General features: G+C 38.9%; 2 protein-coding genes across 3 annotated transcripts; both read left to right on the forward strand.

Annotated features, from left to right (window-relative positions):
- The first annotated feature begins 15,246 nt into the window (after nt 1–15,246).
- Nucleotides 15,247–21,113, forward strand: LYZ (lysozyme). The gene is made up of 4 exons (XM_002823504.5): nt 15,247–15,413; nt 16,993–17,157; nt 19,091–19,169; nt 20,019–21,113. Exons 1-4 carry the CDS (start codon nt 15,278–15,280, stop codon nt 20,083–20,085), a joined length of 447 nt encoding a protein of 148 aa, XP_002823550.1. The 5' UTR covers nt 15,247–15,277; the 3' UTR covers nt 20,086–21,113.
- Nucleotides 21,114–26,179: 5,066 nt separating this feature from the next.
- YEATS4 (YEATS domain containing 4) lies at nt 26,180–56,446 on the forward strand. 2 transcript variants are annotated; one of them, XM_002823505.6, is made up of 7 exons: nt 26,180–26,900; nt 29,816–29,935; nt 32,661–32,727; nt 32,817–32,911; nt 37,722–37,814; nt 37,904–37,991; nt 55,793–56,446. In XM_002823505.6, exons 1-7 carry the CDS (start codon nt 26,850–26,852, stop codon nt 55,960–55,962), a joined length of 684 nt encoding a protein of 227 aa, XP_002823551.1. In that variant the 5' UTR covers nt 26,180–26,849; the 3' UTR covers nt 55,963–56,446. The 2 variants fall into 2 exon arrangements, with proteins under 2 accessions (XP_002823551.1, XP_024112215.1); XM_024256447.3 differs by lacking the exons at nt 32,661–32,727; nt 32,817–32,911 and having other exon boundaries at nt 26,605–26,900.
- The last annotated feature ends 11,662 nt before the right edge of the window (nt 56,447–68,108 follow it).

Below are 68,108 nucleotides of genomic sequence, written 5' to 3' on the forward strand. Positions count from 1 at the left end.
TTCTCCAAACACGCACACACCCCCACACACACCAAATCACTTTAGTCTGTCTTACCAAAAAGTGATCTATGGTCCTTTTCAGCACACAAAAAAATACAATTGTGTCATTTCTTTTACTCAGAAGACTTCAGTTTTTACATTGCCTTCAGCAACGATTATTAACATATTTTAGGTACTTACACTTTTAAGAATAAACAATAAAGCTTTTTACTTTCTTCTGAGAAAAATATGCAATATAATTTTATATAATTTTGGAGGTTTAGCAACACCTCTGAAGCCTATCCATAGATCTAGGGATCCTTCACCTAACTTATACAATAAAAAAGGAATCTCCTGTTAATAGCATAAAAGATTCTTCATTTACCTAGCCAAGCTCTTCACTTCCACTTCCTACTTTGAAAGGAACTTCCACAGCATACCATGTTCTTTCTTATACCTTTTTTCCTTTCTTTTCTTTTCTTTTTTTTTTTTTTTTTTTTGAGTCAGAGATTCCTTCTGCAAGCCAGGCTGGAGTGAGTGCAGTGGCACAATGACGGCTCTACCTCCTGAGCTCAGGTGATCCTCCTACCTCAGCTTCCAGAGTAGCTAGGACTACAGGCATGTAACATCATGCCTGGCCAATTTTTTTTTTAAGAGACAGAGTCTCACTATGTTGCCCAGGCAGTGTCTATTTTTAAATAAACTTTTAATTTCAGCATAGTTTGAGATTTACAAAAAAATCCTGAAGATAAGACAGTTCATTTCTGTATTCCCCACACCCACTTTCCCTTATTACTAACATCTTACATCAATAAGGTACCTTTGTTACAACTAATGAACCAATATTGATATGTTATTATTAGCTAAAGTTCATACTCTATTCAGATTTTTTAGTTTTTACCTAATGCCCCTTTTCTGTTACAGGATCCTATCCAGGGTGGCATATAACATTTTGTTGTTGTATCTCTTCTGGCTTCTCTTGGCTGTAACAGTTTCTCAGACTTTCCTTGTTTTGATGAGCTTGGCAGTTTTGAGTACTCATCAGGTATTTTGTAGAATAATCTTCAGTTGAGGTTTGTCTGATGTTTTTCTTATGGTGAGACTGGGGTTATATGTTTTGGAGAGAAAGACCACAGAGGCAAATACCATTTTCATCACATTATATCAAGGATGCATACTTATCAATGCGGCTTATCACTGTTGATGTTAACATTGATCTACTGACTGAAGTAGAATTTGTCAGGTTTCTCTTCAGTGAAATTATTCTTTTCCCTCGTTTCCATACTGTATTCTTTGGAAGGAAGTCACTATGCACAGCCTCAATACTTCCTTGAGGGCACAGTATCTACATAAAGTACTTGAAATTCTCCTGCATGGAAGATTTGTCTATTCTTCCTTTCTTTTATTTTTAAATATGTTTATCTCTACCTGGAATGCTGAAATAACACAATTTCAAAATTTCAGTAGCTTAACGTGCATTTTATTCCTTATTCATTCCAAAATGCCTATCACAGTTTAGCAAGTGGCTCTGCTCCACATAGTCACTCAGACACTTAGGCTGCCGGAGGTTCCACCATCAGGTAGCTACATTTTCTGAAACACACAACTTCATCAGTTGCCAAGGAAAAGTAAGAGCACTGGAGTGTTTTGCACCAGCAATTAAATGTTTCTGCTTAGAAATGACATTTCTACCCATAGCTCATTGCCTAGATTTAGCTACATCACTCTGCCTAACTCTACAAGGGGACAGGGAAGTATAATCCTCCCCTGTGCCTGGAAGGAGAGGGAACTAGATATGGGTGAGTATTGGAAGTTTCTACCACAAGTCTTCTAGCCCACTTGTCCACTAAACAAAATTCTATTCTTCCCCCAATTCTCATTCAGCTGAAATTCTATGAAGCATTCACCATCTCTTCCAGACAGACTTCAGGTTCCCTCCATGCTCCATCATCACTTTGTAGCTATCACCATTAAAACTATTACATTGGATTATAATTGTTGGTTTGCATGTTCTGTAGAAGAAAACAACCATGTTTTTTCACCTTGGTATCCTCAGCATCAATACAGTGCCTCTTACATAGAAAAATATTCAGTCAGTTTTTATTATTGGCTGGGTGCAGTGGCTCACACCTGTAATCCCAGCACTTTGGGACGCTGAGATGGGAGGATTGCTTGAGCCCAGGAGTTTGAGACCAGTCTGGGCAACGTAGTGAGACCCTATCTCTACAAAAAATGAGAAATCAGCTGGGTGTGCTGGTGGTGCACCTGTAGTCCCAGCTACTCAGGAGGTTGAGGCAGGAGGATCCCTTGAGCCCAGGAGGTTGAGGCTGCAGTGAACTATGATCATGCCACTGTACTTCAGTCTGGGCAATAAAGCAAGACCCTGTCTCAATTAAAAAAAAACTTTTATTATATTGAATTAATGAATAGATAAATTCTTAAACTTTGTAACCAAATGTTATATAGGACCTTATTCTATAATAAAATTATAGTGTTCTTAGCAATGAAAGTGGAATTTTTTTGTCCATATTAACTTTTTTTTTTTTTTTTTTTTGAGACAGGGTCTCACTGTGTCACCCTGGCTGGAGTGCAGTGGTACAATCTCAGCTCATTGCAACCTCTGTTCCTCCTGGGCTCAAGCAATCCTCTTGCCTCAGCCTCCCGAGTAGCTGGGACTAAGGCGCATGCCACCACACCCAGCTAATTATTTGTATTTTTTGTAGAGATGGGGTTTTGCCATGTTGCTCAGGCTGGTCTCGAACTCCTGGGCTTACATGATTTGCCCACCTCTGCCTCCCAAAGAGCTGGGATTACAGGTGTGAGCCATGGCACCCAATCCCTTATTAACTTTAAATGAAGTATTGAATCATACCTTCAACTAGTTTCTACCTAGATTGGTATGAGAAATCCTGTGCCTCAAACATATGGTCTTATTTCTAATGTATTCCAGAGGATTAAGTTAACTGTATTTTTAAAAATTATTCTCTCGGCCAGGCACAGTGGCTCACATGGTGGATCATACCTATAATCCCAGCACTTTGAGAGGCTGAGGTGGGCGGATCACTTGAGGTCAGGAGTTTGAGACCATCCTGGCCTGGTGAAACCCTGTCCCTACTAAAAATACAAAAATTAGCTGGGCATGGTGGTGGGCGCCTGTAATCCCAGCTACTCAGGGAGGTTGAGGCAGGAGAATTGCTTGAATCCAGGAGGCGGAAGTTGCAGTGAGCTGAGATTGTGCCACTGTATTCCAGCCTGGGTGACAGAGCAAGACTCCATCTCAAAAAAAAAAAAAAAAAAAAAAAAAAATTTAATTAAATAAATAAATAAAAACTATTCTCTCTCTCTTTTTTTTTTAACTCTAAGCTATATTTTGTAATTATTTTCTAATAATAAAAAAAAATTCCTCTGTAGTTTGTGGTTGGCTTTTATTTAGAACTTTGTGTTACTTCATTGCATCATGTGTAATGTCAGAATCCTGTTTTAAAACACATGTTCAGAAGAGAAGAGCAACAATTTAATTGTAGGTGGGATGTATTTTTTATACAGTGACTTTACCAAATTTGTTGAGTGTCTACATTGTACAAGTGAAGGCTTCTTACTGGGAAGGCAGAAGCAAAGGTTTAAAGGAGCACAAGCCCTCGAAAAGCTCGTGATAGCAGTTATAAAGACAATACAACAGCAAACAACAATAATAGAAAATGAAGTCATAGATGATATGTGATGACATATGTGTGTTTTTAACATTAAGTCCTCTGAGTTCAAGAATGGCACGTTCTGGGTGTGGAGTGGGTCAGAAGAGAGAAAACCTGGATTTAAGGGGATTAGTAAGAAAGCCATGTACTAACATGAAGTTATCATGAAGTCCATACATGAAATTCAGGTCCCAAATAGATTCTACACTCCACAGAGGAGATTTAACTTGCAGTGTGATTGAATTCCTTACATAGATATGATAATTCTAAGTGTAGTTTTTATGTGTTTAGGTTTATTTTACTACCTTTTTTTTCCCACAAAAATTAGTAGTCAAGTGTGTGTATGTGTGTGTATAAACTTTTCTGTTTTAGAAGATAGCACATTTACCATGGAAACTTAAATATCTTTACTTCCTTAAATGTTAAAAAAATCCTTTTTTTTTTTTTTTAGCAGATTAGGGTTTAGCATCCTATTTTTAAAATAACATTTCTAATTTACTGTTAGTTTTCAATTACATGTCAGTTTGAAACAGCAGTCAAGGAAATCATTTTCTAAAATAAATGTGTGATCTCAACACAGTGTTTCTGGAACTAAAAAAACCCACACAAAATAGATGTGTGAGACACTGATACCAGCCCTCAGCCTCTTTGGGTCAGGCTGACTTGATTGCAAGGCCTGGGTGTAAATGGCACTACATTTGTGAGTTCAGTTTCTACTTGACTGAGGTGGAAATAGAGTATTTCCATGCTGGCAACCAGCTACCTCACAGAGGTATTGTGTACTGGAGTTGGAAATAGAGTATTTCCATGCTGGCAAACAGCCACCTCACAGAGGTATTGTGTGCTAGAGTTGGGGGAGTGAGGGAGGAAAGAATAAGATAGTGTAGCTGCACCCAAAACAACTTAGAGTGATGCCAAAAAGGAGACCAGCATCATCTTCAAGTAAATGTGTGTATACAAATCATCGATAATAGGAAGTTAAGCATTTTAACTTATTTGCTTTCTAAGGGTTGCAGTAAAATGTTTGTCAAGAGGGAGTAAAATGCAACCCACATATATGACCCCATTATCCTATTTACAACAATTTCCTCCCTCTTTCATCAACACTTTGTGATGTTACCAGAGCTCATTTACAGGTTGAAATCACTAGTTCAGTGAGAGGGAATTTAATAAATATACAATTAGATAGGCACAAATGAAAAGATTATACAGAACCTAGCTTACAAAAACAAAATGGTAAAAATAAAAACAAAATTTTAAAAATACAAAATGAAAAGATTATACACAACTTATATCCAAAGATCTTATTTAATACAGAAATGAAATCAGAATGCCCTTCTAGAAAGAGGAAGTTAAAATGGGAACACTTCTGTTTCTTTGCAAACAAGACTGCATTTCATCACATCTGAAAAATCAGTTGATGATTTCATTATAATTTCTCAATGTTGAATGCCCAGTTATTGTGTAAATTAAGGAAAGATCTTTGTAACTTGACCAAAGTGGGAAGAAAAGTGTTTGTTTATAATGGGAAAGGGGGAAGTGAGATCCAGCCAAAGTTCTAATTACTTTGGCCTTGGAAGCTTAAAGATAATGGAAATAATAGAGCATTGAGAAAGAAATCAAAAGCCCTTCAGAATTATTTTATCAGTTGTTCAACACTGACAGCCTCTAAGCATTCAATGGCATTGCCTGCTGTTAGACCAACCTCTTAGAGAAAACTCACACCTTTAAAATAAATATATAAACCAGGTGTGGTGGTGTCTGGCCTACAGCCCCAACTGCTCTGGAGGCTGAGGTGAAAGGATCACTTGAGCCCAGGAGTTCAAGGCTGTAGTGTACTATACCCATGCCTGTGAATAACCACTGCACTCCAGCCTGGGCCACATAGCAAGACCCATCTACAAAATATAACAAAATAAAATAAAATTAAAAAGAATATAATGGGTTGACACAACTATATCAGGAACTGAAATCAATGTTATAGCTTGTCAAAGTGTGAGAATTGGGTCTTAACAGAATTTATTCCTTTTTCACTTCAATTTTTACAAGGTAGTATGGTAGACTGAAAAAAGGATGTAACTGAACCTGAATCCAAATCCCTGCTCTCACATTTATTAGCTATATTTCTTTACTTATTTGTAAAATTGAAATAATACTTATAAAATCCCTGTAAGAATTATAGGTAATGTTTATTAATGGACTAGCACTTTGTAAGTATGTGATAAACAAAAGCTAGTATTGTTCCTTTCCCTTTTTTCTTAATCTCCAAACAGTCTGAGTAATCACCAGTTTAGGAGGCTGACTATTCAACCTCCTAAATATCTCTTGAGCTCTCTCAGTTCTCTCCATAGGCAATCATCACCTGCCATCTGGATTATTTGTCAGTTCTCTAGCAATTCTCTCTGAAGTCAATATAGAGTGATTTCTTTAAAAATTTTGAGGCTGTTACTCTCCACTTTAATACTCATGAATAGTTTCTCATTGTCTTTGGGATTAAATCCTAAATCCCACTGTCTTTGGGATTAAGTGCCTAGATGTGGCCCTGCCCCTGCCACCCTGACCTCAATCTCATTTCTCTTTGCCACTTTATCCAGTGGCAAATGTCTTTCACCAGACATTCTAGCACTTACAGACTTAAAGTCCAAATGTCTTTTTATTTTATTTTACTTTATTTTATTTTATTTTTGAGATGGAGTCTCGCTCTGTGGCCCAGGCTGGAGTGCAGTGGTGTGATCTCTGCTCACTGCAAGGTCCGCCTCCCGGGTTCACGCCATTCTCCTGCCTCAGCCTCCCAAGTAGCTGGGACTACAGGTGCCCGCCACCATGCCTGGCTAATTTTTTGTATTTTTTAGTAAAGACAGAGTTTCATCGTATTAGCCAGGATGGTCTCCATCTCCTGACCTCATGATCTGCCCGCCTCGGCCTCCCAGAGTGCTGGGATTACAGGCGTGAGCCACCACACCCAGCCAAGTCTAAATGTCTTTACCAGACATTCTAGCACTTCTTTCAGGGTCTTCATCAACCTGTTCTTGCCTCTTGCTTCTTGCCTCTGGGTTTTAGAACATGCTGTTTCAGCCCCACTCTCTCTCCACAATTTCCCTACCTTTCTCATTTGGCTAACTACAACTCATCATTCAGGTCTCAATTAGAACCTCCTAGACAGGTTTATCACTTTTGTTAATTTCTTCTATAAATACATTGCTTCTATTCTGAAGTACTCACCACACTTAAAATTGTTTTCAATCAGCATGACTTACTATTCTATAAACTCTATTAGGGCAAGGATGTTACCTGCCTAGTTCCTACCAGAACCTGAGTTCCTTGCACGGTGCTGCCTAGCAGATAGTAGCTGCTAGATAAACACTGTCAAACAAATTATTTCCCAATAAGTGCATGAGAGTATGGCACACGGCAAAGGCAACAACTGTAAGAAGCATATTAAAAGCAATTTAAGAGCATAAAAGCCAGGATGCCTTTACAAAAGTGTTTTTGAACTTTAAACATAACTCTGAAAGAGCCTTAACTCTAAATATCCCTTTAACAGAAATGTTGTTACTTTTTAAAAACTATTTTCAGTGATTCTTTCAGATATGGCCTACTCTCTTTGCTCTCTGCCTTTGCTTATATGACTTTCTCTATTTAGAACACTGCCCACCTAACCTCAATTCCTCCAGTCCCCTGGCTGGCTTGTACTTCTTGAAGACTTTGCAGAATTAAGAGGCTTTCCATAGGCAGAGTAGGTGGGGAAGGGCATAGGAGATTGAAGAAATAGCAAGAGAGAAGGCAAAGAACACAGTAAATGCACAGCAAATACCAGAAATGGTGAATTCTCCTCTGTGGGTGGAGGTAAAATGCATGGCAGAGCCTAGCAATACCCTTACTAGGCTAGTGCTACTTATTAGGCCAAGTGATCAAGTGACAGATTTTAAATACAGTAACATGTGGCTTTTGCTAGAGACTATTGTAGCACAGTATTGGCAATATAGTAGAAATAATTCCCTATTACCCAGTCCTCGGATATATGGTGAATAGTATTATTTCCTTTCAGAATTAACCAGTTATCTGACCCAAAATGCAGCAGCAGCAAGACCATAGCATAAATCAAAGTTCGATGATTTCTGGAGTTTGGATGGTGTCAGAAAACCTGGGAAGGAAATTATCTAGCTTGTTTGATCTATTTTGCAATGAGCAGGACCTCAAATTACAGGGATATTGAGTGCTAAAAGAACAGATTGCACGCCAGTCACAACGGGAAGAAAGAAGACAAAAAAGAACACGCTGTGATCACTAATCCTTGGGAAAAAACACACTAATCTGAATTAGCCAAGCCTAAATTAGTTACCATTTCCTAGCAACCCATGTGCTTCAGGAGCCAACGAAATGCCACCTTTGGATTGGGGTCAAGCCCTACTCCTCCTCCTCATAGGGACTGCTCCTACAGGAAGCCATTCTGACCCGTGGCCAGGCTCCTGGACTTGCAGGGGGCAGCTGGTAGGGGTGCTCGTCCTGTTTCACGAGACTGGTACACAGCAGCTCCACTAGTTGAGAGAGTAATTACTTCACTTTAACCTTTCAGCATCTAGTTTCCCCCAGAGAGTCAGAAGGTATTGCTCCCTACACCCCAACTCTCTCACTCCCTGCATATTCAGCTAGCAGCCATGCTGCCACAACAGAAATGAGACTAAGTCCTCTGCACCCCTAAGCCAAATCCCACAGGGCAGCCTCAGCTGAGTCATGAGTGAAATGCTGCTGTCCTAACCACAGTATCCCAATGTCCTCAATAACTTGGAGGAAGCAGCACTGCTTCACTACTAAGTGGTTATTTGCACACCCTGACAAAAGCCATGCCAATGCTTCTCTCCATTAATACAATTTAGATTTACCTGCATCAGTGACATTCTGAAGTCATTTTTCTCAGATACTGACACAGGTAATATTTTAATTACTGAATACTAATAGCAAAAACAAGATTGCAGCAACAAAAAATATATAGTAGTGACATAAATTATAGTGAAACAAGATTATAAAGACAAGAGAGGTCTGTCTCACTAGTGTGAGCTATTGAAAATCCAAACACTGGCCGGGCATAGTGGTTCACACCTACAAGCTCAGCACTTTGGGAGGCCAAGGTGGGAAGCTCACTTGAGCCCAGGAGTTCGAGACCAGCCTGAGCAACAAAGTGAGACCCTGTCTATACAAAAATTAAAATAATTAGCCAGGTGTGTGGTACGTGCCTGTAGTCTCAGCTACTCCGGAGGCTGAGGCAGGAGGGTGGCTTGAGCCCAGGAGTTCACGGATGTAGTGAGTTATGTTGTGCCACTGCACTCCAGCCTGGGTGACAGAGTGAGAATCTGTCTCTAAAAAAAAAGAAAAAAAGAAAGAAAAAAAAAACGACCTAGGGTTACCTCTGGAGCTAACGGTGACCTAAATCATGACACCAACGAGCTAGTTTCAGGAAAATAGTTTAATCCCTAGAGCCCCCAGGAATCATCTCATTTTCTGCTTTCCAATCACATTCTAATCAGAGCAAGCAAGTCTATATCAAATAGTGTGGTTAGTATAGATCTGATATACCATAAATGGACGTAAGAAACATCACTTTGCTTTCTTCCCAAATCTAACAAAATATGTCTCTAAGCACCTCTTCCCCCGTGTGGTGAGGCAATGTTAGTTTTTGTTAAACTTTTCAAGCTGATCTCCTGTCCAGGAGTTTCCAGGAGTCTCAAAAAACTATGAAGTTCAGAAAACCTGGGGAAGACCTTAGAGCTTCAGCCTGTCGTGGTCATGCCTGAGCTATTCAGACAGTGGTTATTGCCCAAGCTGACGTGGTCATTCAAAGGCGGGAGGCTCCTTTTCCAAGCTTTGTTGATGCCCAAGGCAGGGCAATTTGTGTTCAATTTCTCCAGCAACTACATGCCATCCAAGAGACCTCTTGCCATTGCCCTGGACCCCATGTGGGAGTGAGATGCAGAGTGCTACCAGTCTTGGAATCTGCTACCACTATCACCCTAGATATGAGCAAATTTGCCTCGTTAATACCCAGTGGCCTCAGAAAGTCCCTCCCCAGCCTATCCTCTCTCAGTGGAATTTGTTTCCCAAACAACAGCCTTGATAGGAGGTAGCATTCTGGAAGCACGGCAACTTGTGTTTCTTCCAGGAAACATAAATGCTATTCTTGCAAGAGTTTTAAATCTTTTTTTTTTTAAACGATGTAATAAAAGTGACCCTACCAAAAGAACACTGTACTGAGATATTCTTTCTAGTTACTTTTTACATGGCTTATATGTTATCTGAATGCTGCTCATGAAGCTCTGTGAAAATATTTCACTTATTACCATTGAAATTTAAGAGAACACAGATCAGGGTACAGATGAGCTGCAGAAGAAAGATGATTATAAAGGAACATGACTGCCTCAACAAATATGACAGAGTTCATATATGCAGATGAATGAGGAAGCCTTCAAAATAATCACCCTTACTTTAGTAATTCCACTATCGATTAAAATATTTTTGGAACTTCTCTCTTAGAGTTCCGGAACTTCAAGGCCTAAAACACACTCTTCTCTTTCTCCCTCCCTTTCTTTCTCTTATTTTCTCTTATCTCCCTGAGATATTCGTTATAGCTTATGTCTTATTTTGTTTTGCCTCTGTTTCCTTTGAGTTCTTCTTCTTGAAATGTTTCTTTTGATATTAATGTCACTCTGTCTTTCACAATAGTGTCTTTCATCAAGTATCCTCCACTGATTGTGTAAGAGTAACACAAAGCACCAAGGAGCTGAGCAGAAAATCTGTAAGCCAGCGTACGTCTCACCACAGGCAATTGATCAAGACTGGCCATTTCACTGTGGGCCCCAAATATTAATATCTATAGGTCTTTTCTCCTGGTTCAGACATTTACTCCAGAGAGGATCCTATTGGCTCCTGCCTGGGAGGTGGTTTTGGCAGCCAGACATTAAGGAGCTCAGTTCAGGCAGGTTGAGAGCTGGGTGACTGGCTTACTGCTCAGAATGCAGATTTGTATTTAATGCCCCTATTTTCATTATGGCATTATCCCCTGTCTTTAGTCATGCCTTGAGTCCTAAGTCCAGAGTCTCTGGTTCATCCTCTCCAAAGAGTGATCTTCTCATCCTTCTTCTAGGGTTGGGAAAAGACACCAACCTGGTTTCCTGGTCTGGGGGAGAAAATCTGGGGCTTAACTGTTCCGTATGCAGATTTCCAACCTGTCTTCCTGTTTATAGCACTGCCGTGCAGTCCTGCCTTCAGAATTACTGAGTTTTTTTCCAGGATCTAGGGCACAAACTAGTTTGCTTTGTATTGATTTCCCTTTTTCCAGGCACTCAGGTGTCAGCTTTCTCCATTATCCTAAGTTAATTACTACTCAACCGCTCTGTATTATAGACTTTTATTGACATTTCTCATCTATTATCATCTCTTCTGCCTTTCCTTTGCCCTTATTGGTTTATACCTTTTCAAACTCCTTTTGTTGATACTTTAATGGAATTTGGAAAGTGAACGGAGAGAAACCTGTGTGCCCAACCCACCACTTTCAACAGAAGGCCTAGTGGCTTATGCTTGTAATCCCAGCACTTTGGGAGGCCAAGACAGGAGGATTGCTTGAGCCCAGGAATTCAAGACCAGCCTTGGCAACATAGCGAGACTCTGTCTCTACAAAAAATGAAAAATTAGCTGTGTGTGGTGGTACATGCCTGTAGGTGGGAGGATCACCTGAGCCTGAGAAATCAAAGCTGAAAAAACAGATTGCACTGCTTCACTCCAGTCCGGGCAACAGAGTGAGACCCTGTGATATAGTTTGGTTATTTGTGCCCATCCAAATCTCCTGTTGAATTATAATCCCCAGTGTTGGAGGTGGGGCCTGGTGGGAGGTGTTTGGGTCATGGGCGCAGATCCATCGTGGCTTGGTGCTATCCTGGTGATAATGAGTGAGTTCTCACGAGATCTCGTTGTTGTAAAGTGTGGCACCCCCCCAACCCCTGGCAACTCTCTTGCTCCTGCTCCACCACGTGAAATACCTGTTCCTCCTTCACCTTCCTCCATAATTGTAAGCTCCCTGAGGCCTCTCCAGAAGCAGATGCTGATGCCATGCTTCCTGAACAGCCTGCAGAACCATGAGCCAATTAAATCTCTTTTCTTATAAATTTTCCAGTGTCAGGTATTTCTTTATAGCAACACAAGAATGGCCTAACAGAGCTGCGTGCAGTGGCTCCTGCTTGTAATCCAAGCATTTTGGGAGGCTGAGGCAGGAGGATTGCTTAAGTCCAAGAGTTCAAGACCAGCCTGGGCAACACAGCAAGACTGTGTTTCTACTAAAAATTTAAAAAGTTGGCCAGGTGTGGTGGCACACACCTGTGGTCCCAGCTACTCGCCTGTGGTCCCAGCTACTTGGAAGGCTGAGGCAGGAGGATTGCTTGAGCCCAGGAGTTCATGCTGCAGTGAGCCAAGATTGTGCCCCTGCACTGTAGCCTGGGCAACAGAGAAAGACCCTGTCTCCAAAAAAACAAAACAAAACAAAACTGACCTAACACCCTATCTAAAAACAAAACAAAACAGAGGGCTATAGCACATTCTTTAGAATATCTTAAATTATGGCAAATCTTCATCTTTTCAGGATGGTTTTAGTTTTGGGGAATAGTCAAAAGTGTGAGAAACCCTTGGTCAAATTCCCTTTCCTAGGCCTGAAGCCCCCAACACTCACCATAAATAATTATTTTTCTCTATCTTGAGAAACAAATAAGTTGAGTAAATCATGACTATTGCCCATTGTAATACAACAAAGTAATCTAGGGTCTGTAAGCAACTTTCCTAAAAAGATAAAATGCATACATTGCATCAAAAAGAACACGCAGTACATACAAAATTTCTGAGGAAGAAAAATTATCTCTGCCCTCAAATCATGCTTACTTGTTATTTTATTTTTAAATAGATTGCTCATTAAACCTACCTCAAATGGAATGACAGGATTATAAATGGATGTTATAACTGTCCTTAACTTCTTCCCCAGGGGAGATAATTAAGGGGATCAAAAACACTTCTTCCCTTTGCAGTAGTCACATGATAACATGCTATCACTTTGGTTCAGGTTGGCAAGCAAATATTTGCTTGCTCCACTTCCAAGAAAGTATAAAGTCATAACTATTTAAACATTTGAAAACAAAAATTAATCTTATCAGCATAAGGCTGAAACCAGCATATGTAATAACTGGCTGTTCTTTAGTATTGAGTTGGGAATGGCATAAAGGGGACCAAAGACTAACTCTTTTTTTTCTTCTTTCTTTTTTTTTTTTTTATTTTTGAGACACAGTCTCACTCTAGTTGCCCAGGCTGGAGTGCAGTGGCACGATCTCAGCTAACTGCAGCCTCAACCTCCTGGATTCAAGTGATCCTCTGACCCTCAACCTCCCGAGTAGCTGGGACTACAAGCACATTTTTTTTTTTTTATTTTTATTTTTAGTAAAGGTAGGGTTTTGCCATGTTGCCCAGGCTGGTCTCCAACTCCTGGTCTCAAGCAATCCTCCTGCCTCAGCCTCCCATAGTGCTGGAAATACAGGCATGAGCCACTGCGCCCAGCCAACACTAACTCTTTTAATTGGTTTCTGTCTCTTTGGGTCCTGAAAATCTGTCTCACTATGTTTTATTATTATTATTATTATTATTATTATTTGAGACAGAGTCTCACTCTCTTGCCCAGGCTGGAGTGCAATGGCACAATCTCGGCTCACCGCAACCTCTGTCTCCTGGGTTCAAGCGATTCTCCTGCCTCAGCGTCCCAGGTAGCTGGGATTATAGGCACCCACCACCATGCCCAACTAATTTTTCTATTTTTAGTAGAGACGGGGTTTCACCATGCTGGCCAGGCTGGTCTCAAACTCCTGACCTCAGGTGATCCGCCCGCCTCGGCCTTTCAAAGTGCTGGGATTACAGGCATGAGCCACTGCAGCCGGCCATTTTTTTTTCTTTCTTTCTTTTTTTTTTTTTTTTTGAGACAGAGTCTCACTCTGTTGCCCAGGCTGGAGTGCAGTGGCGTGATCTCAGCTCACCACAACCTCCACCTCCCAGGTTCAAGTAATTCTCCTGCCTCAGCCTCCCAAGTAGCTGGAATTATAGGAGCACCACCACCCCCAGCTAATTTTGTATTTTTAGTAGAGATGGAGTTTCACCACGTTGGCCAGGCTGGTCTTGAACGCCTGACCTCAGGTGATCCACCCGCCTCAGCCTCCCAAAGTGCTGGGATTACAGGCATGAGCCACCGCACCTGGCCCTATTTATTATTGAAGAATCAAAATTAGGCCTAGCCTGAAAAATGAGATTTTTCTTGATTTTTGAACAGGGTCCTTGAACTGTCATTTAAAACCAAATCTGGTAATCTTTAGAGGCCATTGATGAAAAATAAGGGTAACTACAAAGTGATGGCACTTTGTGTGGCTCAGAATCTGTCCTCATAGGCAGATACAGAGGTGCAGTTCTTTTTGAGTTCTGGTAGCATTGTTTTAAAAGCTGTGCACAGCCTCCTGAGATTGCTATTTTCAAAGGTAGCATTTAGTTGGATATATGTTTGGGTAGGTTTTATTTTAAAAATGCTGTTGCTTTCTAATGACCCCTTGTGTTCTAATATGGAAATGGGAGGCAAAGTGTTGTGAAAAGTAGTTGGTAAAGTAGGCCAGATGTGGTGGCTCACACCTGTAATCCCAGCACTTTGGGAGGCCAAGGCGGGCGGATCACGAGGTCAAGAGATCCAGACCATCCTGGCCAACATGGTGAAACCCTGTCTCTACTAAAAATACAAAAATTAGCTGGGCATGGTGGCACGTGCCTGTAGTCCCAGCTACCTGGGAGGCTGAGGCAGGAGAATTGCTTGAACCCGGGAGGCAGAGGTTGCAATGAGCTGGGATTGCACCACTGCACTCCAGCCTGGCGACAGAGTAAGATTTTATCTCAAAAAAAAAAAAAAAAAAAAAGGTAGTTGGTAAAGTTGTTCCCATGAACCTTATTTATAATAGTAAAACACTGATTTATAATAATAAAAAATTTGCAATAGTAACGAAAGAGTCTAGAGTAAGAAACTAGCTGAGCAACGTGGTGTCACACTATACACCCATTAAGACAACAGGCACATGTGTCATGTCCATTTTGTGGAAAAGATATGTAAAATAATTTTAAGTAAAAAAGAAATATAAAAAAGTGAATGCATACAAAACAATTTCACAAAATTGAATGTTACTCAAAAATCACAGCTCATTTTAAGCTGTACAAAATAGTCATTTTTTCTTTATAATTGCTCAAATTCATAATCAAACAGAAGAAAGTTCCTGTCTTGGAAACAGTGCTACGCCCCAATTCTTCCAGAGCCAGTACTTTAAACAATTCCATTTCATTATTTTCCTGTAGACTAATTCTTAGGAAATCAATGTATCTCTCTTCAAGCATTAAAAAATCTCTTTAGAGTCAGTAGATCAATAGACAGTTTCTGTTTTCCACACAGCTGAAAGGGTGGAGCCCCCAAACCACAAGGGGAAGAAGGAAGTTAAAAGATGTTAAATACTGGGGCCAGCTCACCCTGGTCAGCCTAGCACTCTGACCTAGCAGTCAACATGAAGGCTCTCATTATTCTGGGGCTTGTCCTCCTTTCTGTTACAGTCCAGAGCAAGGTCTTTGAAAGGTGTGAGTTGGCCAGAACTCTGAAAAGATTGGGAATGGATGGCTACAGGGGAATCAGCCTAGCAAACTGTAAGTCTACTCTCCATACTTCCAGAGAATTAGCTACATATGGAACAGACACTAGGAGAGAAGGAAGAAGAAGAAGGGGCTTTGAGTGAATAGATGTTTTATTTCTTTGTGGGTTTGTATACTTACAATGGCTAAAAACATCAGTTTGGTTCTTTATAACCAGAGATACCTGATAAAGGAATAAGGGCATGGCAGGGGAAAATTCCATTCTAAGTAAAACAGGACCTGTTGTACTGTTCTAGTGCTAGGAAGTTTGCTGGGTGCCTGAGATTAAATGGCACATGTAAGCTGACTGAAAGATATATTTGAGGACCTGACAGAGCTCTCTCAAGTCCTTGGTATGTAACTCCAGTTATTTCCCATTTCGAACTTGGGCTCTGAGAGCCTAGAGTGATGCAGTATTTTTCTTGTCTTCAAGTCCCCTGCCGTGACGTGGGATTTTTTTTTTTTTTTTTTTTTTTTTTTAAGACAGTCTCACTCTGTGGCCCAGGCTGGAGTGCAGTGGCATGATCTCAGCTCACTGCAACCTCTGCCTTCTGGGCTCAAGTGATTCTCGTGCTTCAGCCTTCTGAGTAGCTGTGACTACAGGTGTGTACCACAGCACCCAGCTAATTTTTTGTATTTTCAGTAGAGATGGGGTTTCACCATGTTGGCCAGGCTGGTCTTGAACTCCTCGCCTCAAATGATCCGCCCACCTCAGCCTCCCAAAGTGGTAGGAATACAGGTGTGAACCACTGCACCCAGCCAACGTGGGATTTTTAACAGTGACGTTTTTAAAGAATATATTGAATTCCCTACACAAGGGCAGTAGGAACCTAGTTACCTTCAGTCACTCTTTGTTTAGGATCCCAGAAACTCAGCATGAAATGTTTTATTATTTTTATCTACTCTACTTGATTAACTATCTTTCATTTTCTCCCACACAATTCAAGATGTGCCATGAGGAAAAGTTATTTTACAGTTTAGTACATAGTTGTCAATGTAATAATCTCTGTAGTTTTCAGATTTAATTCAGACATTTCCCCTCAATAGCTATTTTTGAATGAATGAATGAAGGGATGAAATCACAGAATAGTCTTGTTTTCAAGATTCTAACTTGATATCCAAATTCACCTTTAGATTTTATAAGAAAATTTCTCTCTGCCAGAAAATCCTTATGATTTTCTGATTAAAAAAAGCGTTTTTCCATCAGCCTATGTATCTGCTATGAATTTACAAAATCTACTCAACAGCTCTGTTGATTATTCTGTTCTTGGCTGAATGTTGCCTGAGGGATGGGAGCACGGGAAGGGTAAAAGCAATGGAAGAAACATGTATTTTAATATTTTTAAAAGTATGTTATATTGTTCATTAGTGTTACAATGATTGCATTACAAATGTAATGCAATGATTTGCATTACAAAAGGATTCTCTTACAAGTCCCTTATCTTAACACTAATGTGCTAAGATATTTTATAAGTAAATCTTTATACTTATAAAACAAATCAGTAAAATAGAAGTAGCTAAGTAGAACTGATTTTGCTATAGAGTATAAGTCACTTAGTGTTGCTGTTTATTACTAAAAATAAGTTCTTTTCAGGGATGTGTTTGGCCAAATGGGAGAGTGGTTATAACACACGAGCTACAAACTACAATCCTGGAGACAGAAGCACTGATTATGGGATATTTCAGATCAATAGCCGCTACTGGTGTAATGATGGCAAAACCCCAGGAGCAGTTAATGCCTGTCATTTATCCTGCAGTGGTAAGACAAGCTAATATTTGACCAATCTGGTTATACTTACAAGAATTGAGATTCAATACAAATGAAAAAGCCTTGAAAGGTTCATGAGGGACCTAGAAAAACTACATCTCAACTTTCAGAAAGTCATTATTATTTTCCTCATAATTCCCTGAGTAAGAAATTAAAGAAGTGGTATCATAAAAGGTTGATGTTTTTTAATATACAGAAGTTTCTGGAATGACCTATTAATTTACTGTCAATGGCCTTACTGATGCTTTGTCCAGAACAATGCCATTGCTCCTGCTTACTTTGGGGAGGTTTAGGGATACTTTAGTTGTATTGTCCTTTTTCAATTGTTTTACTTTTTTTTTATGAAATGTTCTAAATGTATAGAAAATTAGAGACATTAGTATAATAAACAACCATATGCCCATTACGCACTTTAAAAATTGTTAACATTTTGCCATAGTTTCTTCTTCTATGTCTTTTTTTTTTTTTTTTTTTTTTGCTGAGAGTTTTTTGTTTTGTTTTGTTTTGTTTTGTTTTGAGACGGTCTCACTATCCCCCAGGCTGTAGTGCAGTGGCACCATCACAGCTCACTGCAGCCTCAAGTGATCATCCCACGACAGCCTCCCAAGTAGCTGGGACTACCGGTGTGCACCACCATGCCTGGCTCATTTTTGAAATTTTTAGTACAGGCAAATTCTGTGTTGCCCAGGCTGGTCTTGAACTCCTGAGCTCAAGCAATCTTCCCACCTCAGCCTCCTTAAGTGCTGGAATTCAGGCGTGAGCCACTGTACCTGGCTACTGCTGAGAGACTTTTAAGTGAATTAGGAACATGATGATATTCCATTTCTAAATTCTTTAGTTTACATCTTCAAAAAATACAGTTCCTGTAGAATTATTATTGTAAATAACAAATTAACTTAAGGATTTATTTATTTGGGGTGAAACAAATATTTTATTGAACTCATAAAAATAGAAATACCATGTGGAATCTTCAGTGTCAAAAATATTGCAGAAATCTTGCAAAGTTGATATTATTAAATTGTTAAATATTAAAATTCCCAATAGAGAACATTAATCTTATTTTTAAAATCCAGTTAATTAAAAAATTTATATTATATAATAATCTTTGGTCATTAAATAAAAATTAGAAAATACAAATAAGAAAAATAACACCCATAATCTTACTACCCAGAGGTTTATAACCATGGGTAAATTCTGGTATATATTCTTCCAGAATGTATATCAATCATGTGTATGAATGTTAAATCATATCATACACATATATACTCACATACAAACATGTAAATAATGTGGGCTTTTGCAAAAATTAAATTCTATTATACACACTGCTTTACAATTTGCTTCTTATCACACAAAATTATTTGCATGTCAGCAAATACAAATCGGTTTTTAATGATCTTTTGCTCCATTTTCCAGATGAGAAAAAAATACAAATCTGTATCATCATTTTAAAAGAATGACTAGAATTTTAATATATGAATATTCTATAATTTACTGATCCAACTGTTACTATTGAGCACTTAGGTTGTTTCCATTTTTCCCTCATAAATTGCTATGAATAGCTTTGTGTATACATCTTTGGGTGCATTTCTTATTTCTTTTGGATAAATTTTTAATAATAGAACTGCTGAGTAAAATATCACTAGGTGTTTTTTTACAGTGTCTAGTACAAAGAAGACCTTTAATCATTTCATTAATACTTCCAGCGCTTCCAATGACTTTGGTAAATGAAGAAAAAAATGCTTCATTTCATGCTGAATGGGAGAGAATGAAGACAGTTTTCCCCAACAATCACACATATATGGACTCATAGAAAATAATATCTTAGCATTCTTTCCACAGCCTAACAGAAAAAAGCTGGCTAAACCTAAATTTAAAATAAAATATCTATTCAAGTTTTTATTCCTTACCACCTGTCTTTCAGCTTTGCTGCAAGATAACATCGCTGATGCTGTAGCTTGTGCAAAGAGGGTTGTCCGTGATCCACAAGGCATTAGAGCATGGTATGTTTTAAGTGTTAAAAGGGAAAACTATTTTACTCTACTGTTGATACATACAACGAGAACAGACTTTTAAAGACCAAAGTATGCTAATGACACCTAAAAATTGCAGCTTTTGGCTTATGCTAAATGATGTATTACCTACATCCTTGAAGAAACAATCTACTTTAACTGATCCAGAATCTTACTCTTTTACTCCTCAATTTATTTTAGGGGATTTCTAGAGTTTTAAGATGCTTCACACTCTATCAGTTCCTTGTCATATTTTGAAATTCCTTTTAGAATAAGTAAATGTGGGCCGGGCACGGTGGCACACGCCTGTAATCCCAGCACTCTGGGAGACTGAGGCAGATGGATCACCTGAGGTCAGGAGTTCGAGACCAGCCTGCCTAGCATGGCAAAACCCCATCTCTACTAAAAATACAAAAAATTAGCTGGGTGTGGTGGCAGGTGCCTGTAATCCCAGCTCGGGAGGCTGAGGCAGGAGACTTGCTTGAACCCGGGAGGTGGAGGTTGCAGAGGACTGCACCACTGCACTTCAGCCTGGGCAACAGAGTGAGACTCTGTCTCAGATAAATAAATAAATAAATAATGTGGAATTCACTTTGCAGTTGCTGCTGTACAACGCACATTACTCAATCTTTATGTTCAGCATTCTATGTTCTACTGAGAAATTCGGGTAGGAGTGAAGTATTTTGTATACATATCTTCATTTAATAAATAGCAATAGCTGGGTCTATCTTACTATTTTATCTATTGATAAAATATTGTTTCCCCAAGGAGTGTGAAGTATGTATATTACAATGAAGATATGTTTTAACCTTTCACCATTTGCTTCATCTTTTTCTACAGGGTGGCATGGAGAAATCGTTGTCAAAACAGAGATGTCCGTCAGTATGTTCAAGGTTGTGGAGTATAACTCCAGAATTTTCCTTCTTCAGCTCATTTTGTCTCTTTCTCACATTAAGGGAGTAGTAATTAAGTGAAAGGTCACACTACCATTATTTCCCCTTCAAACAAATAATATTTTTACAGAAGCAGGAGCAAAATATGGCCTTTCTTCTAAGAGACATAATGTTCACTAATGTGGTTATTTTATATTAAGCCTACAACATTTTTCAGTTTGCAAATAGAACTAATACTGGTGAAAATTTATCTAAAACCTTGGTTATCAAATACATCTCCAGTACATTCAGTTCTTTTTTTTTTTTTTTTTTTTGAGACGGAGTCTCGCTCTGTCGCCCAGGCTGGAGTGCAATGGCGCAATCTTGGCTCACTGCAATCTCCACCTCCCAGGTTCATGCCATTCTCCTGCCTCAGCCTCCCGAGTAGTTGGGATTACGGGCGCCCGCCACCACGCCCGGCTAATTTTTTGTACTTTTAGTAGAGATGGGGTTTCACCGTGTTAGCCAGGATGGTCTCGATCTCCTGACCTTGTGATCCACCCACCTCGGCCTCCCAAAGTGCTGGGATTACAGGCGTGAGCCACCGCACCTGGCCACATTCAGTTCTTATCAAAGAAATAACCCAGACTTAATCTTGAATGATACGATTATGCCCAATATTAAGTAAAAAATATAAGAAAAGGTTATCTTAAATTGATCTTAGGCAAAATACCAGCTGATGAAGGCATCTGATGCCTTCATCTGTTCAGTCATCTCCAAAAACAGTAAAAATAACCACTTTTTGTTGGGCAATATGAAATTTTTAAAGGAGTAGAATACCAAATGATAGAAACAGACTGCCTGAGTTGAGAATTTTGATTTCTTAAAGTGTGTTTCTTTCTAAATTGCTGTTCCTTAATTTGATTAATTTAATTCATGTATTATGATTGAATCTGAGGCAGATGAGCTTATAAGTATTGAAATAATTACTAATTAATCACAAATGTGAAGTTATGCATGATGTAAAAAATACAAACATTCTAATTAAAGACTTTGCAACACATACCTTGTCTGTTTTTATTTAGACTCCTATAGTGTCTCTGAAGAAAAGAATACAGATATTTGAAAAAATATGATTTGGTGCTCTTAATATCTCTTATATCCTCACTTACCTCACTTAAATAGTCAGATATTGCTGGAGAAAAATCCACAAGCATGCTGACAGGTCTCACTTTAAATTCATAACCATAAATCTCAAATGAGCCCTCAAGTCTGCCTGACCATTTTAGTTACTTCTCTACAATCCTTCCATTTTTATGTCCCTAGTCTCCAAAATGACTGTTACTATTTTACTTTTCCTCTTCTCTCTTCAAAGCCTCAAGACACACATTCAGCCTCCTCCTCTGCCCCCTTATCCTCCACCCTCCTCTGCTCTCAGCAGATAACCTGGCCTCATATTACACTTATAAAACAAAAGCAACTTCATAGCAAGCTTTCCCCTCCACATCCCAAAGCAGCAGTCATACCTTCCCATAGGCCCATCCTTCCTTCCTTCCCTCCTATTATCAGGATGAAGAGCCTCTGCTCCTGCCAACAGCACTGACTCCACATGCAGTTTCCCTCCCATCCCTCTCACTACTCCAAGTTAGGCTGTTTCCTGCATCCCTAGTTTGTCCCTTTTAGCTGGATCACCTCCATCATTCTACAGTCTGCCCTAGTAACCTTCCATCTTACAACAAATACTCCACTGACCCTACATAATCCTCCAACTGCAACTCCATTCTCTGCTCCCTTTACAGCAAGACTTCTGGGGAAGGATGTCTGTACTTACCAATTCCATGACCTCACCTCCCATTGTCTTTTCAACCCTCTCTAATCCGGCTTCCATCCTCACCCAGCTGAAACTGCTCCTCCAGGATTTCTCCCATGACTCTTCAGTGCTAATTCCAGTGATCATCTTGTTCATCTCAGCAGCATTTGACAAAGTGAACCGCTTCATACTTTTAGCAGTTTTTTAATCCCTTGGCTTTTCCTTATTTACATCCTACCTCACTGACTGTTCTTTCTCAGTCCTTCTTGCTCACTCTTTCTCTGCTATTTAATTTCTAAATGTGAGAGTGCCTCAGGGCTCAAGTCTATAATAATTTTATATACTACATATTTTACTTATTTGTCTCTTCTCACCAAAATATAACTTCCAAAATGACAGAGGTTTTTCCATTTTTTAAAAAAACATTGAAATAATCTCAATCTTTCAAAAAATGTAAAAGTACTGTACAAAGATCTTTTATTTTTCGGAACTGTTTTGAGAGTAAATAGCCAACATGATACCCAATGGCCCTGATTATATCAGTGTGTAATTCCTATAATGACATTTTTCTACATAAAACCTCAAAACAATTATCCAAATTAGGAAATTAACACTGATACACTACTACCACCTAGTCATCAGATTCCACTCAATTTCATCGATTGTCCCAATAAGACCTTCATAACAAAAGCATCTAATTCAGAATCATGTTGTATTTGGTTGTCATGTTTTTTAAGTCTCTTTGAATCTGGATTATTTCCTCAGTTGTTTCTTTCTGGACTTTTATGACCTTGCCACTTTTGAAGACCACAGACTGGTTATGTTATAGAATGTTCCGAAGGTTTTTCTGGTGTTCTCTCGATTCCATTAAGTTATGCATCTTTGGTAGGAATAACACAGAAGTGATGTTCTCACTGCATCCTTTGAGGTGGCATTCAGTTTTTGCAGTTTTGATTTGCCCCATTATTGATGATGTTCACTTGATCACTTGATTAAGGTGAGGCCTGCAAGCCATCTTCACTGTAAAGTATTTGGGGAGGAGGTGCCTTGAGACTACTGCTCATCAAATTTTCAGTTTGTTTGTTTATTTATTTAGAGGCAGGATTTCACTCTGTCGCCTAGGCTGGAGTGCAGTGGCACGATCTCGGCTCACTGCAACCTCTGCCTCCCAGGCTCAAGCAATCCTCCCGCCTCAGCCTCCTGAGTAGCTGGGACTACTGGCACGCGTCACCATGCCTGGCTAATTTTTGTATTTTTAGTAGAGATGGGGTTTTGCCATGTTGCCCAGGCTTGTCTGGAACTCCTGAGCTCAAGCAATCTGCCTGCCTTGGCCTCCCAAGTGCTGGATTACAGGTGTGAACCACCGTGCCTGGTCATGCATTTATTTATTATATCAGTATGGACCCATGGCTTCTATTTTATTCAAATCATAAGGAGTTATAGTCCATTACTATTATTTATTTTGATGTTCACACTGTCCTCGATTTGGCCAGTGAGCCCCTGCAAGTTGTCTTCTGTGCCATTTCGACATATTTCCATCATTCTTCAAGCACTTTCTTGTTTTCTGGCACAAGATATTCTAAGGCTCACCTTGTTCCTTCCTTGCTTCCAAAAATGGAATAGGCATTTCTCCAAGGAGCCCTGATTCCTCAAAGTGCATAATAGTATTAAAAAACAGGATCTGGGCACTAGGGTATCCCTGTTCCCAGGCCCTATCAGTGAACAGAGCTGGAAGATATATGTATTTACACTATATTTATCTCTATATCTATCTATTTATATTGAAAATCATGAATCCACACCAGTATTTCCAATTCTAATCTCACACCACAGGATTCACTCTAGTTTTCTTCTTTCGCATGTTTTAACTCTCTTCTCTGAGAGTAAGAAACTTAGCATCCATTATACTCATTATCCTTAAAATGTATCCTTAGTACATTTACATATTTGATGGGTTTGCCTGTATGTAACCAATTCCTGAACTCTGCCCAACATTGAGTGCTCTCCACTCAGGCTCTGACATCCCTCAGTGGGTTGCTTCCTTCCCCAACACCTGGACACCCTCCTTACCATGATACATCTCTGATTTTATAATATGCTGAACCACCGTCCTGATAGGAAGAATAGAAATTTTTCACTCATTCCACTTCTGTATTCTAAACACCTAGAAGAGTGACTAGAACATGGTACATGCTCAATCAATATCAGTTGATCGAATAAATCTCTCGCTAATTATTTAGTATGTTCCCTCCAAGATGAACATTCTAAGCTTTTTGTTTTTGAGACGGAGTCTCGCTCTGTCACCCAGGCTGGAGTGCAGTGGCGCGATCTCGGCTCACTGCAACGTCCGCCTCCCGGGTTCAAGCGATTCTCCTGCCTCAGCCTCCCGAGTAGTTGGGACTACAGGCACGCGCCACCACGCCTGGCTCATTTTTGTATTTTTAGTAGAGAGGGGGTTTCACCATGTCAGGAGGTCGATCTCCTGACCTCGTGATCCGCCCGCCTCGGCCTCCCAAAGTGCTGGGATTACAGGCGTGAGCCACCGCGCCCAGCCTTTTTTTTTTTTTTTTTTTAATTAACTCTTCAAGGCCACATGATTCCAGTACAACAGCTTGCGGGGTTCCAAGCCATGTCTTGGCTATGTAAATGCAGCACATAGACTAGCCATGGGAGGGCAGCAGAGGGCCACTACATAGGTGCAACCTTAGGCTTCAAATTCTTGGACCATTCTGATGTGATTAAACTAAAAAAAAATGAGTTTATGCATATCGAGATACCCTGAGGTGTACTAAGGATGAGTCAAGGTAGGGGAGAGAGAGTTGAAGAGTGACAGCTGAGAAACAGAGATAGGACATGTCCAAGAAGTGCCAGGATAACCCAACAACACAGGCTGATTGAGGAAACTGCCAGAGATTAGACAAAGTAGACTGAAGAGAGAAAGCAATGTTTGTTGGAGATTTTGTTTTAGTTTTTGATAAATATTTCTTAGTCATACCAATTGTTTTAAATATAATTACGCCCCCAAACCAAATTTCTACTCTTATTCTGGCAACAGAATAAAAATCAATATCAACGTTTGATCATTTTCAAAGAAACTCGGTTCCTATCTTGGTTGAAATGCAGTGACATCCATATGGCAATTGAGCTCTTCATGTGGCACTAATATAACTAAGCCCTGAGCACATCCCTTGCACTTCTATTTAGTGAAGTCTTTTAAAAAATATTTTCTTAAGAGTTGTTAAATGGAATTACTAAAAATTACAATCAGCAGTATTTTCTACTCTTTTAGCTTATTTTTTTAAAATATTTACCTCCATGCTTTTCAATATTGCACTTACATTGCTTCTTCTTGATTTTTCCATTTTAAGATACTGACTTCCTACTATGGAAGTTAAAGATTAAGCTCTATTTCCTCCTCCTCCATCCCCATCAAGCATAGTACCCTTCTCCAAAGCCCATCCTTCCAAATATAATTCTTTTTTTGAGGGGGAGGGGGGGTCAATACTCAGTTTTTTTTGTTGTTGTTTGTTTGTTTGTTTTTGAGACGGAGTCTCACTCTGTCACCCAGGCTGGAGTGCAGTGGTGCGATCTCGGCTCACTGCAAGCTCCGCCTCCCGGGTTCACGCCATTCTCCTGCCTCAGCTTCCCAAGTAGCTGGGACTACAGGCGCCCGCCACCACGCCCGGCTAATTTTTTTGTGTTTTTAGTAGAGACGGGGTTTCACCGTGTTAGCCAGGATGGTCTCGATCTCCTGACCTCGTGATCCGCCCACCTCGGCCTCGCAAAGTGCTGGCATTACAGGTGTGAGCCACCGCGCCCGGCCAATACTCAGTATTTATGTAACCATAAATACAATTACTTTCCTTTCTTGCACAAGATTTTGCTTTCCCTAGAATTAATAGCTGCATAATTCTTACAGCCGCTTAGTTTTCTGTGTACCTGTCATGAGTTAAACTCCAAACTCTTGGTCAAATCTCCTCTTGAGGATTCAACGCCAGCTGGAATTTTGTCAATTCCATCCTTTTGAAGCAGTGTCTCCCAAAGATTTCTGACCGAATCTAATCTGGATGCATTGCCGTCTATGCCCGTACACAGCTATTGTTCCCGGAGCTCTTTCAGTATCATCTTGGGATCTTACTATTTTCTGTGTTTGTTATTTATTGTATTTCCTGTATTTCATAATTTCCTCCTTGGATTATTCCCTCATTTTGGTGGATCAGATCTACAGGATCTTCCTGGAGGTACTGAGAAAAGTAAGATAGGTACTATTTTTTGTGTGTAGTGATTTAGCACGTCTGAAACTATTCACACACTAGATTGGTAGTTGGATGAGTATTGAAGACTAAATCGGAAGTAATTTTCCCTCAGAGTTTTGAAGACAGTACCGTATGGTTTCCTAGATTCTAACTGAGCAATCTGAAGCCACTCTGATTCTACAGTCTGTATAACCTGGAAGGGTGTGGGATCTCTTTTTCCTCGATGTTCAGAAAATTCACAATGATATGCCTTGACGTGGATGCTTTAATATTTGTGTTGGGTGCTTAGTAGGATCTTTCAGTGTGGAAACTCATCTCCTTAACATCTGGACAACTTTCTGAAGTCATTTATTGATTATTTCCTTCCCTTCATTTTTTTTTTTTTTGTTTGGAACTCCTGGACTGGTCCTGTGATGTGACTGCGGCCGCCAGGCGCGTGCGCAGTGTACACTGCGTGCGCATACGCTAGCCCGTTGCGCCTGCGCCTGGTGCCGCCGTCGCCCCTCCTTCCGCGGCGCTCTCCACCTGCGCGGGCCTGAATGGCCTTCAGGAGCGCAGTCGGCCTGAGGAGTTGACGGTTACTCAGCGCCGCGAGCCCTAGTAACTCGCCCTCCCTCGGCCAGAAACCCTCCGCCTGGGCCCGCGCGAGAGGAGCGCGGCCTCTGAGGGGAGCGGCGACCCCGCCAGCCCCGGTCTCTTTCCCTGGCGGCGGCGGCTTCTTCCGTGGGACAATATGTTCAAGAGAATGGCCGAATTTGGGCCTGACTCCGGCGGGAGAGTAAAGGTCAGTGCCCGGACCGCCCCTCTTCCGGGGTGGCTCTCCCGCCCCGGCTCCTCCCTGCGCGGCGCGGGGAGGGCCCACTGGGTTTCCTTTCGCGCCTTCTCTCCTCGGGTTTGAACCGTGGTTTCAGGGCGGAGAGCGAGTCAGAGCCAATGAGCGAAAAACCGGCGTTCATTGGGCCCCAACTTCCTCGCGTCACTGCCAACTCCCATCCCCGTCAAAAAACAAACAGATCAATGGTGGCTTGGGGAAACCCGGACGTGGCTGCCAGGGAAACGGGCGACTCCGAGGGCTGGGAAAGCTCAGCTTGGTGTACATTCGCTGCCAATCTAGGTTATTGGTGAAGCGGTGACGCCACCCTCCTGGTGTGAAGATAACAATAACTGTAGCAAACAGTTGCTGAGCGCTTACCCGCAGTATTTCCAAGTGCGGTAACTGAGGCACCGAGGCATACGAAAGCTAAGAAAATTTGCCGGAGTTCATGGTGTTCACAAAGCCGCAAAGCAAGAGCATAACACTGTGCCTGGCACATGGGGAACATTCAGTAAATGTCAACTTCTTTTGTTTTTGATGAAATTACCATAGAGCCCAGCGTAATGTTTGACATTGTGATATTTATTTCCCTCACACATCCCCTGGCACGTTAATTTTTTTTTTTTTTTTTTTTTTTTGTGACGAAGTGTCTCTCTTGTTGCCCAGGCTGGAGCGCAATGGCACGATCTCGGCTCACTGCAACCTCCGCCTCTTGGGTTCAAGCGATTCTCCTGCCTCAGCCCCTCTAGTAGCTGGGATTACAGGTGCCCGCCACCGCGCCCGGCTAATTTTTGTATATTTAGTAGAGACGGGGTTTCACCATGTTGACCAGCCTGGTCTTGAACTTCTGACCTCAGGTGATCCACCTTCCTCGGCCTTCCAAAGTGCTGGGATTACAGGCGTGAGCCACCTTGCCCGGCCTTGCACGTTAATTTTTAAGGCAGGACCCACTGGCTCCTGATAACTATTTGTACCCCTTCTGATTTTTATTTATAAAGGAAAGGAAATTTTTCTTTAAAAAGAATCAACCACGGCTGGGCGCGGTGGCTCACGCCTGTAATCCCAGCACTTTAGGAGGCCGAGATGGGTGGATCACCTGAGGTCAGGAGTTTGAGACCAGCCTGGTCAAGATGGGTGAAACCCCGTCTGTACTAAAGATACAAAAATTAGCCGGGTGTAGTGGTGGGCGCCTGTAATCCCAGCTACTCGGGAGGCTGAGGCAGGAGAGTCGCTTGAACCTGCGAGGCAGAAGTTGAAGTGAGCTGAGATCGCGCCACTGCACTCTAGCCTGGGCGACAGAGCAAGACCCTGTTTCTTTAAAAAAAATAATAATAATTAGTAGATTTTAAAAATACTTATCTGTGTGTGTGGGTTTTTTTTGTTTTTGTTTTTGTTTTTGTTTGTTTTGAGACGGAGTTTTGCTCTTGTTGCCCAGGCTGGAGTGCAATAGCGCAATCTCGGCTCACCGCAACCTCCACCTCCTGGATTCAAGCGGTTCTCCTGCCTCAGCCTCCCGAATAGCTGGAATTACAGGCATGCGCCACCATGCCCGGCTAATTTTGTATTTTTAGTAGAGACGGGGGCTTCTCCGTGTTGGTCAGGCTGGTCTCGAACTCCCGACCTCAGGTGATCTGCCCGCCTCGGCCTCCCAAAGTGCTGGGATTACAGGCGTGAGCCACCGTGCCTGGCCGCTTTTCTTCATTTTTATTGTTGTTGGTTACATTCGCTCAGCACTTTTCACATGTGGTAAATCGTGCTCATTGTTCTTCAGATACATTTCTGTAACTGAGCCATTGGTTTCAGATTCATGTGCAACATTCAATATTTTCACTTCAATTGAAATTTTTTATCTTTCCAACATAATCTGTCAATACTCACTGCCTTTGCACTCATCAGATATAAGAAATATGTATGTTAAACTAAGGACAAATGTAGCAAACATGTCATCAGCCGCTATTTACCAAGCTTCAGTCATCCAAGTGACACTTGGCCATTTTTGCCATGTCTGAATTCAACTGTAATATTTATTGTAACATTTACATTTAAATCAATTTATTTTTTAAAAGCCTCTTTCTAAGCATTAACGTTTTTTAAATTGTAGGGTGTTTGTTTTTTTGTTATTTTTTTCCTTGGAGACAGAGTCTTGCTCTGTTGCCCAGGCTGGAGTGCAATGGTATGATCTCGGCTCACTGCAACCTCTGCCTCCTAGGTTCGAGCAATTCTCCTGCTTCAGCCTTCCAAGTAGCTGAGATTACAGATGCACACCACCAAGCCCAGCTAATTTTTGTATTTTTAGTAGAGACGGGGTTTCACCATCTTGGCCAGGCTGGTCTTGAACCTCTGACCTCAGGTGATCCACCTGCCTTGGTGAAATTGTAGGTTTTAATTTCTAGTTACAGTTATTACTATTTTTTAATACTGATTAAACACGTAAGTAAAAAAGTGAAAAATGTTTGACCTTTATTCTACCTCTCACAAATTACTCTTAATATTTATACTATACTTTGGGAAACACTGCCACAGGCTAGGTGATAAGGACATTACCACAGGTGATGCCAGTCACAATTGGCAATTTTTATTTCAATGCCTAGCTTTCAGGTGTTTAAGTAAAGGCCTTTTGCATTTCTTTTAACAACACTAAAAGCGCCTTACATGGTAATTTAAATAAAAGCATTTTCAAAGAGGGAACATTGTAATTATTCTGGTGTTTTTTGTGTTAATATGAAATGAGGATGTGTCTGAAATTGATTTGAGAGAAATCCGTAATATAAGCAAACTATAGATTGTTAGACTGCCATTCTTTAAAACAAGTTTTCAGAGCTCTTATTCTGCATATTTAGCTAATGGTACAATATTCATTTATTTTAAAATTATTTTTCTTTTAGGGTGTTACTATCGTTAAACCAATAGTTTACGGTAATGTTGCTCGGTATTTTGGAAAGAAAAGAGAAGAAGATGGGCACACTCATCAGTGGACAGTATATGTAAAACCATATAGAAATGAGGTAGGCACTCGTTTTTTCTGTAACTGTTTTGCTTAAAGTTGTCTGTAATTTGTTTTGCTTAAAGACAACCTGTAATTTTTTTTTTTTTTTTTTTTGAGACGGAGTCTTGCTCTGTCGCCCAGTCTGGAGTGCAGTGGCGCTATCTCGGCTCACTGCAAGCTCCGCCTCCCGGGTTCACGCCATTCTCCTGCCTCAGCCTCTCGAGTAGCTGGGACTACAGGCGCCCGCCACCACGCTCGGCTAATTTTTTGTATTTTTTGGTAGAGACGGGGTTTCACCGTGTTAGCCAGGATGGTCTCAATCTCCTGACCTCGTGATCTGCCCGCCTCGGCCTCCCAAAGTGCTGGGATTACAGGTGTGAGCCACCGCGCCCGGCCAACAACCTGTAATTTTTTATAGTAACTTTCTGATTATAAAATTGGTCCATTGTAGGAATGTTGTCAAAAAATGTTTGAAAAAATAGAGAACTGTCATCTTCATATGATACTAAAAATCAATTTTCCAAAAATGTTTCCTAATTAAAATTAAGATAACAAGAACTATTTATGCTATAAATACAGTACATTTTCCTAACATCATATCTAAGTTAGTGTAGTATTTAATCAGGAGTTTCAGGAATAAGCAGCTAATTCTTAAAGTAATAATGTGGTAATAAGAATGTGAAAGACAGCTCTGCCGTGTCATCTGATTGCTAGTAATTTTGTTTCACTGCTGAATCTTCAATGCCTGGAACATAGCCAGTACGTAGTAGGTATTTAACAGATATTTATTGAGTGAGTAAATTATTCCTCTATTTAAAACCCTTCAGAGTCTACCCAAAAACTTGCATGTGAATATTGATACCAGTGTTATTCATAATAGCCAAAAAGTGGAAACAATTCATTTGTCTATCAACTGATGAATGGATAAATAAAATGTGGTATAGCCATACAATTGAATATTATCAAGCAATAAAAAGTAAAGTACTGATAAAGTAAAGATGCTACTACATGGATGAAACTTGAAAGCATTGTGCTAAGTAAAAGAAGCCAAATATTAAAAAGGCCACATATTATATGCTTTTATTTATATGAAATGTCCAGAAGGGGCAAATCCATAGACAAAGAAAATAGATAAGTGGTTGCTAGTGGGTGGGGGAGAAAGGGTATTGAGGTAAGTGCTAACGGATATGGCTTTCTTTTGTGTGATAAAAATGTTCTAAAATTGTAGTGATTCTTATGAGACTCTGTAAATATAACTAAAAACCATTGGCTAGGCAAAATGGCTCATTCCTGTAATCTCAGCACTTTGGGAGGCCCAAGCGGGAGGATTGCTTGAGCCCAGGAGTTTGAGACCAGACTGGCAACATAGTAAGACTCCATCTCTACAGAAAAAAAAAGGTATCATTATAGTAAGATTCCAGTTTATTTTGTAAATAATAAAGTTAGATATGAATGTAGATATAAGTAATTTAAAAATTCCTAAAAGTAAATTAAAAAGTTAATAAATGTTACTATTGAATGTGACTTATTGCTTTGCGTTTTTTTATTCTTCTATAATGAATTATATATTTTAAAAGCCACCTTTGCCAACAGAAGCCCTTTTATTTGCCATAACTAATGAATATGCTTCTGTACTTTTAAAATAAAGTTAAGAAAATGAGGAGTTTTTCTACTCAACAGTCTTAGATTGCTTTAAATTAGTTGTCCTTAGCTTTATGTAATATAATTTTTTGTTTGTTTGAGATGGAGTTTCTCTCTTATTGCCCAGGCTGGAATGCAATGGTGCGATCTCAGCTTACTGCAACCTCCGCCGCCTGGGTTTAAGCGATTCTCCTGCCTCAGCCTCCTGAGTAGCTGGGATTACAGGCTCCCACCACCATGCTTGGCTAATTTTTTGTATTTTTAGTAGAGATGGAGTTTCACCATGTTGGCCAGGCTGGTCTCGAACTCCTGACCCAGGTGATCCACCTGCCTTGGCCTCCCAAAGTGCTGGGATTACAGGCGTGAGCCACCGTGCCTGGCATATGTGATATAATTTTGTTCTTTGAAATTGACTATAGATTTGCCTTATATTTCTGTAACAGTACCAGATATGTACTGTTGTTTTAATGGAAAAAAATCAAAATTGATTTAGAATATTATCTATAGGGGTGTATTAAAACAAGATTTGCCAAAAAAAAAGTGAATTTGGGATGTATATTTCTATATATTACAAATCATAAAAGAATTCAACACAGGCTTCCTTTGTTTTTGTTTTTGTTTTTTAAAAAAAGCAAAATAGGCCAGGTGTGGTGGCTCACGCCTGTAATTCCAGCACACTGGTAGGCCGAGGCAGGTGGATCACCTGAGGTCAAGAGTTCGAGACCAGCCTGGCCAACATGGTGAAACCCCCATCTCTACTAAAAATACAAAAAATTAGCCAGGCATGGTGGCAGCCGCCTGTAATCCCAGCTACTTAGGAGGCTGAGGCAGGAGAATTGCTTGAACCTGGGTCAGGGAAGTTGCAGTGAGCCAAGATCATGCCACTGCACTCCAGCCTGGGCAACAAAGCGAGACTCCATCTCAGGAAAAAAAAAAAAAAGCAAAATAACTTCCCAGGTATAATTCATGTTTTTTAGAAAATTAGATTCCATAAAATTTGAAGGGAAGTATGTTTTTTATAAAATTAAGTATATATGCTCAGTGTATTTTTTTCCTAGTTTTCATTTGTAGATCATGAAACTAATTAATTCCTTATATTTTAGGATATGTCAGCATATGTGAAGAAAATCCAGTTTAAATTACATGAAAGCTATGGCAATCCTTTAAGAGGTACAATATAGTCTTTTGAGTCACAATATCCAAAGTTAAAAATGGCTAGGAAACTAAACCGATAATTTACTTTTTTTTTCTGTCTTTAGTTGTTACTAAACCTCCATATGAAATTACTGAAACAGGATGGGGTGAATTCGAAATAATCATCAAAATATTTTTCATTGACCCTAATGAAAGACCTGTGAGTAGCATTAATCTTTGTAAATATAAAATAGATTTCTTAGTAAATGTGAACATGTAATAATACTTAATGAATAGTGTTCATTCAGATGTGTTTTATGTAAATTTATGGCACAATGTATCTTGCCATGAGTTAAGTTTTTCATTTTTAAATGTAGCGCCTTTCAAAATCCTTTTTTTTTCAAGTATGGAAAAAAAACATATAATATGAACATATATTGGAAAGAAACCATGGAAATCAGATGATTACTGCAGCAAAAAAACTTAAAATTATTATTGTCATTCAGTTATTAATAATAAACAAGTTGAGCCCATATGCTGTGTAAAATGGTTTTTATAGTTTTTGGTAGTTAAACCCTAAGAAACAGTGTTTTTGCTTCTTTAAGCTGTCATCAGTACTAGCGCTTCATTTTATATCTTATTTATGAGTCTTTTTTTCATAGCCATTGGCTTTTTCATCTTTTGATCTCTTCTTATCAGATTGTTGCTTGATAATGTAAAAAAAAATCCCTCCAGGCTTTTGCTTTGATCCTTCAGCAACTTTGTTAGGTTGTGATACCCTCATTTTAGAGATCAGGATACCAAGGCTCAGAGGTCAAGTCACTGCTCAAAAACACTCAGTTAATTATGGTAGAGCTAGTTTTTGAACCCAGATATTTGCATTCATACCTTTTTCTAGTATTTTTTCTTTTGAGTAAAACCACTAGGCCTTTTTTTTCTTAAGCCTGCAGGGTCAAAACTCAGTAATGGCTCTCACATTCCACATATGTGGCTGGGGTTTAACTCCAGTTTCAAGGCTTTCACATTCATCACCATTTTATCTTGTTAGAATCACATCATTCTTTTAGCACCAAACATTTACATTTTAATTATCAGATTATATTTTTTAAACTCTGTGTGTATTTTTAAAGGAGCTGAATGTCACCTGGACCAGTATTTCAGCAAACCGGTTCCTAACTGGCTGCATCAGAAACACCTGAGGTGCTTGCTTATTTATTTATTAATTTTTGTGAGGTGCTTTTTAAAAATTCAAGTTCCTAGGCCTCACCTTTTGGAGAGTCTGATTCAGTAGGTTGGGAATGGGGCCAGCACCCTCGGTGATTTTGATGCACAGTGGGATTTGGGACCCAATGGCGTAGACTTACTCTTTTCTTCCTACGTAGGAATTTATTTAGGCAATCTCTCAAATGAGAATCTAGTTTGGGCTTGCATATCTCCAATATGGAGAATTAACTTATGTCACTAAGTAAAACATCGTATTCAAGGTTGGGGTAGTTTTAGTTTTAAGAAAGCTGTACTTCGTTACGCTTCCCTGAACTTTTTACTGATTACTATTCCTACCTTAGTTTTCTTTTCTCGTGAGTAAGCATCCATAGCTCATTTAAACATTTTTTGTGTTTTCATGTGATGAAGTTTTTAGATCTCCTACCATCTGTGTTGCTCTTCAGGGAAACACACTCATGTTATATTTTGTTTGGCAATAATTTTTTTTTTCTTTTGAGACAGAGTTACACTCTGCTGCCCAGGCTGGAGTACAGTGGCATAAACACAACTCACTGCAGCCTCCACCTCCTGGCCTCAAACAGTCCTCTGCCTCAGCCTCCCCGGTAGATGGGACCACAGATGCATGCCACCATGCTGAGTTAATTTTTTATTTTCTGTAGAGATGGGGGCTCACCATGTTGCCCAGGCTGATCTCAAACTCCTGAGCTCAAGCATTCCTCTCGCCTTGCCCTCCCAAGGTGCTGGGATTACAGGCATGAGCCACCATGACTGGCCAAGAAATTATTAAATATTATAGCTGCTATTTGCAAGATATTGTTTAAGGGATTGAGAAGGATACAAAAATGAGACACTGACCTTAATGAGAATAGTTTATTAGGGAAAAGAGAGCATAGAATTTAGCAGATGTTGAGAGGGAGGAGAGAAGCAGCCCATATGTTACTAGAGTAGAAGCTCTTTTTAACTTTGTAAGATTGCTGGGTTTTCATTTTTATTTTGAGAATATGCTGCCTTACCTCCTTGTCTCCTCATCTGTTACCCCTTATCCCCAGTTGGAAAATAAATCTATGAAAGAAATCATTATATCCTGTAACCTCATTATGAGACAGCTCTTGAAGTCACTCTTAGAAAGATATAACCTATTGCACTGCTGTAGTAATTAATCTGTTGAATAGATTCCCATATAGATTTACATAGGCCTGAATTTTATTCTCTAAAAAGTATTATAGGGTTTTTTAGTATTATTAAACTATTGTACTTTTTCAGTAGTTGGCTCTTACAGAAAATGTCCAGTGAAGGTTTATTTAAAATATCTAAGAAAGACAACTTGGTTGGAAGGTAACTTGTGATTTACTTCTGCTACCCAGTAACCTATTATACAGATCAAGCCACTATAAAAACAATGGTTGTTTCTAAAAGCAAAATGTCAAATTGAGTTTTCATTCCTAGAAATAGGGATTTCTAGGCAAGTATAGGCAGTTTCATTGTTCTAAGAATTTTCAAACACCACTCAAAATTACAGACATCTGTCTTGAAATGTTTTTATTGCCTATATCTGCATGAATGCCTCTGGAAGTCTGAATAATAAATTTAGGGAAGGACAGTTTTACAATGTAATTGTAAGAATTTTTTAATTGTGAAAGTCAGATGTGCACATGGTTTTAAGAGAAGATTTTTGAAATAAGTATAAGTCTTCTGTATTAGTTTTCTGGTACCATAAACTGGGTGGATTAAAACAACAGAAATTTATTCCCACAGATCTGGAGGCTAGAAGTCCGAAATCAAGGTGTTGGCCATGATTTTTCCAAAGCCTTTAGGGGAGCATCTTTCCTTGCCTCTTCCAGCCCCAGATGTTCCTTGGCTTTTGGCAACATATCTCTAATATCTTCCTCCATTGTCACATGGACTTATCTTTCTCCCTGGTCTCTGTGTCTTCTTCTCTTAGAAGGACACCAGTCATATTGGATTGTGGTCCACCCTAATGACTTCATTGTAATTACACCTGCGAAGACCCTGTTTCCAAATAATGTCACATCCACAGGTACTGAGAATTAGGGCTTCATATCTTTTGCCTGCATTTATAGTCCCAGTTACTTGGGAGGCTGAGGCAGGAGTATCATTTGAGATCAGGAATTCAAGACCAGCCTGGGCAACATAGTAAGACCCCATCTCAAACAAAATACACCTTTTGCAGGGAGTTCACAATTAGCCAATAACATCTTTATCCCATCTTTGACCTCTTTTCCAAGAAAACTGCTTTTTAACAGTTACCTGTTTTCAATTCCTCTAGAAATTACTCACTCCCATGCATCTCATATATTTAAATCCCTAATATTGGATTTCTCAGCTTCAGATAGTATCTTTCAGTGCCTAATGATTGATTATAGGTGATCCTTTTTCTTCCTCTTTCCAAGTTTCTTTTTTTCATTTTGCTGAAGGAATTTTTTCAGAAAGGATGCCTGAGAAATAAACTTTCAGAGATATTGCCCATCTGAAATGTCCTTATTTTTTCTTCATACTTCATTGTTGGGGAGAAAAATTCTAGGCATTAAAGGTAGATATGCTTTCTTGTCTATGAGTGGAGAGAGAAGGGAAGGTCAAGAGGCCCAGCTACCCCATAGCATTCTTGACTTTGATACTTGCCAGTTCTGAGCTTGGAGCACTGTAGGGCTCTTGGGAGCTCTGGCTCACACCTCTGAGGCAGTTTTCTTAAGTTTTCAGGTTGTGGTTTTTCTCCGTTATTGTTTATTATCCTTCTTGGTAGACTCATCTGCTTTCTGTCTGTTCCAGAAATTTGTTAAATTATGTGCTTTAAATAATTTGATATGTAATTCATGCTCTCTTATTTTGCTGTTATTTTAGTAGAATTGTGTGCATTTCCCTCCTCCCCTTTCTACATTCTTAGTGCATCATCTTGAGCCTGGAAGATGTCCTTTAAGTAGGATATTTCCACTTGCTGAGCCATGTCCAGGGAAATCTGACATTCTGTTAATTGAGCTAGATTGTCTTTAGGGGGAGTTGATGGTGCTTGTTTAAATTCAGTTGCAAGAAATTTTATATTTTCTGACTTTTTCAGTGTACCCTTCCTTGCTCCCTATTTCATGACTTTTTTGAAGAGTAGCATTCTCTTACAATTATGCTAGCTAACTTTTTGGAAAATTATTTGAGGTCTGGTTTTCAGAACTTCAACATGAACTCTGATGTTTTCCCAACTAGATTTTATTTTGCTAAAATAATCACACGTTGTGCTGCAAAGCTTTTCCCTTGATGTCTTACTATACCTGTTTTTAAGTATTTGAAGACATGTTGCTCTTCCCAAAGTGAATTATTACTGACCAACTTGTTATTTATTTATTATGTCATTTATGTAATAATCGTATAGATCCCCAAAGAAATTATCTTTCCCTCGCTGAACTTTTTCATTCCCCACAGTAAATTTGTAAACTCTAATCTTCAAAGCAGTCACAATCCACTTGTGTAAGTAAAAGAATTCATGTTTTAGTGATTTCTCAGTTTAATTTGTATAGCTTTATCTTGTGTTATTTTTAGTTTCCTCTCTAGAGATTCTTGGACAGATTCTTAATTACCCTCTAAAGAGTGTTCATGTTAGGTAGATACGATTGGATCTAATAGGAAAATAAAGGTACAGAAAATTTGGGTGATTTACTGCAATAAGTTGCAGTTGAAACAAGATCATGAATTTGACATGTATATACTTATTCCAGTCTCTATTTCAGTTAAAAAAAATGCCAGTGTCTTGTGATGATAAAAACCATTGCACAGATTTGACATCTGTTTTTATTTCACAGGTAACCCTGTATCATTTGCTAAAGCTGTTTCAATCAGACACCAATGCAATGCTGGGGAAAAAGACAGTGGTTTCAGAGTTCTATGATGAAATGGTAAGAAGATTTTATAATGACAGTTTTAAAAGGATTTGAAGTTGGAGAACTTTGAAGTTATTGGGTTTTTGTTCATTCTATCCCATTAGATATTTCAAGACCCAACAGCAATGATGCAACAATTATTGACAACATCTCGTCAGCTAACATTAGGAGCCTATAAGCATGAAACAGAATGTAAGTGCTATGCATTCATAATTCTGAAAAATAATATATTCTGTAATAGTGAAAGGGTTGTAAGATTAGTGCCTTTTACACTTTAAAAAAAATGATATAGGTAAGTTTTTTAGGTGTTAAAAAACACAGTTTGTATTACAGTAGAACATGTAAAAAGGATGTTTTAAATTGTTCCCAAGTAGGCCTGCTTTCAAGAAGGGTGAAAGACAGCCTCTCACATTCTCTGAAGTACTGTTTGTCTGTTTTATTCCCTAATTACATTTAAGTGTAGTTTTTTATTAGTCTTGCTTAGCCTATCATTTTCTGTTTACTAGTCTTTGCTAACAAAATCTGTGTGAAGAACCTTGCAAACCATAATTATACTTTTATGTACTGTGAGCTAGTTTATCTTGTATTTTTGCTGATGTCATTTTACATAGTTTCAGATTAATGCTCAAGTGTTGACTACCTGAATGCCACATTGATAATCGGTCATGTTGTATTTTCTCTCTAAGCTGACATGGTCTCAGAATCCTGTACGCATTAATCTGTGCATCTATTCTCAGTCATTTACAATTGGCATTTAATATGAAATCTATTTGACATCCCTGTGTTAACACTGATGTTACTGTTCAGTCATTTCTTTGATTATTCATTCGTTACAATATATAGTGAGTACCAGTTAATGCCAACCATTGTTCTAGGTGCTAGCTGCTGAGGTTAGAGCAGTGCCTGAATCAGACAAAAAGCCCTATCCTCATGGGCCCTACATTCTAGTGGGAGGAAAACAGGTATTAAATAAACAGAACAAGGAAGTATAAGGTAGTGATTAGGTGCTATAGAGACAAAGTGGGGCAGGGAGCATCTTTGGTGGGAGGAGATGGTTGGAGTTTTAAATACTGATATCAAAATATCAGTCAGGAAATGCTTTCTGAGCATTTGGAGACCTAAAGGGGTAAAGGAGTGATCTAAGGGAAGGATATTATATGTAGAGGGAGCAGTGAGGACAAAGGCCCTCAGGTAAGTGCATGGCTGAAAAACAGCAAGAAGTCCAGTGTGACTAGAGTAGAGTGAACAAGAGGATGAGGAGTGGGAGATGAGATCAGAGAAGTTAATAGGGGACTAGGTCATATAGGGACTTGTGGGTAACTATGAGGACTTCAGATTATTAAACTGAGGTGTGAAGTCATTTATCAGTTTTGATCAAAGGAATGACATCAGATTTAACTTATTTAAAATGTTTAATTTTGTGGGTATATAGTAGGTATATATATTTACTGGGTACATGGGATATTTTGATACAGGCATACAATGTCTAAAAATTACATCCAGGAAATGAGATATCCATCACCTCAAGCATTTACACTTTTTGTTACAAATAATCCAAATATACTCTTTTAGTTATTTTTAAATGTACAATTACATTATTATTGACTATAGTCACCCTGTTGTGCTATCAAATACTTAATTTATTCATTCTTTCTATTTTTTGTACCAATAACCATCTTTCACCCACCTACCCACTACCCTTCCTACCCTCTGGTAACCGTCATTCTACTCTGTTTTCTCTATCATCTGACTTCAGTTTTTTTTTGTTTTGTGTTGTTTTTTTTGAGACAGAACCTCGCTCTATTGGCCTGGATGGAGGGCAGTGGCATGATCTCGGCTCACTGCAACCTCTGTCTCCCAGGCTCAAGTGATTCTCCTCCCTCAGCCTCCCGAGTAGCTGGGATTACAGGTGTGTACCACCACACCTGGCTAATTTTTTTTATATTTTTAGTAGAGACAGGGTTTCACCATGTTGGCCAAGCTGGTCTTGAACTCCTGACCTCAGGTAATCCACCCACCTTGGCCTCCCAAAGTACTAGGATTACAGGCATGAGCCACCACGCCCGGCCTAGTTGTTTTAATTTTTAGCTCCCACAAATAAGTGAGAATATATGATGTTTATCTTTCTGTGCCTGGCTTACTTCACTTAATATAATGACCTTCAGTTCCATCCATGTTGTTTGGAATGACAGGATTTCATTCCTTTTTTATGGCTGAATAGTACTCTGTTGTGTATATGTACCATATTTTCTTTATCCATTCATCTGTTGATGGACACTTGGGTTGCTTTCAAATCTTGGCTATTGTGAATAGTACTGCAATAACATAAACATGGAAGTGCAGATATCTTTTTGATATACTGACTTATTTTCTTTTGGATATATACCTAGCAGTGGGATTGCTGGATCATATAGCTCTCTTTTTAGTTTTTTGAGGAATCTCCAAACTGTTGGTCATAGTGGTTTTACTAATTTACATTCCCACCAACAGTATATAAGGGTTCCCTTTTCTCTGCATCCTCACCTGCATTTGTTGTTGCCTGTCTTTTTGATAACAGCCATTTTAACAGGCATGAGATGACATCTCATTGTAGTTTTAATTTGCATTTTTCTGATGATCAGTGATGTTGAGCACCTTTTCATATACCTGTTTGCCATTTGTATGTCATCTTTTGATAAATGTCTATTCAGATCTTTTGCCCATTTTAAAATCAGATTCTTAAGGAGTTGTTTGAGCTCCTTATATATTCTGATTATTAATTCTTTGACAGATGGGTAGTTTGCAGATATTTTCTCCCATTCTGTGTGTTGTCTCTTCACTTTGTTAATTGTTTCCTTTGTGGTACAGAAGTTTTTTAACTTGATGTGATCCCATTAATCCATTTTTGCCTTGGTTGCCTGTGTTTATAGGGTATTACACAAGAAATCTTTGCCCAGTCCAATGTCCTAGAGAGTTTCCCCAATGTTTTCTTTTAGTAGTTTAATAGTTTGAGATCTTAGATTTAAGTCTTTAATCCATTTTAATTTCATTTTTGTATATGGTGAGAGATAGGAGTCTAGTTTCATTCTTCTGCATATAGATATACAGATTTCCTGGCATTATTTATTGAAGAGACCATTTTTTCCTCAAGTATATGTTCTTGGCACCTTTGTCAAAAATGAATTCCCCGTAAGTGTGTGGATTTGTTTTTGGGTTCTGTAGTCTGTTCCGTTGGTTTATGTATCTCTTTTTCTGCAAGTACCATGCTGTTGTGGTTACTATAGCTCTATAGTATAATTTGAAGTCAGGTGATTCCTCCAGTTTTGTTCTTTTTGCTGAGGATAACTTAGGCTATTCTGGATCTTTTGTGGTTCCACATAAATTTTAGGTTTTGTTTGTTTTTTTTTTTTTCTATTTCTGTGAAGAATGTCATTTGTATTTTGATAGGGATTGCAGTGAATCTGTAGATTGCTTTGGGAAGTATGGGCATTTTAACAATATTGATTTTCCAGTTCATGAACATGGAATATCTTTCCTTTTCTGTGTGTTCTCTTCCATTTCTTTCATTACTGTTTTATATTTCTCATTGTACATATCTTTCACTTCTTTGGTTAATTCCTAGTTATTTAATTTGTAGCTGTGGTAAATGAGATTACTTTCTTGATTTCTTTTTCAGATTGTTCACTGTTGGCATATAGAGATTGTTTTATATTTCTCATTGTACATATCTTTCACTTCTTTGGTTAATTCCTAGTTATTTAATTTGTAGCTGTGGTAAATGAGATTACTTTCTTGATTTCTTTTTCAGATTGTTCACTGTTGGCATATAGAGATGCTACTGATTTTTTTGTATGTTGATTTTGTGTCCTGCAACTTTACTGAATTTGTTTATCAACTCTTAATAGCTTTTTTGGTGGAGCCTTTAGGTTTTTCCAAATATAATATCATCTACAGGCTGGGCGTGGTGGCTCATGCCTGTAATCCCAGCACTTTGGGAGGCCAAGGCAGACGGATCACCTGAGGTCAGGAGTTGAAGACCAGCCTGGCCAACGTGGCGAAACCCTGTCTCTACTAAAACTACAAAAATCAGCCAAGCGTGGTGGCATGTGCCTGTAATCCCAGCTACTTGGGTGGCAGAGGCAGGAGAATTGCTTGAACCTGGGAGGCGGAGGTTGCAATGAGCCGAGATTGCACCACTGCACTCCAGCCTAGGCAACAGAGTGAGACTCTGTCTCAAAATAAATAAATAAATAATGATAATATCATCTACAAACAAGGCTAATTTGACTTCTGCTGAATTTTATCAGGTCCTTTTTCAGCATCAATTGAAATGATCATATGGTTTTTGTCCATTATTCTGTTGATATGATGTATCACATTGATTTGCTCATGTTGAGCGATTCTTACATCCCTGGGATAAATCCCGCTTGGTCATGATGAATGATCTTTTTAAGGTGTTGTTGAATTCTTTTTGCTAGTGTTTTGTTATGAATTTTTGCATCAGTGTTCATCGGGGATATTGGCCTGTGGTTTTCTTTTTTTGATGTGCCTTTGGTTTTGGTGTCTAGGTAATACTGGCCTCATAGAATGAGTTTGGAAGTATTATTTTCTCAATTTTTTGGAATAGTTTGAGTAGGGTTGGTATTAGTTCTTCTTCAAATGTTTGGTAAAATTCAACAGCGAAGCCATTGGGTCCTGGGCTTTTCTTTGCTGGGAGACTTTTTACTACAGCTTCAATCTTGTTGCTTGTTACTGGTCTGTTCAGGTTTTGGATTTCTTCATGATTCAGTCTTGGTAGGTTGTATGTGTCTAGGAATTTATCCATTTCTTCTAGATTTTCCAATTTATTGGCATATAATTGCTCATAGTGGCCACTAATGATCCTTTGAATTTCTGCACTATCAGTTTTAATGTCTCCTTTTTCATCCTTTATTTTGAGTTTTCTCTTTTTTCTTAATCTGGCTAAAAATTTGTCAGTTTTGTTTATCTTTTCAGAAAACCAACTTCTTGTTTCATTGGGCTTGTATTTTTTCTTCATTTCAATTTTATTTATTTTTACTCTGATCTTTTTTCTTCTACTAACTTTGGGTTTGGTTTGCTCTTGCTTTTCTCATTTTTTACAATACATCGTTAGATATTTTATTTGAAGTTTTTCCTCTATTTTGCTACAGACATTTAAAGCTACACATTTCCCTCTTAGTACTGCTTTTGCCGTGTTGTGTTTCCATTATGTTTCAATAAATTTTTCAGTTTCCGTCTTTCCTTCCTTCCTTCCTTCCTTCTTTTCTTTCTAACTTTTTTGGAGCTGGGGATCTCGCTGTGTTTACCAGGCTGGTCTTGAACTCTTGCCCTCAAGCGATCCTCCCATCTCAGCCTCCCAAAATGCTGGGATTACAGGTGTGAGCCTCCGCACCTGACCCAATTTTTCAATTCTTAATCTCTTCATTGACCCACTGGTCATTCAGAAGCATATTGTTTAAATTCCATGTGTGTGTATAGTTTCCAGAATTCCTCTTGTTATTGATTTCTAATTTTATTCCATTGTAGTCAGAGAAGATACTTCACATTACTTGTTTTTTTTAAAAAAATGTTTTATGACTTGTTTTGTGGCCTAACATATGGTCTTTATCCTTGAGAATGATCCATGAGGTCAGGAGAAGTATGTGTATTCTGTAGCCATTTGATGAAATGTTCTGTAAATGCCTATTAGGTCCATTTGGCCTATTTTGCAGATTAAGTCCAATGGTATTTTTTGTTGATTTTCTGTCTGGATGATCTGTTCAGTGCTGAAAGTTGGATGTTGAAGATGCCAGGTATTGCTGTATTGGGGTCTATCTCTCTTAAACTCTAATATTATTTGCTTTATGTATCTGACTGCTCCACTGTTGGGTGCATATATGTTTACAATTGTTATATCCTCTTGCTGAATTGACTCCTTTATCATTATATAACGACCCTGTCTCTTTTTATAGTTTTTGTTTTGCAATCTGTTTGTCTGATATCAGTATTGCTACTCCTGCTCTTTTTTGATTTTGCATGCAATATCTTTTTTTTTTCATTTGCACACAATATCTTTTTCCATCCCTTTATTTTCAGTCTATATGTGTCTTTATAGGTGAAGTGTGTTTCTTGGAGGCAGTACATCATTGGGTCTTGTTTTTTCATCCATTCAGCCACTCTATGTCTTTTGATTGGAGACTTTAGTCCATTTACATTCATTGATATTGATATTTACATTCATTAGTATTGATAAGTAAGGACTTCCGCCATTTTATTTTTCTGATTGTTTGATGGTCTTCTCTTTCTTCTTTCCTTCCTTCCTGTTTTCCTTTTAGTGAAGGTGATTTTCTCTGGTGGTATATTTTAATTTCTTTTTATTTTTTGTGTTTCTCTTTTATGTTTCTAGGTTTGAGCTTACCATGAAGCTTGCAAATAATATCCTATAACCCATTGTTTTAAACTGCTGACAGCTTAACACTGATTGCATAAACAAGCAAGCAAAAAGAAAGCAATAAACACTTTATATTTTAACTTCATCTCCCCACTTTTAACTTTTTGTTGTTTCTATTTATATCTTATTGCTATCTATGTCTTGAAAAATTGTAGTTACTATTTTTGATCAGTTCATCTTTTCATATTTCCACCTAAGACTTGTGTAGTTTACAAACTGCAATTACAATGTAATAATATTCTTTGTTTTTCTCTTTACTTGCCAGTGAGTTTTGTATCTTCAGATGATTTCACATTACTTATCAACATGCTTTTCTTTCAGATTGAAGAACTCTTCAGCATTTCTTGTAGGGCAGCTCTGGTGTTGATGAAATCTCTCAGCTTTTGTTTGGGAAAGTATTTCTCCATGTTCGAAGGCTATTTTCACCAGATGTACTATTCTAGGACAAAAGGCTTTTTTTCCTTCAGCACTTTAAATGTCATGCCACTTTCTACTGGCCTATAAAGTTTCCACTGAAAAGTCCACTACGAGATGTATTAGAGCTCCATTGTATGTTACTTCTTTTTGTGTTTATTTTCTCTTGTTGTTTTTAGGATCCTTTCTTTATCCTTGAGATTTATGAGTTTGATTATAAACTGCCTTGAGGTAGTCTTCTTTGTGTTAAATCTCCTTGGTGTTCTATAACCATCTTTTACTTGAATACTGATATTTTTCCCTGAGTTTAGGAAGTTCTCTATTATTATCGCTTTGAATAAACTTTCTACTCCTATCTCTGTCTATCTCCTCTTTAATTAAGGTCAATAACTCTAAGATTCTACCCCCACCCTGCCTTTTTATTTTGAGACAGGTCCTGACTTTGTTGCCCAGGCTGGAGTGCAGTGGCATGATCTTGGCTCACTGCAACCTCCGCCTCCTGGGTTCAAGCACTCCTCTCACCTCAGCCTCCTGAGTAGCTGGGACCCATAGGCACATGCCACCACTATGCCCAGCTAATTTTTATTTTTTTTTTTGGTGGAGATGGTGTTTTGCCACGTTGCCCAGGCTAGTCTTGAACTCCTGGGCTCAAGCAGTCCTCCATCCTTGGCCTCCCAAAGTGCTGGGATCATAGGTGTGAGCTGCTGCACCTGGCCTGGATTTCCCCTTTTCTAGGTTATTTTCTAGAACTTGTAGATGTGCTTCATTTTCTCTTGTCTCATCTCACTGTGAATTTGCAAATAGCCTGTCTTCAAGCCCACTAATTCTGTGTTCTGCTTGATCAGTTCTGCTATTAAGTGACTGATGCATTCTTCCGTATGTCAGTGGTGTTTTCAACTCCAGAATTTCTGCTCAATTCTTTTAATTTCCATTTATTTATTAAATTTATGTGATAGGATTCTAAATTCTTTATCTGTGTTATCTTGAATTTCTTTTGAGTTTCCTCAAAACAGCTATTTTGAGTTATCTTTCTGAAAGGTCACATATCTCTGTCTGTTAGAGATTGGTCACTGATGCCTTGTTTAGCTCGTTTGGTGAGGTCATGTTTTCTGGATGGTCTTGATACTTGTTGATATTCATCAATGTCTGGGCATTGCAGAGTTAGGTTTTTGTTGTAGTCTTTGTAATCTAGGCTTGTTTGTACCTGTCCTTGGGTAGGCTTTCCAGGTATTTGAAGGAACTTAGGTGTTGTCATCTGAATTTTTGGTCACTGCAGCCATATCTGCATTAGGGGATACCCCAAGGCCCAGTAATGCTGTGGTTCTTGCAGATTTGTAGGGTACCACTTTGGTGGTCTTGGATAAGATCCAGAAGAATCCTCTGGATTAGCAGGCAGAGACTCTTGTTCTCATCCCTTACTTTCTCCCAAACAAACGGAGTTTCTGTTTCTGTGCTGAACTGCCTGGACCTGAGAAGGGATGACACAAGCACCCCTTTGGCCACCACCACTGGGACTGCCTTAGGTCAGACTTGAAGCCAGCACAGCACTGGGTCTTGCCCAAGGCCCACTGTAACCGCTGCCTGGCTGCCACCTATGTTTGCGTGAGGCCCTAAGGCTCTATAATCAGCAGGTGATGAAGTCAGCCAGTATCGGGAAATTCAGCCAGATATCGGGCGAAATTCACCCCCAATATTTCACGTAGGTTCTTTTCTATTTTCCCTAAGTGTCAGCCGGTCTGAGAAATAAAGGGACAGAGTACAAAAGAGAGAAATTTTAAAGCTGGGTGTCCAGGGGAGACATCACATGTCGGCAGGTTCCGTGATGCCCCACAAGCCGCAAAACCAGCAAGTTTTTATTAGTGATTTTCGAAAGGGGAGGGAGTGTATGAATAGGGTGTGGGTCACAGAGATCACGTGCTTCACAAGGTAATAGAATATCACAAGGCAAATGGAGGCAGGGCGAGATCACAGGACCACAGGACCGGGGCGAAATTAAAATTGCTAATGAAGTTTTGGGCACACATTGTCATTGATAACATCTTATCAGGAGACAGGGTTTGAGAGCAGGCAACCGGTCTGACCAAAATTTATTAGGTGGGAATTTCCTAGTCCTAATAAGCCTGGGAGTGCTACGGGAGACTGGAGCTTATTTCATCCCTACAGCTGCGACCGTGAAAGACAGCCGCCCCTGAAGTGGCCATTTCAGAGACCTACCCTCAGGGATGCATTCTCTTTCTCAGGGATGTTCCTTGCTGAGAAAAAGAATTCAGCGATATTTCTGCCATTTGCTTTTGAAAGAAGAGAAATATGGCTCTGTTCTGCCCGGCTCACCGGCAGTCAGAGTTTAAGGTTATCTCTCTTGTTCCTTGAACATTGCTGTTATCCTGTTCTTTTTTCAAGGTGCCCAGATTTCATATTGTTCAAACACACATGCTCTACAAACAATTTGTGCAGTTAATGCAATCATCACAGGGTCCTGAGGCGACATACATCCTCCTCAGCTTACGAAGATGACAGGATTAAGAGATTAAAGTAAAGACAGGCATAGGAAATCACAAGGGTATTGATTGGGGAAGTGATAAGTGTCCATGAAATCTTCACAGTTTATGTTTAGAGATTGTAGTAAAGACAGGTGTAAGAAATTATAAAAGTATTAATTTGGGGAACTAATAAATGTCCGTGAAATCTTCACAATTTATGTTCTTCTGCCATGGCTTCAGCCGTTCCCTCCATTCGGGGTGCCTGACTTCCTGCAACATCTCTCCCTTTCTTTGTATATAAATGTGCCATGGTGATGAAGGCTTGTTCATTCTCTTGATTTTTACGCAGGATTCTTTGACTGGTCTGGCACACTAAAAACAAGCCGATTAAACAGAGAAACATAATTCCAAAATTTACTACAGTGGAGCCCCCAATAGACTTAATCCAAGTCGTGGAGTTTAATCCATAAAGATTTTCTGCCACCTGATCTAACGCCTCAGTTCCAGGCACAATGGATAAGTGAGCTTGAGAGGCTTCAAAAATTTGTTTCTTTAGTTTAGTTATGTCAGTGATAAATTATCTTCCCTACCCAGAAGGTGTCCTTTGACCATTTCCCATGAATGATCAGTCTCATTATAGGAATATGGGGTGATACAGAAATCCAAAGTATTCCAGTTGCACTGCATTTGTATGCGATGTTCGAGACTCACCACCCAATCTCCAAGCCAAATAACAGACTGTCTTAAATCATTCATTTGATTAGCTTGTGTCCATCCCTTAAGGGCACTGAGTTTCCCTGGGCCGCGGGTAGGTCCAGAGATTCTGTCCAGGAGCCAGGGCCTGGAGTTGGAAACCTTAGGAATAATCCTGGTGCTGTGTTTTACTGTGGCCGAGCTGGCACCCAAGCTACAAGACAGCGTCCTTCCCATTCTTCCCTCCCCTTTTTCCAGGCAGATATTCTTTCCCTGTGTCCACCACTACCATAGGCCCACAAGGAGTTCTGTCAGGGTACCACCAATATTTACTTAAGGCCCAAGGGCTCCTCAGTCAGCTTGTGTTGAATACTGCCAGGCCTGGGACTTTCCCTTCAGGGCAGTGGGCTCCTCTCTGGCCTAGGTAGGTCCAGAGATGCTATCCAAGGGCCAAGGCATGGAATTGGGGAGTTGGTACCAAAGCTTAAGACGAAGTCCCCTTTACTCTTTCCTGTGTGTGGAGGCTGTCCCAATAATTCAGATTTGGTAGAATGGTGGCTTGGACCAGAGTGATAGCAATGGGAGAAGACATTAGATTTTGGACCTGTTTTGAAAATAGGTACAGTAGGATTTGTTGATGCTTTGAATAATGAGGTATTGGAGAAAGAAAAGCAAAGGATGACTTACATGGTTTTGGGCCTGAGGAACTCCAAAAAAGTCATTGCTTTTTACACAGGTGGGAAGTCTTGGAGGAACAGGTTTTTGCAATTCAGAGTACAGCTTTGGCTGGCCAGGTGTGATGGCTCATGCCTATAATCGCAGCACTTTAGGGGGGCCAGGATGGGAGGATTGCCTGAGCCCAGGACTTCAAGACTAGCCTGAGCAATGTAGCAAGACCCCATCTCTACAAAAAAAATTTTTTTAATTTTCTGGGTGTGGTGGCACATTCGTGTAGTACCAGCTACTCAGGAGGCTGAGGTGGGGGGATTACTGGAGCCCAGGAGGGCAAGGCTTTAATGAGCTGTTATCATGCGACTGCACACCAGACTGAGCAATACAACAAGATTCTGTCTCAAAAAAAAAAAAAAGTGCAAGTTTGGACATGATGGGTGTGGGATGTCTGTAAGACATGTAAGTTGAGATGTTGAGAAGGATGTTGCACCCTGGCATTCAAAGAGAGGAGAGGTCTAGGCTGGAGACATAAATTTGAAAGTTAATACAATTATAAATTATGAGACCAAATGGTATCATCAAAGGAGTAAGTGAAGATAGAAAAGAGGTCCAAAGACTGAGAGACCTGGGCACTCCAAAATTTAAAGATTGAGGCGATAACCAGCAAAGGGAATGAAGAACAAACAGCAAATATGGAGGGAGAAAAATTAGGTGCATGTAATGTCCTCACAGCCAAGTGAAAAAAGTGTATCAGGAACTAGAGAGTGTCTAATACTCCTGATAGGTCAAGTAAGATGAGGGCCCAGTAATTGGATAGAGTAAGATGGAGCTTCTTGATGACTTTAACAGGAGCAGTGTAAGGAGAACAGTAAGGTCAGAAGATCACTTACTATATTCTTATAGTAAGGTCAGAAGTGGATAAGAGAACATCAGATAAGATAAATTTGAGACAGACACTGTAGACAACTCTGTCTTGAAGCCTGGCTGTAAAGGGGAGCAGTAGTCTTTGAAGCAGTAGCAGAAGGAAGATACGGGGTCAAGAGGGTATTGTTTTCAGGGGGAAATAAACTAGTATATTTGTAGGCTGAAAGGGAGTGATTCAATAAAAGAAGAGATGGAGGGATGGTAATGAAGTGGGGAGGGAATTGCTGTTTAACAATTAGTGTTTATAGAAGTGTTTTGTTTATATTTTCATAAAACACTTGATTAGGACTTAAAAGATCTGGGTACTAATTATAATTTTGTGACTTAGGTAGTCATTGAAAATTTGTATGCTTTAATTTCTTTATCTGCAAAAATGTTATGAACATAAAACAGTTAAGTATATGATCACTTTGAAAAGGTAAAAAGCACTACTGTGCTTCATTATTGATCACTCTCTTCTTTCTCTCATACCGTGAAATGTGCCCATTCATGGCAGAAAATTCTCTTAAAATTCAAGTGCTCACATTTTTGTTTTTAACAAAACTATCATCATTTATTTATGTATAACAAGTAGGTATAAATAATGTGTTTTGTGAAAAGGCTATAAATCTGTTTCAATGTGTTAAATCTTATGTATGGAGCTGTATAACCTCGGGAAGTTTTTATCAATAAATTACGTTTTCTGTGTGATCTTTAGTTCATTTTCTTAACAGTACCAAATCAATAAGGAAGAAAAGTCTAATTCCATAAATGGTGTTGGCATAATTGGTAAGCTTTTGGGAAGAAAACTTAATTTTGATCATCACTTCATAGTACTTACCAAAACAAATTCCAGTTTAGTTAAAGATATTTAAATGTTTTTTTGAAAATCAGTCAGCCTGTTTTTTGAAAAATTAGATTACTGGCTATCCTGGCTAGGAAGGACTTTCTATATTTAAAGTGTTAGGAAAAATCACATTAAAATAAGGATAGACTTTATTAAGTATATTTAATTTCTGCATTTCCAAAAGGCAAAGAAGAAAAGTTTGCAGAAAATATGGCAAAGAATTCATGTTTTTTTAAATGCTAAAATTGATAAATAGAAAAACATGTTAAACCTCAGTAGATAAATGGGCAGAAGATATGGACAGACAGATAGAATAAGAGATCACCAGTAAATAAAATGGTAAAATATCTGGCCCTGCTAATAATTTTAAAAATGCAAACCAAACAGTAGTGAATGACTATATTTGTCCTATTAAATTAGCAAAAGCATTTTTTTTTCCCTTAGAGACAGGGTCTCGCTCTGTCACTCAGGCTGGGTTGCAGTGGCATGATCATAGCTCACTGCAGCCTCAAACTTGTGGGCTCACATGATCCTCCTGCCTTGGCCCCCTAACAGTAGCTAGGACTACAGGTATGTGCCACCATGTCTGGCTAATTTTTTTTTTTTTTTTTTTAGAGGCAGGTTTCTCCCACCTCAGACTCCCAAAGTACTGGTATTACAGGCATGAATCACCATGCCAGCCAGGAATTTTAAATAGTTGTACCGATTAAGAATATAGTAAACTTTGCATTCTCATGAATTGTTTTGTGAGTATAAATTTAGCTCTTTAGGAAAGGTATCTGGGAATATTAATCAAAGGTCTAAAAAATGTATGTGTAGTTTTAATAATTTGAGGGCATATGATAATCAATATTTAGTAATAATAAAATGCCAGACTTATTCAGTGCTTTACTATTTGTGCTCTTCTGAGTCTGTACATGTATAAACTCACTTAATTCTATAACAACTTTATTAGGTAATATTTAGAAAAGGAAACCGAGGTATAAGGAGGTTAAGAAACTTGCCCAGGGTCACACAGCTAGTTAGTAGTAGAATCAGAACTTGATCCCTGGCAGTCCTCAGAACTTAGGCTCCAAAAATTTAATAGTAGTTTTATAGAGAGAATATTTATTATGGAGTATATTGGAAGTTTAAGCACTAATGATCTAGCTTTTTAGTTGCTTCTTCAAGAAATAGTAAAAATGATAGTGAACACTTACTGAGAGCTTACTATGTACCTGACAAGCACTTTCCATTTCTTAACTTATTGAATACTCTAAATAACCCTAGGAGGAAGATACTATGATTAGCACCATTTTGTAGGTAAATACTCTAGAAAGATTTGATAACTTGCCCAAAATTACCCAGTAGAGCCTGCATTTTAAACCCAGAATCTGTCCACTTAACTAATAAGTTGTAAAAAGCCTGATAGTCTGTCTCCTAACCAGTACGTTGAACTGACTTTATAAAAGTAGTTAATTCTTTGGATTTGTTTTCTCAAAATTGAGACTTCATTGGGAAATTAAAAACAGAAACTTTTCTTTTTTGGTATAAGCATTTAACACATAGGGAGCAGAACACTGGAACAAGCTAAAAGAAGTTTTAAAATGTTTTCCCCCAGTATCTCATTGCTAATTAACTCATGTCTTCTTCCAAACATTTAGTGCCCTTCGCAGTCTTACAAGTTGTCAAAAATAAAAGTATCATGAATCAAACAACATGAATCTATGTTATATGTACAGTGAATGCTGTCCTTCTGACAATTGAGTTAATAAGGTCTCCCTGGCTAGTTTTAAAACTACTGCTTACAGCTATACAGGACTCCTGGTTTTTATGCTGCTTCCTGGGCCTGTATGCCCACTTCATTTACCTAACTCCTTTCTCATTGTTTAAAATTCAGTTTAGATGTTACTACTACCAAGAAGCCCTCCTTCATAAAACTCACCCTTTCTACTTGATTTGAATCCAGTCTACTCTTGTTGTTCCCTATGATTACCTCATAACATTAGTCCATTTTTTTCTTACCTGTTTCCTGCCTCTGTACCCCAGCATCTAACAAAGCGCATATCATTCAGTGTGTTTTTTAAATTGATGTGGGGAAAGAGGGTATAGGGGAATACAAATTTCTGCATAGTAAAAAGCACTGGGAACAAAGTCGAAAGACTGACAAGCCATAGAAAAATGTACTCATGTCACAAATGACTAGTTTCTTAACATGCAGTAGGCCCCTTTATCTGGAGAGGACACATTCCAAGAACCCCAGTGGATGCCTAAAACTACAGATAGTACCAAGCCCTATACACTGTTTTTTCCTATACATATATACCTATGATAAAGTTTAATTTATAAATTAGGCACAATAAAAGATTAACAATAATTAATAAAATAGAACAATTATAACAATGAACTCTAATAAAAGTTATGTAAATGTGTGCTCTTTCCCCACCCCACCCCCCAAAAAAATCTTATTCTACTTTTTACTCACCTATTTTCAGACCGCTATTGACAGTGGCTAACTGTAAGCATGGAAAATGAAACCATGGATGAGGGGGGACTACTGTATAAAGCTGTATATAGCTCCTACAAATCAATAAGAAAGGCCAATAACCCAATAGGAAAATTAGCAAAAGGAAAACAGATCATTTGTAGAAAGGGAGGAATGTCTCAAACATTATAAAAAAGACGAGTCAGCCCCAATAGTAATAAGATGAATGCGAATTACACTGAAATACTGTTTTTAACCTTTCAGGTTAGGTAAGACCAAAAAGTTGATGCAGTAGGGAAACAGACACAATGCTAATGGGATTATAAATTGGTAGATCCTTTTGAGTTGCTTGACGTTCTTCCAGAATTACAAGTACATATATATTCTGTAACAATTCCACTTCCGGGAATTTATCCTACAAATATACTAAAATGATTATTCACAGCATACACATTATTGCATTGTTTGTAAAAGGAAAAAAATGGAGATACTCTGAGTGTACATCAGTAGGGGGCAGACTAAATGAATTTTGTATATCCATTCAATTAGGTCCTCTGTAGTAATTAAAAAGAATGAGACAGCTCTGTGTTATAGGATGAGCTTCCAGATATAATGTTAAGTGAAACAGCAAGGTGCAAAACAATGTGTATAGAATGATACCACTTGTGTTGAGAAGAAGAAGCAACTGCACTTGGGTGTATGCTTTGTATATCAGCAGACTATTTCTGGGAAGATATCAGAGAACACAACAGTGATTATCTCTGGGAAGAAGCACTGATTGGTCGTGGCAGGCTGGGGAACAAGTGTAGTAGAAGGGCATATTTTTTCACTGTCTACTCTTTAATCTTTTAATTTGTAATCTTGTGTGTACTACCTATGCATAAAAATAATTTTAAAAGAATGGAAAGAATTACAAAGTAAAATATGAATTGTTTTGGCAATCACAAAAAGCAAGTCACCAGCAATGAGCAAAATAAGGAAAGAACTCATTAATATTCATTGAATTTTTTTTTGAGACAGAGTCTCGCTCTGTCACCCAGACTGGATGGAGTGCAGTGGCGCGATCTCGTCTCACTGCAAGCTCCGCCTCCTGCGTTCACGCCATTCTCCCGCCTCAGCCTCCCGCGTAGCTGGGACTACAGGCGCCCGCCAGCATGCCCAGCTAATTTTTTGTATTTTTAGTAGAGACAGGGTTTCACCGTGTATTGCATGTTTTTTATGTGCTGGATGCTTTACATATAATTACTTCATGTAATCCTCGTAAATCCTCTGAGAAATACCTAGTTTTAGCTGTATCGTACAGACAAAGAGATTGATGGAGCCTTAGAAATGTCAGCGTTCGGCTAATAAGGAAGCAAGGGTTTATCTGAACTCAGATCTTTTCTGATTCCATAGTTGGGTTTTTTCCCACCAAACCATCTGGCTTCCAATTAGTGACCATCTTTTATTAGTGAAAGTAAGTATAAGTGTACTTTAATAGTGAGCAGCAGTTACCAAAAATGTCCACAAGATGGAAATGTTAGACACAAGCAGATATTTTTCTTTGTAAAACATCATGCTACATATCCAAGTGGCATATTTAAATAGATGTGTCCTGTTTTGCAGTAACGTTTCTTTAGTACTTTGTTATAGATAGATAGTTTCAGATATCACTTAATGTTTCTCTTTCCTCATAACAATAGTTGATAGGGCTTTTTCTGTACCAGGCAGTATTCTGGGTACTTTACATAAATTAATTCATTAAGTCTTCTCAACAGGCTGGGTGTGGTGGCTCACACCTGTAATCCCAGCTGCTTGGGAAGCTGAAGTGGGATGATCAGTTGAACCCGGGAGTCAGAGTTTGCAGTGAGCCAAGGTCACACCACTGCACTCCAGCCTGGGTGACAGAGTAAGATCCTGTCTCAAAAGTTTTCTCAACAAATAATATTATGAAGTATTTGCCATTATCATTTCTGTTTCATAAGTGAGGAACGTAGGTGAAATAGCTTACAGTGTCACAGCTAGTAAGTGGCAGAGCTGGGATTCAAATTTTAGCAGTTATTGCTACCTATTTGGAAAAAAAAGATATTGGCTTGTTTTGATAGTGTGATTTTGTTTATAAGTTTCACCTGGGCCCGGCGCGGTGGCTTATGCCTGTAATCCCCGCACTTTGGGAGGCTAAGGAGGGCGGATTTCCTGAGCTCAGGAGTTCGCAGTCAGCCTGGGCAACACGGTGAAACCCCGTCTCTACTAAAATACAAAAAATTAGCCGGGCATGGCAGCATGCACCTGTAGTCCCAACTACTCGGGAGGTTGAGGCAGGAGAATTGCTTGAACCTGGGAGGCAGAGGTTGCAGCGAGCTGAGATCGTGCCACTGCTCTCCAGCCTGGGCGACAAGAGCGAGACTCCATCTCAAAAAAAAAAAAAAAGAAGTTTTGCCTGTATATAAATTTAAGAATACTTGTAGTTAACGCTTCCCCCCCCCCCCACCCATTAAGACAGAGTCTCACTCTGTCGCCCAGGCTGGAGTGCGCTAGCATCATCTCAGCTCACTGCAACCTCTGCCTCCCAAGTTCAAGTGATTCTCATGCCTCAGCCACCAGAGTAGCTGGGATTACAGGTGTGCACCACCATGCCCTGCTAATTTTGTATTTTTGATAGAGATGAGGTTTTGCTATGTTGGCCAGGTTGGTCTCGAACTCCTGGCCTCAAGTGATCCACCTGCCTTAGCCTCCCAAAGTGCTGGTATTACGGACATAAGCCACTGTGCCCAGTCACCTCTCATTAGCTGATGTATCTTGGGTTTGTGTGCCCCCTTATTTCAGTCTTAATATGTGTATGGAAAAAAGGACATTACGTCTTAAAATTTTAACTGTGAGTTGGTGACCAGAATTTTATTTTTAGTCGTAGGAAACATCTTAGATCCTCTCTTGGGAATTCAGACATTCTTCCCCTCCCACAACCTGCACCCATGTTTAATGTTGTAATTCTTAAGTTATCCACATTTCATCATGGAAACATTGTCGTCAGGAAATGCCATATTTATTACCCTGTCATATATTTTAAACATGTGAGAAAAATACTTTAGTAAAAGTATTTGTTTTCTTTAGTTGCAGAGCTTGAAGTGAAAACCAGAGAAAAATTAGAAGCTGCTAAGAAAAAAACAAGCTTTGAGATTGCAGAGCTTAAGGAGAGATTAAAAGCAAGTCGTGAAACTATAAATTGTTTAAAAAATGAAATCAGAAAACTTGAAGAAGATGACCAAGCAAAAGACATATAAACAGTTCTCATGAGAACTTGGTAGTAAGCTAAACTGAAAATAAGGTGGGCTTCACTGGAGAAATGGACTTACTGCAAATGCTGTGATGTTTCTTAGAGGAACTTCATATACAGCTGTTCACCATGAATTTCTTAGCAATAGGAATTTGTACTATTTAAGCAATCTTTAATGGAAAATATGTGTGTAAGAATGGATGCTATATAGGTATTTTACCAACCCATTTTAAGAAAATTCTATGATATTAAGCACAGTTTTTAAAAATGTTTATTGTAGTATACGTATAGCTTATTACCCTTTTGACAGGCATCAAAATTTCATTATAAAGTATTACTTGTACAAATTTTGTACTTCTTTAGTGGCTAGAATTAGTGAAGAAGCTTAATGTGTATATTTAATTTCTTCAAGTTCTTACCTGCCCCCATCCTATCTTTTTTGTATATGATGTGTCCAGTAAGTATTCAATAAATGTAGTTTACAGATCCTATTTCTCCCTCCTGATGTGTTTCTTCCTCTTTGAAGACTTTCTGGAACTCCCTCAATACAATTAAAGTATCTTTATAGTATTGTGACGTCACATCTCTTATTGGCACTCATTGTCACATATAGAAGCTCTTTGATGGTAAAGATTATATCTTAAGTTTTGTTCTGCCTATATCACAGTGTCATTATTCTTCACATACAAATATATTAATTCTTAGGGGCCAGGCACAGTGGCTTACGCCTGTAATACCAGCACTTTGGGAGTCCAAGGCAGGTGGATCACCTGAGGTCAGGAGTTCGAGACCAGCCTGGCCAACATGGTAAAATCCCATCTCTACTAAAAATACAAAAATTAGCCAGGCATGGTGGCACATGCCTGTAATCCCAGCTACTTGGGAGGCTGAGGCAGGAGAATTGCTTGAACCCAGGAGGCAGAGGTTGCAATGAGCTGAGATCACGCCACTGCACTCCAGCCTGGGCGGCAGAATGAGACTTCATCTCAAAAAAAAAAAAAAATTAATTAAATCTTTCATAGAGACATATGGGAAGCAGCTGCAGCTGTGCGTTAGCTTCATGTACTACTCCTACCCTCTCCTCTTTAGCCTCTTCTGTTCAAATCCACACAGCAAGTCCTCTACTTTTAGACTTATCTACTTTTAACGTTCATTAATACCTAATCTTTAAAGGTATGTTGGCTGAACCATCTTGGCAACCTAGGAACAAAAATACTTTTTTATCTGTCTGCCCTGATAGATTGGTTACTTTTTACTTTGTGGCTTTTTTTTAAAGTTGTGACTTTTGCAATTATTATGGAGGCTGTACAAAGGCCTCTGTGGTCTGAAATTTCGGCCAGAGCCCTCTGGGGCTTGATGGTGGTACTTTTAATTGTGCCAGGCATCATTCATTTTCTCCGCACCTTTTATCCCCATGCCTACCTGCCAGGCTTATCACGATAAGATTCCCCAAGTATAGCATAGAGCCTGGGGATAGATCAGGAAAATGACATGAGGGAAAAGCCCCATTCTACTTGAGGAGTTGGCACAGGCAATCCTTATTCTAGTCAGCTCCCCAAGAATGTATTGGTTCATAAAACTAAAGTCCATGTAGGTAGGTCTGACTTGATGCATGCATACAAGGGTTCAAAATATGTGGTCATGGCTCAATCTTTCTATTGGCTCTTATTTCTTTGTTGGCTTTAATCTTGGTAGGATTTCACTGTGACATTGCAAACAACTCCTATAACTCGATAAAAATTTTTTTAATGGGCAAAGGATTTGAACAGAGATTTCTCCAAGGAAGGTATCAAAATGGTCAATAAGCATATGAGGAGATGCTCAGCATCATTCATCATTAGGAAAATGTGAAATGTATAGCATTTCACTTCACATCCACCATTGTGGCTATAATTTTAAACAAAATACCCAAAAAAGTTGGTGAGGATATGGAAAAATTGGAACCCTCATATATTGCTGGTGGGAACGTAAAATGGTTCAGCCACTTTGGAAAACAGCTTGGCAATTCTTCAAAAAGTTAAGCATAGTTATCCAATGACACAACAATTCCACTCCTAGATATATACCCAAGAGAAATGAAAACATGTTCACACAAAAACTTGTACATCAATGTTCATAGCATCATGCATGACTGCCAAAAAGGAAACAATTCAAAATGTCCATCAACTAATGAATGCATTTTTTAAATGTGGTATCTCCATATGATAGATTTTCCCATTCTTTTATAAGTAGAAAGAGAATATTTCCCAAGGGATAATTTCTTCATCTAGACAAGAAGAAGAATTAAAGAAACTCAGCTAATTAGGCAGCTCACTTCTTGAAAGAAGATCCAAGTATTAGTCTCATTTTTTCTAACCAATGTAGGTGGTTGGTGCTGTTATTCATATTTTACAGATAGGAGATTAAGGAACTATAGCTTGGTGTTGAGTCAACCATCAGTGACTAGATGAGTAATCTGCTATGGACTTTTCTGTCTCATTAATACTTAATTCTCATGTTCAAAGTGTTAGCATTTTTAATTGTCTGTTGCTCATGCCTAAATACTTCTCAAACCTCCTTCCTTTAACTAATTGGAGTAACTTAATACTATATCAAATATGAACATCAGGTAGCATAAATGCAAAACACTGTAGATAAAAATCTTGCTAGCCGTTAATAACATGTAAGAAAATTCTAGTGTTAATTCTGTTAGATGGAATACTAAAGCATAGATATTTGAAATCTCTTTAGAAAACATTTCAGGTACCTGTTGCTTAGCATTACCCCTAATGTTTTCAGTTTTGTTTTGTTTTGTTTTTTAGTAATAATAGATTTCAAACTCTTGAGATCGAAACCAAGAAAATGACTGGGCATGATGGCTCACGCCTGTAGTCCCAACACTTTGTGGGGCTGAGGATCTCTTGAGGCCAGGAGTTTGAAACTAGCCTAGGTCACATAGTGAGACCTGGTCTCTACAAAAAAAAAAAAAACAACCAAACAAACAAAAAACAAAAACAAACAACAGAAAAATTGGCCAGGTATGGTGGCATCCACCTGTAGTCCTAGCTGCTCGGGAGGCTGAGGCAGGAGGATTGCTTGAGCCCAAGAGTTTGAGACTACAGTGAGCTATGTGTGGGTCACTGCATTGCAGCCTGGTAACAGAGCAAGACCTTGTCTCTTTTAAAAAAAGAAAGAAAATGAGATCATACAAGTACCAGCTAGGAAAAAAAAAGAGTAAATTGCTTCCCATCAACCCAGCCCCTGCCAACAATTGATAAAGAAAAGAAAAAAAAAAAGTAAATATTATTTTCTTGGAGTTGGAAAGTACAATGCAAAACCCAGAAATCATAAAGTTTTGGATCTCAAATTTGAATGAGTTTAGGAATCTCTTGAGAGTTGCTAAATCTGGGGAAAGGGGATGGTAGGGGGAATAGGAAATACAGATGAAACAAGATTGGCTGTTGCTAATTATTAAAGCTTGATAATAGGTACATGGGAATTTATTGTTTTCTGAACTCGCGTGTGTGCTTGAGATTTTTCATAAAAAGGTTTTTAATAATGTCAGAGAAAATCATTTTTTCTCCCTGAAGTCAACTGATGAAGAATAAGTCAATCTTATCTTGATCTGACTGGATCAGCACACTGTCTCACAAGATGACAGTAGCTTCCAATTGCATGGTTAGCATGTTTACTTGTATGTTTTATTTTAATAATTCTAGCAAATTCTTCAGTACTGATCATTGAATGTAATAGAAGTTTGGAAGAATGGATGGGAGGGCAGAAAAAATAAAGGGGGCAGTTAGGAAAGCAGAAAGAAAACCCCTTAGGGAGCTTCTTAATAGTTCAGATTACAATAGTAAAGACATTTGATTAGGTCTAGAATGGAGCCCAGGAATTTGCATTTGTACAAGGCATCCAGGTGATTTCAGAAATGGCATAGTGGCACAACTGCACAAATTGTATTACATAAAATGCAACACTTCTAAATGGAGACAAAAAATAAAAATAGCCTAAAGGAAAAGTGGGACATATATGTGTCTAAAGCTTTAAGATTAAGAGAATTATTATGAATCATTAAGGAAAACAAAAGAACCACTGGCAAAAGGAGCAAAAGACTTGAACAGGTAGTTCACTGAAGAGGACATAAAAATAACCAATTTTATGCTTCGTCTCACTAAATCTTAAGAATATGCATATTTAAATAGCAAATATTTCTCATCCATGTAGGATGAGATAAATGGTACAGATAAATTGATAACAGAGAAGATACCACTGATGATACCAACAGAGAGACCAGAAACAGGCCATCTGGAAGATGGAGATAGTGTTTGTTTGTTTGTTTGTTTGTTTGTTTGTGGTAGAGTCTCACTCTGTTGCCCAAGCTGGAGCACTGCAGCCTTGACCTTTCTGGCTCAGGTGATCCTCCCAACTCAAGCTCCTCAAACTATAGGCCTTCACCACCATGCCCAGCTAATTTTTGTATATTTTGTAGAATTTTGCCATATTATTGCCCAGGCTAGTCTTGAACTCCTGGGCTCAAGCAATTGGCCCACCTTGGCCTCCCAAAATGCTGCAATTACAGGCATGAGCCACCATGCCTAGCTTGAGATAGAGTATCATTTTTTATCTGAAATTCAAATTTAACTAAACATACTATATTTTTATTTGCTAACTCTACTTTTTAAATTTGAGATTTAAAAAAAGCAAAACAAAAAAAGACAGTGATAGCAAGAGAGTGAGGAAACAGCTACCCTCATACAATGATGGGATTATAAATTAGTTCAATGTTTTCGGAGGATAATTTAGGAATATCTGCTAAAAGACTCTGACTCAACAGTTTCACTTTTAAAATTCACACTTGTTTACTTTTTTATTGAAAGCAAGTAGAGTTTTAGGAATATATTATTTATTTTCACAGAAGAAGGGAAAAGGAAAAAAATAAGAAAAAAATGTATTACTTACAAACCATTTATCCAAATATGCAATATATGCACAAGAATTTTCACTACAGCATTATTTACAATAAAAAATAGAAAAAAAATTGGAAGCAAGGCAAATGTCTATCAATAGAAGCTGTATAAATATGATATATCATGATACAATGGAATCCTCTGTGGTTGTCAAAATGAATAAAGCAGATCTATGCTGTTTTGTTGGTGGCGGAGGGAAAGCAGTTTGAAAAACAGTGTTTATGATTCAATTTTTGTACGTAATATGTTAGTAAGCAAAAAAAAGTAACTTGGAGGAATGAATCATCACCAAAGTTAACAGGAAGAATTTTAGGGACTGTAACTATCTTCATTATGTATCTAAATATTTAGCTTTTTAAAAAATAAGAATGCATTTCATTTGAGTGAAAGAGAATAAAAATAGTTTAAAAATTAAATGAAAAGGAAAAACAGATGTCTTGATTATCAGAACATTGCCTCCTATGATGAAGTATCATGTGACAGTTCAAAGAAATTAAACGTGACCTGTAAATGATGTAAGGGACCAGGGCCAGGACTCCTTCAGGAACTTTACTGAAGGGACTTACGGGTAAGGTCCTTGCTCTTCAGTGCATCGTCCAGTGAACTCGGATAAATAACATTATGATCCTAATGTAAAAATAGGCAGTTAAAGGTATGAGTTTCATCGGTCTCCTGCCCCAGCCTGGACTCTCTGATCTGGCTTTTAAATTATTTTTAGTTATTTTTACTTAAGATAAATTTTAACCAATTGACCACCTAGATTTCAGTAGCCTTATGTAATATGCCTCATGTCAATCCCCAGCTCTAGGTAGCCCTCCCAGATCTCCACCCTAATCTGTTTACTCTTTCTCACTTTCACTGGCTATCCTGAGTTAACTGTTCTCTACCCTCAACACGGCTTCATTGCCCTTTAGTAATTCCTTAGTCTACCCTTAGTAAATTCTTCATTGTTGCTGTCTGAAAATTTCCAGTCTACTGAATCACCAGTCTGCTTATTCATTAAATGAATAGAGTCATAAAGCTGGGAGCTAATCATCTAACTTAATTCCCTCATTTGATAAGGGAGTAAAGCCATGAAGAAATTAAATGACTTTCAGAGTCACACAATCTGTTCGGACCAGAGATTCAATTTTAATTCGCATTTCCTGACTGAACAGTCATGGCACAGCTCCCCCAAAGCTTAGAGGAGAGTGTGCAAACTGGAAATCAACTGGGAAACAAACTTTTCCAAGAAAGAAGAAATCTGTAAGCTGAGGTTTACTGTTATTCATGTAGTCCAATCCCTATTATTAAAATTTTGGCTCATTCTCCCACCAGTTAATCTGGTTAAATCATGTTTTCAAAATTAATGAGAATTGTCACTCCTATTTGGTTTAATTACATGCATGAATTGAAACCACGAATCTATTTACTCTTATTTTGCACATCAGCAGATGACCTCAGTTCTTACATCATTGAGATCACTGATGCTATTCAAATTGATTCTGTAAACTTCCATCTATATAAAGTTTCTCTTTGTTCTCACCAAATCCTGCTTTCTTTCATCTCCCTAAATGTTCTCACCATCTGTAATTTTAATTCCAATTTATACTATATACTACTGCAAGTTTATAATTAGGGGAAAATAAACTTTCCTGAGCCTCAGTTTGCTGTGGTAAACATACTAGCTACCTCATGGAATTCTGTTTAAGGGTAAATGACATAGCACATGTAAAAGCATGTTGAATGGTAAGAATAAAGAAGATAATAATGCTGGCCATCTGCTAAAATCCTTGGCAAAATACTAGCAAACCAAATCCAGCAACATAAAAAGGATAATAAGTCCCATTATCAACTGGGATTTATCTCAGGAATGCAAGGTTGGTTCGGCATATACAAATCAATAAGTGTAATACACTATTATGAGCTGAATTGTGTCCCTCTTCCAATTCACATGTTGAGCCCTAACCCCTAGTACCTCAGACTGTGACTGTTTTTGAAGATAGTGTCAAAGAAGTAATTATAATCATTAGGTTGGGCCCTAATCTAATACGACTGGTGATATAGTCTGGCTGTGTCCCCACCCAAATCTCATTTTGAATTGTAGCTCCCATAATCCCCACTTGTTGTGAGAGAGACCCAGTGGAGGTAGTTGAATCATGGGGGCAGGTTTTTCCTGTGCTGTTCTCATGATAGTGAATAAGTCTCATGAGATGTGATGGTTTTATAAAGGGTAGTTCCCCTGCACATGCTTTCTTGCCTGCCACCATGTAAGACACGCCTTTGTTCATCTTTCACCTTCCACCATGATGTGAGGCCTCCCCAGCCATGTGGAACTGTGAGTCCATTAAACCTCTTTTTATTTATAAATTACCCAATTTTGGTATGTCTTTATTAGCAGCATGAAAATGGACTAATATAACTGGTGTCCTTGTAAGAGGAGACTAAGACACAGACACTCACAGAAGGAAGACCATATGAAGACACAGGGAGAAGACAGCCATCTACAAGCCAAGGAGAGAGGCCTCAGGAGAAACTAATCCTGCCCACAACTTGATCTCAGACTTATAACCTCCAGAATTGTGGGAAAATAAATACCAAATACCCATATGAGGTAGTTTGTTATGGCAGCCTTAATAACTAACATATAGACTATATTAATAGAACAAAGGACAGAAAATACACATGATCATCTCAATAAATGCAGACAAATCATTTGACAGAATCCAATACCCGTTTATGATTAAAAAAACACTCAACAAATTAGTAATATAAGAGAACTTCCTCAGTGGGAAGCATCATACATAGTGGTAAAAGACTGGATTCTTTCCCCATAAGATTAGGAAAAAGATAAGGATGTTCACTCTTTCCACATCTATTCAACATTGTGTGGGAGGTTCTAGCCAGAGCAATTTGGCAAGCAAAAGGAATAAAAGTCATCCAGATTAGAAAGGAAGAAGTAAAATGATCTCTATTTGGAGATGACATAATCTTGTATAAAGAAAACCCTAAGGAATACACACACACACACACACACACACAAAACTATTAGAGGTAATAAATGGATGCAGCAAAGTTGCAGGATGAACGATTATATACAAAAATCAATTAATTCCATACTCCAGCAATGAACAATCTGAAAATAAAAATTAAAAAAAATTTCATTTATAATAACATCTAAAAAAATAAAATACTTGGGAATATAACACCTAAAGTGCACTCAACCAAATAAAAAATAGACAAATTGACTGGACGTAGTGGCTCACACCTGTAATCCCAGCACTTTGGGAGACAGGGTGGGTGGATTGCTTGAGCCCAGGAGTTCAAGACCAGCCTGGGCAACATCGCAAAATCCTGTCTCTACTAAAAAAATACAAAAATTAGCTGGGCATGGTGGTGTGCACCTGTAGTCCCAGCTACTTGGGAGGCTGAGATGGGAGGATCGCTTGAGCCCAGGAGATGGAGGTTGCAGTGAGTCAGGATCATGCTACTGCACTCCAGCCTGGGCAACAGAACAAGACCCTGTCTCAAAAGAAAAAAGGCAGATTGGTCTTCATCATTAAAAACTTCTGTGCTTTGGCCGGGTGTGGTGGCTCACGCCTGTAATCCCAGCACTTTGAGAGGCTGAGGCAGGCGGATCATGAGGTCAGGAGATTGAGACCATCCTGGCTAACATGGTAAAACACTGCCTCTACTAATACAAAAAATTAGCCGGGCATGGTGGCGGGTGCCTGTAGTCCCAGGTACTCAGGAGGCTGAGGCAGGAGAATGGCGTGAACCTGGGAGGCGGAGGTTGCAGTGAGCCAAGATCATGCCACTGCACTCCAGCCTGGGCAACAGAGCGAGACTCCGTCCCCAAAAAAAAACAAAAAAAACTTCTGTGCTTCAAAGGACATTCTAAAAAAAGTCAAAAAAAACCCACAAAATGGGAGAAAATATTTGCAACTCATATATCTGACAAGAGTCGAGTATCCAGAATATATAAAGAACTCTTACAACTCAACAATAAAAAGACAATTAAAAATTGGGCAAAAAATTTGAATACACATTTCTCCAAAGAAGATATTCAAATGGCCAATAAGCATATAAAAAGATGCTTACCGTCATTTGGAAATACAAATCAAAATGATGATAACACTTCACATCCACTAGAATGGCTGCAATAAAAGAGACAGACAATAAGTGTTGATGAGGATGTGGAGAAATTGAAACTCTCATATATTTCTGGTAAAAATGTAAAAAGACACAACTGCTGTAGAAAAAGTTTCAGAGTTCCTTAAAATGTTAAGCATAGAGTTAACATATGACCTCAAAATTCTTCTAGATATATACCCAGGAGAATTGAAAACATGTCCACACAAAAACTTGTGCATGAATATTTATAGCAGCATAATTCAGAATAGCCAAAATTGGAAACAATCCCAGTGTCCATCAACTGATGAATGAATAATCAAATGTGGTGTATCAATACAATGGATTATTACTCAGCAGTAAAAATGAATGATGTGCTAAACATGTAGAATGAACATTATAAACATGCCAAATGAAAGATGCTAGACACAAAGGCCACCTACTGTATGACTCCACTTATATGAAACATCCAGAATAGGTAAATCCATAGAGACAGAAAGTGATTAGTGGTTGCCAGGAGATGGGTGGGGAAGGGAGGATGGGGAGTGACTGGGTAGAGAATTTTTTTACGTGGGGGTGATGGAAAGGTTCTTGAATTAAATAGTGGTGATCGTTGCACAACCTTGTGAATATACTAAAAACTGACTTGTATACTTTATGGTATGTGAATTATATCTCAATTAAAAAAAAAAGCTAAGTGTTACCATTTACTGAATACTTTATGTGCCCCATACTCAAGACAAGCCAGTGAGTACATCTATTATCCCCACTTAGCAAAACAGGTTCAGGGAGATTAAGTGCTTTGCCCAACCAAGGTCACATACTAGGAAGTCATAGAGCTGAGACACACAAAGCCCTAACATTCACTTAGCCACCAAACTGTATTGATCAAAAGTTTTTAATAGTTTCCATTACATATCTAATAATACTCAATAAAATAGAAATATTTATTGTGTGTATATAAACAATACATTAATATGTATGCCATATATATATATATCCTACAAATAGATGAAAAAAGTCAATTCAATAGAAAAATGGGCAAAGAATATGATCAAGTAATTCACACATACAAAAAATACAAATGGTAATTAATAAACATTTGAAAAGGTATATGGCCAGGCATGGTGGCTCACGCCTGCAATCCCAGCACTTTGGGAGGCCAAGGCATGAGGATCACATGAGCCCAGGAGTTTGAGAACAGCCTAGGCAACATAGCAAGACACCCCCTCTCTAATTTAAAAAGTTAAAAAAAAAAAAAAAAAAGGATGTATGAACTCACTAGTAATCAGAGAAATGCAAATTAACACAAGACAATTGTTGGTTCATTATAAAGACAAAATTTAAAGATGTCTAATATTCAGCCACAGAGAGTGAAAGGAAATTGGTACTCATACCAATGTTGGTGTGCATTAAGAGTAATAGCCACTTAATATTACCTATCAGAATTTAAAATTTACTGAGTGCAGTGGTGCGTGCCTGTGGTCCCCACTATTCAGGAGGCTGAGGTGGAAGGATCGCTTAAGTCTAGGAATTCTGACCTGTAGTACACTATGCTGATCTGGTGTCCACACTAAGTTTGGCATTAATATGGTCACCTCCGGGAGCAGGGGACCACCAGGTTACCTAAGGAAGGGTGAGCCAGCCCAGGTCAGAAATGAAGCAGGTCAGAACTCCCATGCTGATGAGTAGTGGGATCATACCTGTGAATAGACACTGCACTCCAGCCTGGGCAACATAGTGAGACCTTGTCTCTTAAAAAAAAAATTGAAAATTTACCATTTGATCAAGTAATTTCACTGATAGGAAATACTTTCATGTGTAAGGATGTTCATTGTTTGTTTTAATAGTGGAAAAAATAGATATAAACCAAATGTCTACCTATGTCTACATAATTTCATGTAAATTCTCAGAAAAATATTACCAGGAGTTATTTTGGGGGAAAGCAGTGAAACTGGAGCTGGTGTTGGGGAGCATGAGTAAAGGGCTAGCAAAACTGTTTCCCTTTCTGCATGAGAACTCGACCTTTGGTGGCCAGTAAGGATCTTGCTGTGGGAACCTAAGCAGCGCTGCTGGGTGGACTGCTGCAGGGAGTCCCGGGAGGACATGCCCATGGCCCGATGGCAATCTATGTGTCCTTTGGAGTATCCGCTGAAGTATCCGAGTGTGGTCTAGAGTGTGAGTTCATGTTTAGTTGAACCTAAAAAGACCTTCTGTTGGGCAGAGCTGGAAATTAAAAGTAAATTTGTAAGTTAAAAATTAGTTCATACACACCCTCCATTTCAGCCAGTAGGATCTTCATGCTGTTCCTTAAATGTACACTGAGGTTTCTTGTCTCTCACACGTTCCACTTTCTTTTGTTAAAGTATTTCCTTCCTTCCTTCCAGGCTGAAATTGCCTGCCGGCAAGTAAGCTCACCCTCCTCTAAACTACCTTAGCATCTTGCTTGCCTCTGTTTCACGGTGTTCAACTCACCTAGAAAGGGAAAACTGGAATGGGTGATCTCCCAGATCCAGCTGTGAACCTAGGATTTTAACCCTAGATTTGTATTCCCATTCTTCAGATGGTAAGCTTTGTGGTGAAAGAGGAGGCGTTAGTCTTGTTTATCTTGGTAAGTGTGTGTAAAGCCCTTGGTAAGCCTCTCATCTGGGAAGTGCTCCATGGCATTTTATTGTTCCCTGCCACTTAACTTCCAGGGCCCATCCTGGAACTATTCCACACCAGGGCCTAAGTCTAGTTACAGATCTTGGCTTTTCCTCTCTCTATTCTAGCCTGTCCCAATGCCAGGCACAGAGTCTTGTCCAGTTGTGTTCCAAGATATCACAAATAAGTACATAGCTCACTACATGTCAAAAGTGAAAACCCCTAGATTTGGCCTAAAATGGGGCCATTCATGTGGACCTAATTATGCTAGGGTTGTTCCTATACCTAAAATTTTAGGAGGTTAGACAAATATATAGTATACTTTTTGTTGAGGTTTGGTGACCATAACTAAGCTATTTTTGTATCTCCGAAGAGCAACCTAAAGTCCCAGGACTGCTCTGTCCAATCTTCTAGAGTTGGGATCCACAAACTTTTTCTGAAAAGGGCCAGA

Source organism: Pongo abelii, chromosome 10 (genome assembly GCF_028885655.2).
Source record: "Pongo abelii isolate AG06213 chromosome 10, NHGRI_mPonAbe1-v2.0_pri, whole genome shotgun sequence".
Classification (NCBI taxonomy): domain Eukaryota; kingdom Metazoa; phylum Chordata; class Mammalia; order Primates; family Hominidae; genus Pongo; species Pongo abelii.

What these genes read in the sequence shown, in the direction of transcription:
- LYZ (XM_002823504.5), top strand. Translation starts at nt 15,278, where the DNA reads ATGAAGGCTCTCATTATTCTGGGGCTTGTCCTCCTTTCTGTTACAGTC. An exon ending in CTGTCATTTATCCTGCAGTG is followed by an intron (nt 17,158 to 19,090) that starts GTAAGACAAGCT and finishes CCTGTCTTTCAG; the next exon opens with CTTTGCTGCAAGATAACATC. An exon ending in CCACAAGGCATTAGAGCATG is followed by an intron (nt 19,170 to 20,018) that starts GTATGTTTTAAG and finishes CTTTTTCTACAG; the next exon opens with GGTGGCATGGAGAAATCGTT.
- YEATS4 (XM_002823505.6), top strand. Translation starts at nt 26,850, where the DNA reads ATGTTCAAGAGAATGGCCGAATTTGGGCCTGACTCCGGCGGGAGAGTA. An exon ending in TAAAACCATATAGAAATGAG is followed by an intron (nt 29,936 to 32,660) that starts GTAGGCACTCGT and finishes CTTATATTTTAG; the next exon opens with GATATGTCAGCATATGTGAA. An exon ending in TTGACCCTAATGAAAGACCT is followed by an intron (nt 32,912 to 37,721) that starts GTGAGTAGCATT and finishes TTTATTTCACAG; the next exon opens with GTAACCCTGTATCATTTGCT.